This window comes from Saccostrea echinata, unplaced genomic scaffold (genome assembly GCF_033153115.1).
Source record: "Saccostrea echinata isolate AGI-Se365-2 ecotype Australia unplaced genomic scaffold, CSIRO_AGI_Sech_v1 ptg000054l, whole genome shotgun sequence".
In the NCBI taxonomy this organism is placed as follows: domain Eukaryota; kingdom Metazoa; phylum Mollusca; class Bivalvia; order Ostreida; family Ostreidae; genus Saccostrea; species Saccostrea echinata.
The window spans coordinates 3038513-3110601 of NW_026889803.1; the positions used below are offsets into that span (position 1 = coordinate 3038513).

The 72089-nt window shown below is 33.1% G+C and overlaps 5 protein-coding genes across 5 annotated transcripts in view; all 5 read right to left on the reverse strand.

The window, feature by feature from the left end:
* Window positions 1-8406: 8406 nt before the first annotated feature.
* Window positions 8407-18746, reverse strand: LOC133205971 (uncharacterized). The gene is made up of 3 exons (XM_061341877.1): window positions 18504-18746; window positions 11566-11925; window positions 8407-8990 (listed from the first exon to the last, which is right to left on the reverse strand). Exons 1-3 carry the CDS (start codon window positions 18565-18567, stop codon window positions 8431-8433), a joined length of 984 nt encoding a protein of 327 aa, XP_061197861.1. The 5' UTR covers window positions 18568-18746; the 3' UTR covers window positions 8407-8430.
* Window positions 18747-20030: 1284 nt separating this feature from the next.
* LOC133171965 (CD109 antigen-like) lies at window positions 20031-37365 on the reverse strand. Its single transcript, XM_061306761.1, has 36 exons — window positions 37328-37365; window positions 36453-36582; window positions 35989-36175; window positions 35571-35733; window positions 35352-35422; window positions 35196-35250; window positions 34952-35025; window positions 34733-34772; window positions 34339-34423; window positions 33994-34144; window positions 33479-33724; window positions 32856-33044; window positions 32365-32538; window positions 31363-31554; window positions 30318-30467; window positions 29826-29960; window positions 29639-29693; window positions 28953-29081; window positions 28524-28638; window positions 28208-28325; window positions 27907-28026; window positions 27328-27444; window positions 26928-27059; window positions 26583-26754; window positions 25252-25440; window positions 25037-25115; window positions 24615-24792; window positions 24359-24463; window positions 24036-24207; window positions 23641-23909; window positions 22743-22904; window positions 22553-22615; window positions 22192-22331; window positions 21825-22002; window positions 21597-21702; window positions 20031-21404 (listed from the first exon to the last, which is right to left on the reverse strand). The coding sequence occupies exons 2-36, from the start codon at window positions 36557-36559 to the stop codon at window positions 21217-21219; spliced, it is 4806 nt and encodes a 1601-aa protein (XP_061162745.1). The 5' UTR covers window positions 36560-36582; window positions 37328-37365; the 3' UTR covers window positions 20031-21216.
* Window positions 37366-43633: 6268 nt separating this feature from the next.
* On the reverse strand, window positions 43634-45265 carry LOC133172251 (cytochrome P450 1A1-like). The gene has a single exon (XM_061307101.1). The coding sequence runs from the start codon at window positions 45263-45265 to the stop codon at window positions 43763-43765; it is 1503 nt and encodes a 500-aa protein (XP_061163085.1). The 3' UTR covers window positions 43634-43762.
* A 4505-nt stretch (window positions 45266-49770) lies between these two features.
* LOC133172252 (uncharacterized) lies at window positions 49771-59930 on the reverse strand. The gene is made up of 17 exons (XM_061307102.1): window positions 59663-59930; window positions 59484-59535; window positions 58912-59213; window positions 58128-58701; window positions 57688-57895; window positions 57405-57536; window positions 57117-57305; window positions 56864-57017; window positions 56555-56712; window positions 56408-56431; window positions 56068-56244; window positions 55639-55778; window positions 54993-55479; window positions 54844-54895; window positions 50647-50858; window positions 50426-50510; window positions 49771-50132 (listed from the first exon to the last, which is right to left on the reverse strand). Exons 1-17 carry the CDS (start codon window positions 59928-59930, stop codon window positions 49774-49776), a joined length of 3573 nt encoding a protein of 1190 aa, XP_061163086.1. The 3' UTR covers window positions 49771-49773.
* Window positions 59931-64014: 4084 nt separating this feature from the next.
* The window catches only part of LOC133172254 (short transient receptor potential channel 6-like), a 16391-nt gene continuing 8316 nt past the window's right edge, over window positions 64015-72089 (reverse strand). Inside the window, exons 5-14 of the mRNA XM_061307105.1 lie at window positions 68661-68928; window positions 68173-68312; window positions 67932-68025; window positions 67641-67792; window positions 66744-66892; window positions 66362-66560; window positions 65994-66233; window positions 65765-65887; window positions 64423-64489; window positions 64015-64271 (exon numbers count right to left, since the gene is read on the reverse strand). Coding sequence (XP_061163089.1) covers window positions 64015-64271; window positions 64423-64489; window positions 65765-65887; window positions 65994-66233; window positions 66362-66560; window positions 66744-66892; window positions 67641-67792; window positions 67932-68025; window positions 68173-68312; window positions 68661-68928 — 1689 coding nt within the window. The remainder of the gene's footprint in view (window positions 64272-64422; window positions 64490-65764; window positions 65888-65993; window positions 66234-66361; window positions 66561-66743; window positions 66893-67640; window positions 67793-67931; window positions 68026-68172; window positions 68313-68660; window positions 68929-72089) is intronic.

Sequence of the window (72089 nt, forward strand, 5' to 3'; positions counted from 1 at the left end):
ATATGATGTTTGATTTACTAACATGATGGATTATTTCATTAACAATCTAATTTTGATGTTAAATAGGAACTCTAAATGAATTTAATGTAGCTGTCAATAGGTAAATACTTATAATTTTTAATCTACAAACATATGGGATGCCACTGTCAAAAAGGCACAATAAGCTAAAATAATCTGAATTTCAGGGGGTATATAAGTTGGGTCAGAAATCTTTGGAAACCAATATTGGGTGCCATATGCAAGTTATGTAACACCAACTCCTGGTTACTTTTCACTCCCTGGAACTGATAATCAAAATCTATTTTCAGAAGCGTGACACATTAAATGGTATATGGGTCATGACCCATTGGAGGTCATTCCCACCCCCTGAAACTAAAAATGGTCAAATTTACTTAAAAAAAAGTTGAAAGCTTTACCCTTAACCTTGATCAAATACCTCAAAAATGGTTGAAAGAATATATTGTAACTTGGGTAGCTATTGAATTCAATCCTTAAAATATTCTAGACTTGTTCATTTTGTAATCTTATTTACAATCATCCTTGAAATGTCCAATTTTCTTGAAAACAAAAGACCCCTAAACCATGTATATTCTTGTTCATTGTGTCATATGCATTAAATGGATCCCCCTCCTCTGGAACCTTAATTGATCAAATATCTTGAAAGCTTTTGAATGCCCTATTTACAATAATAAAAAAAAAGTTACACTGAATAAACATACCAAGTTTAGCTATCTCTTTTTCAACATGCCAGAAAAAAATCATCAAAGACACAAATTTTAATATTAATTACTTTTGTTTACGTTTAAATACTTTTAATATATTTAGAATACTTATATTGATTGCATATTTTGTCATAAACTGTAGATTGCAGTTTATTTAATTTTACATCTAAGGGCAGATCACTCTTACTGCACAAAAATACCATACTCCAAACAGTGTCAACTCTCCGGGACTACAATGATATGGTGTTGCAGCTTAATATAATACTGAGCTGTCTGGAGCTTGCAAAAATACTATGGAATTATGAAATTCTTAAAAAATGGGTTCTCCCATCAATGTAATGTAATGTACGGATTAATAATTCAATATTTTATGCATTTAGATCTACATTTAATTTATACAGAAAATTTATACATACATATAAATGATAACATAACCCAGCAGGTTATACATTTTATATGAAATAGGCGCAACTGTTCTTTGTGACAAAAAAAAAAAAACATCCCGGGGGAGGGGGGAGGGTTAATCTCTAGTCATAGATGTTCAGAAATCCTGAAATTTGTGAATTTTAATGTGCAACTCCACTCATCAACCATATAATATACATATTCCTTATGACATCACACTTATTAATCAGCATGTCAGTAGTCATCCTAGCCCTCCCTAAAATCAGGAATGGTCAAATATTTTTTTATGAATGGTTTAGAGTTCAACACGGTGATATCGATTATCTCCACCCTATTAATCTTGATACTGGTGCCAGTTCTTCATATTATCATATCATAATGATATCTAGTATCTATTACTCTTTTAATACATATTTCGTAAGTACTAAAGGATTAATTCAAAACTTAAACAAAAAAAAAAAAAAAAAAAAAAAAACCAGACATACGGATGGACCAGGATAACAACAATATACCCAAACATTCTTTAGAAAGTGCGGATAAATAAATGTTGAAATCAGAGAGAGAGGAACAGAAAGTATACATGTTTATTTTTTTTTAGCTGTATATACAATATTCATGGCAAGTTGATGTCAATTAACTTGCTATTGCGTAATAAGAAATACAGGTATCAAATTACAGACTGGGTTTACATGACTTTTGATTTGTCGAAATGCGCATCTGGAGCATCAAAATTGATACCGTATAAGATTTACATTTTAAAATGTTATATTAATGCAATATGAGTGGTTCTTTAATGTACTGATTTACAATGATTTTGTCATGTGACATGTATCATTAATGGATTTTAACTATGTTCAGTCACATGCATTAAAACTTAACAAAATAAAGTATTTAAATTCTATATTCAAATGATATTGCATCCTGAAAACTATATCAGTTTCACAATCATTCTTGGAAGCTCGTCACATTCTTTGATTCAAAAAATTGAGACATGTTCCGAGTTGTGTTTTTGTGTATTGAAAAGCAGTTGGTAAGTTAACACCTTCTGTCTAGCACATCATTTCTGTTATTGTAGATTAACAATTCAAAAATGTCCGAAAATCCACCATATAGTGTGGCGATGCTTTAAATCCCCAACGGCTAATAGTGAAACATTTCCCAAATTATTTTGAAAAGTCTGGCATGGATGTAAGTTAAAAACCTATGGTCCATCATTGATATTTCATCTAAGTTAAAGTGTTAAAGTGTAAGATTTTTATTCTTTGCTTTTAGCTTTTTTTAAACATTCTTCCCTGCATGTGTAGAAGGAAGTCTTATTATACCCCACGCAACAAGTTGCGTGAGGTATAATGTTTTTGACCCGTCCGTCAGTCAGTCAGTCAGTCAGTCCGTCAGTCCTTTTTTTTTGTCAGCGCAACTCCTCATAAACCGCAGCACAGAATTTGGTCAAACTTTGCAGATATTTAGGACACAATGTGTAGATGTGCATATTACCAGGAAATTCCGATTCCTTTATTTTTCTGGGAATTTCGGCACTTTTGAACTTAGATTTTTGGCCATATCTTGAATATAGAGATGAACAGTTTGTCAGCGCAACTCCTCTTAAACCGCTGCACAGAATTTGGTCAAACTTTGCCGATATTTAGTACACAGTGTGTAGATGTGCATATTACCAGGAAATTCCGATTCCATTATTTTTGCCTTAAGAGTTTTGCCTATTATTGAAGAAGCTTTCCAGCTGGGTAATAAGGAAATCCACTGGAATCAACTTTTGTAATGAAATTTTATGTGAAATATAATATGACCTTAAAAGACCCCTATTGATTTTGAGGTCAAAATATTAATGATTTAATACACACACACACAAAATCTTGGATAGTCCCCCCCCCCCCCAAATTGGTGCTTTGCCTGCATCATAATTTTGTTTCCATCAATTATTTAATTGTGTAAATTGTCATGTGTTGGACATGGACTTACATTCATTAACAAATTGAAATCACTGAGGAATTTAAATAACAGTTTGTCAGCATAACTCCTGCACTGAATTTCCTGAAACTTTGTAGGTATTTCAGACATAATGTATAGATTTGTATATTACCAAGAAATTTTGATTCCATTATTTATCTAGAAACTTCAGCCCAATTAAATTTGTAACATACAAAGATTTGAATGTCCTTATATGCAAGAAGTTTTGATGTGATGATTTTTTGCAAGTAATGCCCCTTTTTGAATTATCCTGTGTATTTAAAATGTACTGTGCCATTCATTACGTGTTTCATTGTCGAGTTTTGGGGGAGCGTGGGGTATGTGAGCTTGCTCACTTTTTCTTTCATTTTCATACCGATACCAAACACCAACAGATGTATTAGTTGGATCTGTTCACAGAGCTTTCATTGTGTCGAGTTTTGTCCTTTTCTGTTTGTTTCATGAAATGAACATTTGAATAGATAGTGACTTTTTTGTTCTCGTACTCCCTGTTATAAATACACCAAGAGGATCAGTCCTACTTCCAAGAAACTTATAAGCCTCATTTTATAAACATTGTTTTCAAAACATTCTTTTTTGCATTTCAATCATGTTTCTCAGAAAATCTTTGACTTGATTTGGTTTGAAGTTGTAAGGCCTTGTTCTTCGAATAACACAGTTACTAATTTTTGTGTGAAGTCGCCAACAGCTCAATATCTGGCGAGACCTCCTCCTCCTCTTCTTCAATAACCTGTCTGACTTCTTTGCAAGAAGCATCAATCTTTCTACTTCACATACTGGAGCGACAGTGAGTGTTGCCCATTCGTCTTTGCAAATGCTTTCATATTGAACGTCCTCCTAATTTCTTTCAAAGCCTTTTTTATTTTTGCACAGACCTCTGTTTTGATTGATGATATCCTGAAATGGTTTGTCCCCGAGTTTTGCATGATGAATGTTTAGACATTTGGGTTTTTTCTATAGGTTCTCAGATATTGAGTAGTTGCAACAGAGAGGCATAAAAATCACTTGGGTTTTAGAGACAATTAAATCTTGGGTAGAGAATAACAGCTTCTTTTCCTTTATTTCTTCTTTTAATTTATACACCCCTGTCCTTTCGGCAGTTCATCACGGACAGGGGATTTTTTTTCTTTAATGTTTTAGAGGTTTTGATGTCGGATAATGAAAACAACACTGATTAGAACAAAACTTCGACAAACACTGGTCATTGAACTGTTGAACTCCTGTGTTTCAGAGCGCTTAATACTTGTCAATAAAAGAAAGCATCCATATATCTATAGTTCTTCAGTATATCCTTTTTCTCTATTTTAGGGCAATTTAAGGAAGACTGATTGTAAATGCACTATTTACTGTTGAAATGAATATTTTTTTTTTTTTGAAAATTCTTTCAAATTAATGTGCAAATTTTGTTTCGTATGTAAACGTGTTATATACATGTACGTTTATTCATTGCTTATTTCTTTCTATGTAGCGGCTAGCAATTTGCCCAGTTCTGCTTTGTTGATGTTGGATAGTATGTTGGCCACAAACTAATATGGGTCCGCAACATGCATCCATGATGGCATCTCAGGCTCTGAGTATCGTTGGATTGTAATTATTCAAACAGGTGTCAAATATAGTCCTTTTAAGTGATAAATGCAGTTTTTATTGGTAGCTTTAAATTAAACTCTCCTCAAATGCAGAGTAGATGGTGCGAGACTGCAGGGAGTTATCTTTTGTTGATGCTTCAACATAGAGCTTATCACGTTGCATACATCTTTTAAAATGTGTTTCGGTAGTCTTCCGGTTTCTACTCCGCTCATTTCGTCTATTTCTCTTTTGTTTGCATGTTTGTTCCTTCGCTTTGTGTGTCCATATCGTCTTCATTTTTTTCACTGCAAAATTATCTAAACGCGAAGATGACATGAACGCACAAAAGGTATAAATGGACATACATTCTAACTTGAATGATGTATCCCTTCGTTGTACTGTGTATAGTATTGTCCATTGTTGGATTGTACAATAATGAATAGACACATATCTCTTCGCCAGTGCTTCGTTTATGAGGATTGTGTAATTGTTGGCCTCATTCTCATTGAATGCTGTAAGGTACCTGTTCCTAGAAACATCATGACTTATCTTGATAGGACAGGAATTGCAAGATAGGTTGATGAATTGCACGACTGCATAGTGATGCAAGTATAGTTCAAAATGACGACCTAAAAGCTATTATTTTACAAAGTCCTGAATTCAGGGAGCCCAAATCTTTCAAATGGCGATAGAACTTCATGTCTGTTATGAATTCTGTCGAGGTGCATGCTAGACGATGGGCTAAATTTGAAGGGGAAGACATTGACACACTGTCAGAATGGAAATATATTAAAGAATTGCATTAGAAAATTAACGAGAAAAATGCAAACTTTCTATCTCCATTTTCAGTAGACCGGAAATGTTAAAAGAATTAGAAAGACTACATGAAAAAAATTGTTTTGGTCCTGCTAACAAAGCTTGTAACAATATAGTCTTTGTTTGTAAGGCTTACTATTACAATGCATTTTAGAAGAACTTTGTTTTAATTCCATATCTGGTAATCCAACCTATACTTACAGTTCCCTTTCAAAGGATGAAATTCTTCAAAATCACCTTTCAGTTTTAAAAACGTTTAACATTCCGATCAATAGAAGTGAGTCTGATTTACCGTACTTAGACTGGATTCCAAAACTTCATGAAAATCTTTACAAATAAAGATACATGTATACTGCAGGGTCCAGAAAATATTTAACCATGCCCCTATCCTTATTCCTCACCAAAATATAAGCTGCTGTGAAGGAGAAACTCCAGACGTATTGTTCTACAACATACTCAAGAAGTGGTGTCAATCAAACGTAGATTCTAAAAAACTTAAAAAGAACTTTTGGACAATTTAAAATCTCAAAAGTTTTCAAACAGCAATAGCATCGAAACATACAACTTTTCTAAGTTTTATAGAACCATTCCGCATGATAAATTAAAGAGCAGGCTTATTGACATCATAGAAAACTGGTTCTTCAATAAAAATGGAAGTCATACATTTTCATATCTTGTAATTGGTCGTCAACAAAATTTGTTAACAAAATTTCTGATTTAACATACATGTACATGTACTCTGAAATTGATATTAAAAAGATGCTGGAGTTCCTCATTGACAATATCTATATAGTCTTTAGAGACCAGGTCTTCCAACAATCTATTGAAATTTCGTTGGGCACTTATTGTGCTCCTATATTAGCTAACCTGTCCCTATATTCCTATGAAGCGGAATTTATTCAAAACCTTCTTTATGAGAAGAAGAAAACTCTTGCTGTGGTCTTCAACTCAACATTTAGATATAGGACGACGTTTTACCAATTACAATAGTTATTTTCATTCATGTCACAGTGAACTCGAAATAAAGACACTACTGAGTCTGCCACATCTGTTTCGTATTTGGATGTTTTACTGACTATATAGACGATAAATGTCAACTAATAACTAAACTGTATGACAAACGGCATGATTCAGCTTTTCCAGTATCAATTTCCCTTATTTAAGTAGCAATATTCCAACATTACCTGCAAACGGTGTTTATGTATGCTATCAAAATGTTACTCCTCCTAAAGCTTGGGTTTGATTTCAGTAAAATGACTTCGTGGTAAAAGCATTATGTATTGGTGGAACTTTACAGGATTTTGCAAGGTGTCAATAGATTTACCACAAGTAAACTACCGATATACCAATTGTCTTATTTCTGTTAATTATTACCACATTTTGATTGATTGTGTTCCCATGTTTATTTAAAATAAAATACTAGTGTTCTGTAAATTTTTTAAATACCACTCTTCCTATATATAGTTTCCATTTGATTTCAATAAATCTTGGCAAAAGTTTAGAAAACATTAAGATACGTACTTATATAAATGCAACACCAAAAGGATGTATTTCAAGTCCGAGCACAACTTTTCTTTCCCAGAATTTCAGGAACAAACGATTAAATCTACAGTCTCATCGTAGACTTCTGGTTTCTATAAGCGTCTTAGACACGTTGAAACTCTTTTGAGGGTCCATCCCTGCCCCCAGGGTCATTGGTGGAAAAACTTAAAATAACACGAAGATTCATGAATGTAAGTCGGACCTTGTTCCCTTGTAGAAACTAAAAAGGATTTTCCCATTCATATTCATTTTAACCTTTCAACATTATTCGAACATTCTTGAAGATTTTTACAAAAGTTGTATGTTCTTGAGAAATGACTGCATCGCACAGTGTATTTTCACTTTTAAAAAAATTCTGGAGGAAAGTGGTTCTTCGTTTAATAAAAATTGTAGCATAAACATTCAAAAATGCTTTGTGGCAAGTTTACTTGATAATGGCCCTGTGGTTCTGAAAAAAGTCAAAGATTTTGAAAGTTTGTTTATGCATGACACTGGGCGAAAACGTATAGCAGTAGGAACGAGAAACCCATACTCAAGAAATATGAAGGGCATTTGCAACGGGCTTTACTTGTTAGTCTTACCATCCAATGGATTTGGACAAAATATCCTCTACTGAAATGTTGTAGGCTACTTTGACTCAAATATTTAAAAAAAAAAAAAATCCATTTTGACATGATACCAGTTTAAATGTATGTAGATATTAGAACTTAACCTTTACGATATATTATTTGCACGTTCCACTTGAAGAGGACTTGTATAGACATGATGCCTGATGTCCAATCCAGTTATGCAAAGAGTCTTTACATGTTTTTTTTATTGATTAAATAATAAGAAAACAAGAGGCCCATCAGCATGTAACTGAAGTATATGTACAATATATATAATGTTACCAGGCAATATTGGTAGTATGACCAAATCGGCTCGACCTGTAACTGTAACGCTGAACTCATGTGACCTGAATGTGGTGGACTGTTTATTCTCATTCTGCATAAAGCTGTTCTCTTAAATGCTCAGAATTAAAAAAATAAATGGAGTATTTAGATATATGATAAGTGAGTTTCACTATGGCACCCAACTGTTCCCAAATACATGTATTCACAAAAATGTGTCAAATAGGGTTTGCCTTAACCTGTATTACCGGTATATAATTTAAAAAAAAATGTACCGGTACCGTACTCTTATTTTGACTATTTTGATCCCCAAAAAATTAGACAAAGAAATTTCTCCTAGGCCAAGATCCAAAATGCCCTGTCAAGTGATAGCCTTTCGTAAAATAGTTCCAAGATTTGAAAATGACCGAGTACACTTGCGAATTTGACTTCTTTTCAGTCTTTTAATAAATGATTAGCAAATCGCGTTTTTCTGGGGAAAACATTTTTATTGAAATCTCATCTTATATATACAGTAAATCGGCGGGCTCGTCGATCGGTGCATCAATAACAATTTGAAGAGGTCTTGAAAACTGTTTAGGGCGCACAGTGTCATGCTCAGAATTTACACTGTCATTAGATAGAGCGCTGGGACTTCTGGTTGGACTTGGTACGGTTCTAAAACTGTTACTCGGAGAAACTTGGTTTTTATGCACAGACTCTGGGCGTGTGATTCCATTTCTCGCTGTTCCAGAGTTTGTGATTCCATTTCTCACAGCACTGTTGCTTGATTTTGTCTCATTTAATGTAACTCGTTTATTTAATCGCCTGCCTCCAATGGCGGGTGCATGAATTGTCACATCGATGTGTTCATTTCCGTCCTGGCTGTGTTCATTTCTGCCCACTCTAGCTCTTTCATTATAACTAACGGGGATTTGGTTGTGATTTGGTAATGTAGCCTCTTGTACTATCGCTTCGTAAGCTGGTGGTGGTGACATTGGTAGAGCTCGCTGGTTAGGAACCGATCCTGGTGGACCTTCGTCATACGCTGGAGGCCTTAAAGGACCGTCCTCGGGGTTGGGATCTACAATTTTAATATGCGTAGAATATATATATACTGGTAATATGCATAACAGTGGCACATAAGACACCGTGATATTCCTAGGGCTGGGACGATCCAACTTTTTCTATATCGATACGTATCCCGATATTTGAGCCACGATACGATATGTATCACGATATGTTTAATTGGTTATAAATTCTTTTTTTATATTGAAATGAACAAGATATTTCTTCACAAATAGGAATAATTTATTCAAAGAAGTTGTATATCTGTTGTAAAACTTAATTATTTTGGTCTTAATTATTATGTATTTCATATTCCTATTTATATTAAGCATATTTATTTTACATATTAAACCCAAAATGTTAAGTTAACAAAGAAAAACATTAGTCAGATTTTTTTGGGAAATATGTCGATATTTCTTCATACGTATCGATATGCGTATCATCCTCACATTGAATCGATATTATCGATATCTCGATATATCGTCCCAGCCCTAGATATTCCTGAAGTGAATATGTTTAGAATAAAAGTCTATATTGCTGCCGTCCATTAATCCAACTGTTTTCATACAGAACACTGAAGATTGATGTCAAATTTACAAATTGTAGCCCTATTGTTTTCATACATGATTTTCTGTGTTCTTTGTGGAAAACTGTTTCCTCATTTGGCACACCCATTCGGGGGGGGGGGGGGATTCGTCGGACAAACTACATGCCAATTCTTGTGTTTGATTCGATTAGAGATGAAACTCTGATAGAAAGTTTTTTTTAAAGATCTGTGACCCCCCAAATGTGGCCCCACTCTGAAAAATCTTGAGTCTATTCTTTTTTCAGTAGTTTTTGGGGACATTTTGCGAGAAGAGGGGAGATTTTTCCGGTGAATTCCGGTGTAAAACTTTAACCCACCCTTTGTGGTCTCTCATAAGGCTATCTCAAGAGATCATGTTTTGAACAAAATTGAATCACCTCTATAGGAGGATGCTTTACTGATTACAGTCCTGTTTAAAGAACGCTTTTATTATTTTATAAGAACCTTAATACATACAAGTATCTGTAAAAACCTTTATCCCCATGAGGATCCCATCCTAACTGGAGGAAGGGGTTTTTACGAATTGAACAGACTTGACTTTAAACTATAATGGGTTGTTGACATAATAGTCTTCAGGAGGAGAATTTTGTCTTAGTCTCTTCTTTCCTCGTAAAAGAGACCAAGTGGTTCTTTAGAGGAAAAGGCTTTGTTCAGAAGTTGAATAACCCAAACAAACAGGTTAGAAAGCTCACTTTAAGTAGTCTTTGGCTCAGGAGAGCATAAAATGTATTGGAAAGACTGTTGAACATTGAACATGACACATATTTTTCCAATAAATTTGAAGCATACATTACGTATAATCAAAAAAAAAAAAAAATTTGAAGAAGTCAAAGGACAATATAGAATAACTTTTCCCGTCTTGCAAGATAAAGCAACAAACTGTAAAGTGTAAAGTGCCGTATTGATTCATGCACTTTGTATATTGAACTTTGATTTAGACCTATTTATCCTCCCATAATATTTTTTGAGATAAATTACACAGTTGACAAAGGGCAGTGTACGTTTAATTAAACCTTTCTAGATACGAGTTTTGGATTGTGTATATGTATGGTTTGACATTTAACTACTGAATTTTAGAGGCATTTATTCAATGTATTCTTGAGTAATTTATGTGCCTTACTCAAGAAAAAGTACTTGGTCTACTAATAAATCAAGCAATTAATCTTCATCCAGGAAAAGAATTATCTGACCATGTTGTTCAATTTCCACCATGCATTTAATTTATGATCAAGTGTTTGCAACAGTTAAATTTACTCAGACTCTGTTTTTATGTTCAGTGTACAAGAGTTGGTCAAATGTGACCAATATTTTTTTTAAATTTTTATCTTGAAATTGAAAGTTTTACATATTAAGTTAAAAAATTCAAGGTAATATCTTCAAAATTCAAGGTGTTAGGTGTTTTAAAGATATCTTGAAACTTTGTGTGTTTAAATAAATGAACTGTACGTCCTCCGATCAATGATTCTTTTTTGAAAAAAATACTATGCTGAAAATCAACTTTTTTTCTTTCAACAGTACACTTTCTTGAACATTCATTATAATCACAATGTAGGTGATAAGTTAACTTTAATATCTTGAAAATCTTTTACCCAAAAACTGAAGATTTTCATTCGATCTCATTCTATGATGTACATTGTAGTTATTAGGGTACACACATATGCATTGTAAATATATTTGACCTGTTACCATTTTCAGAGATAATGAGGCTATTTTCATATGATATTGTCATGAATTTTCAAAGATAGACTAGGTAGTGTCTGAAATCTTTAATATTCGAAACATTTGAGATTAATTCTTTAAAGGCCGTATTGGAACACCTTATAAAACAGACCATTTTAAAGGAGCCCAGTCTCTCTCTACGGGAAATTTTTAATCACTTGCACGCGTGTACATGGACTTACAGAGCAGAATTTGTTCAGAGCGTAATTCCTTTCAAGTTGATGTCTTATTTCTCTTTATTCATTAAAATTTAATTTTTTGCTGTTTCACGTTTTCTAAATCTTACCGTAGTATCTTCTAATCCGGACCGCTTCCTCTTCCTGTTCCTGCTGTTGCCGCTGGCGCCTGCGCTCACGGCGTCGCTCCTGTCGCGCAGACTCGGCTCTCCGGATTCTGTCATCGTTTTTCTTCTTTTCACAGTAACGTTTAATACACAATCCACCGCAAATCAAAGTTAAAAGAAATGCAGGTCCTCCCGTGAAAGACAAGATAAGAATGAACGTAAGTGTTGTCATACAACATAGTTCGTCCGGATCGGTTTTTTCGTCCCCTGTGCTCGGAATACAACATCCTCCAATGTCACAGTACTTAGTTACAACGATTGATCCCTTGAATGTCGCAGTACATGTATCCCCGCCATTACAAACTAAAAATGATAAAAAAAAAAAAAAAAATAGGTGTGAATATTAGATTCGTCTAGATTAACTAACGTTGCCAAAATCGAGAGGTTCAGCAGACGTCAGACGTCGTCTGTCTGTCAGTCCGAAACAAGGAGGATATTTAGATTGCGTAATTTGTAATTTTGCGAATTGTTATTGGTGAAATCAAACGTCCTATAGTAGTAAAAGCTACTCATCTCTTATTTACAACAGAATATTGAAATTATTTTTTCTCAAAATTGTCAAGCTTGTAGACATTGCTGTATTTTTTAAATCAGAGAGTTCGTGTAATGTGCACTGCAAAGTTGTCTTGATGCGTTCCTATTCTAAATTAATATGTCTTAAAAAACAATCCATTCTTTTTAATGGAACAAAAGCGTGGTTTTATGATAATATATCAAAGAAGGTAGGCAGTGTGATTTGTAATACTTTGCAAAAGTGTCAACATTCCAACTTTGTTGAGTGATTCCATGGGTACCGGAAAATTTTTAAAGACACTTTAAAAATTTTCTTTCCTAAATAGATTTGTCCTGTCAACTCATGTCTTAGAGAGTACATGTATCTCATTTATGTAATACTGTCATCTGAAATTGTTTATGTTTAACAAAAGTGATAGCTCCCTGGCGAGGCAGGTCCAGAGCCACCTGTATTAACTATGTAAAACCCTCTTATAGCGAACACGCTTATAATGAATTTACGCTTAAAGCGAAATGATTTCATTCCCCTTGGGTTTAAATCAAATTGTAAAGTGAACGGATAAAACGAATTACGTTTATAACGAAGCAAAATCGCTCGTCCCTGGCACTTCGCTATAAGTGTGTTTAACTGTACATCAAGTGTTTTACTTATTATAATATCCAAAATCTGTACGTCATGAGAGTACATCCTTTGTGTTTATCAGTATATACATGTACTGTACATTTACCCCCGCTTCCTTACAAAGGCGGAGTTTCAATAAGAGCTTTAATAAATAATTAATTGGCCACCTTAATCTCTACTGATAAGATTACTGATGGTAATCTGCGTACTTCCAAATCTAATACACTTCAAAGTTGCTTTAGCTTTCAAGAGCAAAAGGTTGTCTTCTCATCTAGTCCAATTGTATGCAATCCCAAATTTATTGTAGTTTTCGCTAACATATACCTCTGCTGTCAAGTGTCATGTCATGGTGCCTAAATTGATATAAGACCCGGATTACCACGTTACAGAGCACACGTGGCACCAAGATTTAAATCGAATTTTTTGCATATAAAATCTTTTTATCCCAGATAAAAATGTACATGAACAATTGACAAGAGGCCCAAGGGCCTTAACGGTCACCTCGGTATAAAACAACAATCCATAGAGGATCCATAGAGTATAAATTGAAAGCTGCAAAAACAAACCCAGGTTATACAATATAAATTAATTTTTAATCCAATCAAATGATGCGTTACAACCAAAATTAAGTTATATTAAAATGACTTATCATGGTTTTGTTGTTTTTGAGAAGATTTTTAAATGATCTTTCCTATATATTCCTAACTAAAACTTTGATCACCTGTTGTGCCCCTCCCTACTCCAGGGGATCAAGATTTGAACAAATTTGAATTAGCATTACCCAAAGATGCTTCCATATAAATAAGACAAATCATGGCTTTGCTGTTCTTGAGAAAAAGATTGTTAAAGATTTTTTCATAAGTATTCATGTGTAAATCTTTGATTGTCTGTTGTGGCCCCACTTTATCTCCATAGTCATGATTTGAACAAACTTGAATCTGTACTATATCTGAGGATGCGTCCATGTAAATATAACCAATCATAACTTTGCTGTTTTTGAGAAAAGAATTTAAGATTTTTCCAATGTATTCCTATGTAAAATTTTGATCGTCCATTGTGGCCCCACCCTAACCCCAGGGGTCATGATTTGAACAAAACTGAATCTACACTACCTGAGGATGTTTGCACATGTTTCATCTTTCTTGGCCAAGTTGTTCTGGAGAAGATTTTTAAGGAGTTTTCCTATGTATTCCTATGTAAAACGTTTATTGTGGCCCCACCCTAACCCCAGGGGTCATGACTTGAACAAAATTGAATCTACACTACCTGAGGATGTTTGCACATAAATTTCATCTTTCTTGGCCAAGTAGTTCTTTTAAGATTTTTAAAGATTTTTCCTATGCATTCCTATGGAAAACTTTGATCGTCCATTGTGGCCCCACCCTACCCCTGGGGGTCATGATTTGGACAAACTTGAATCTACACTACCTGCTTGTTGGTAAATCCTTTATCTTAATTTGAACTTTGCTGAAGGGTTTGATTGGTTAGTAAAACAAATAACTCAGATGAGTGCCATGGACTTTGGAACCGCTTTTTATGCCAACACTGTGAACCTGCTTTATGATGCTAATATTTAAAATCTTTAGCGTTTGGGTTTCTATTCCTGGTTTGAGTTAATTGTAAATCAACCTTTCATAAAAACTTTCTACAAACAATATTCTGAAAAAAACGTCTAAAATTCTAATGATGCCTATTCCACACTTAAGAAACAGAATACATGTATTGAATTGGAGGTCGGGTAAAGCAAAGTAGGCCACATGAGAGTCGTTAAACTCTACTGTCAGGAAGAAGTGTCAGGAAGAAGAAGAGCGTTTGCATAAGGTGTCCGTCTCTTAACATTTTTTTAAATGCTACTCCATCTATGGTTTCAGCCTGATTTCAATTGTTAGTACACAGTTAACCCAATCAAGATACCAGTACATAATTCTTCATAACTGCTCTGATTTCGGTGTACAGTATTGCTGTGGTTACTAAAAAAAGAATTTTCTATGAAATTCTCTGCGAAACGCTGTTGCTCCAATTTTGGTCTGATTGAAATAAAAATTGGTATACAAGAATACACCAAGTTACACAATTGTATGGATCGGTTTTTAATTTTGATGAACAGTGCTGTCATAATAACTACAAGTTTAATTTCTGTGATTGGGGGGTGGGGGTGGGGGCTGTGTCTGATTTTGTTATACTCATTATGGACATACACAAGGAGATTACACTAGGACTTAGTATCGCCATACACAAGTAAACTGTACTAGGACTCAGTATTGTCATACACAAGTAGACTGTACTAGGACTCGGTAGCGTCATACATAAGTAGACTGTACTAGGACTCGGTATCGTCATACACAAATAGACTGTACTAGGACTCAGTATTGTCATACACAAGTAGACTACAAGTTAGGACTCGGTATCGTCATACACAAGTAGACTACAAGTTAGGACTCGGTATCGTCATACACAAGTAGACTACACTAGGACTCGTTAGTGTCATACACAAGTAGACTGTACTAGGACTCGGTATTGTCATACACAAGTAGACTACAAGTTAGGACTCGGTATCGTCATACACAAGTAGACTACACTAGGACTCGGTAGCGTCTATATAGACTATACTAGGGCTCAGTAGCGTCATACACAAGTAGACTATATTAGGACTCAGTATCGTCATACACAAGTAGACTACACTAGGACTCGGTAGCGTCTATATAGACTATATAGGGCTCGGTAGCGTCATACACAAGTAGACTATACCAGGACTCAGTATCTTCATACACCAGTATAGACTACACTAGAACTCTGTATCGTCATACACAAGTAGACTACACTATGACTCGGTAGCGTCTTACAGATGTAGATTATACTAGGACTTGGTAGCGGCAGACACAAGTAGACTACACTGGGACTCGGTAATGTCATACACAAGTAGACTACACTAGGACTTTGTATCGTCATACACAAGTAGACTACACTAGGACTCGGTAGTGTCATACACAAGTAGACTACACTAGGACTCGGTAATGTCATACACAAGTAGACTACACTAGGACTCGTTAGTGTCAGACACAAGTAGACTACACTAGGACTCTGTATCGTCATACACAAGTAGACTACACTAGGACTCGTTAGTGTCATACACAAGTAGACTATACTAGGACTCGGTAGTGTCAGACACAAGTACACTACACTAGGACTCTGTATCGTCATACACAAGTAGACTATACTAGGACTCGGTATCGTCATACATAAGTAGACTACACTAGGCTTCACGATTTTTATGTTGGTTGTGTTTTGGATAAACGTGTTGCTTTGCTTACTAAAAACAGAAACTTCTGTGAATTCTTTCAAACCACTTCTCTTTTTGTAGTTTTGGTCCGACCATAATGGAACTTAGTAAATAAGTTTACTACATATACACCAAGATTCTTTTCGTGTATTAGTTTATGATTACGATGAAAGCAAGGACGTGGCCAGGTTTTTGGTAAAGTTGGGGGGTTGGGGTTGCGTTTAGAGGATAATTCCTCTAAGTCAGAATGTTTTAATAAATGGATACATTTTGATGGACTCTCATGCACTCTTCAAGTCATTTTTTCTTCTAGAATATTAAAAAGAAATCTAGTACCATTACTTTTTAAAAACATGTACTTGGGAAATAAATTTATTTTATCAAAAAAGAATATTTTCGAGTGGTTTTCAAAAGGGGGGATGCGATCGCACCCAAAGCACTTCCCGTTCCGATGGCATTGAAATAGTTATTTCCTGTTCTAAAAATAGAATTTAAGTGAAATGTTTTGATCCGAAGTCAGTGAAACGTGGTACATGAATAGACTAGAACAATATTCAAGGTTCTTTTAACACCCTATTTACAACGAATGATATTTCAATAGTTACTAAAATAGACCATGTGTGTGAAATTCTTTCTGAATGACATCCCTCCTACAATTTTGGTCTAATTCAATTGAGGTACACTGTTTTGTATACTGGTTGTTGATTTTGATGAACGGTGTTACCGTGGTAACTTATTATGAAAAATTCCGTGAAATTATTTCAATAAAACAAGTATAGAAGTACATATGTAATTAATACATAAAGTTAAAAAGTAATTAATACATAATACATACTTAAATACATAATTTTGTGAATGTAAAACTTAAAACAAAAGTTTTAAAAAGTGAAAACATAATTTTTGATTTCCACTTTTATAAGTTCAAATTGTTAGAAAACAATAATGTACGTACTCTCACTGCACTTATTATCGTCCATCGGTACAAATTGACATCGGCTATATAATTAATATGTGCATGCCAAAGGTAAGAAAATGTACTTTTTATGTAGGCACATCTTGTCGCCGGCGACATGTGCTCGGAATATTTGCACTTCTTGTCGCAAGAAATATTGTTTTGAAGAATGTTTACTGGGGTTGGTTAGTTGAGAGAGAAAGAAGAGATTCTTGGTCTTTTTAGAACTTACATTTATCTTGTTATTTGCATCATGCATTCTACCTTTTTACATATTATAGATGAAGCATATTAATTAGAGTTTAAGATGACAATTGTTCGCACAAAAAAATAAAATAAAATACAGATGCATGTATTCATATGCATTCTAATGCAGTGTTGAAATATAATTTTTTTTTCAGACCTAATAGTGCTTAGAAACTAAGCAAAAAATTAAAATTTTGCCTTTCTCGTAAGATATTTTTTCTTAGAAACTTTAACTAGAATGTGAAAATTTTAGTCGTAAGATATCTTTTGAAAAATTTCCCCAGATCTGTGCGTTTTCTGTAAGGGGAAAGGTTTATAAAGGGCAATCATTCTCTGGCAAGTATAAGCCTGTAGAAAATATATATCAAAGCAAATCACGGGATTAAGGACATTTATAGTTCAAATCCTAGACACCATAAAATGATATAGATATATTAAGCTGTGAGGAAACTTTGGGCCGCACTTTTTATTTATTTGAAAGATTGAATATTCCATAAGTTTTGTTGGGGTTTGTTGCTTTTGATAGCCATGTGTGTTAACGTACAGGTATTTTGCATGAAATAAAATAACGCGTTGGTGACACTTGAAATGTTCTTTTATTGCCTCAATCTTCCGAAGTATCAAGGTTGTAATTTATATTCTAATCACAGTGTACACAAACTTGGCATATGAGAACTCTTACCCAACAATTTTAGATAAATGGCATTGGAAAATATTTTAATTTTGAAACACTAAATTTTAATATAATTTTTTAAAATAAGTTTTTAAATTGTAGAAAAGCGTTCACTAATTACAGAACCGATGATGAAGAGAGAGAGAGAGAGAGAGATTTAGAGAGAGAGATTTAAAATATAACCCTTTGAGGAGTATATGGTTTTCTGATGAGCTCCGATTGAATAGATACGCAAATATTCTGAACAGGGGTCGAGTGTTTATTTTACTTTCAATATATCATAGTTGAGTACACATGCAGACATACCCTCTTAAAAACAAAATCGAGTTTTATTTGACATCGTTTGTAAATGGAACAACTGTTCCTGATTTTAATGAAAAACGAGAGGTCATCTTACTTTCCTGAAAAGTCTTTTAGAAGGTCATTTTAAAAATTGAAATATGTGACCTTTAAATTTTATGGGCTTTTAAGTTTATGGCTTGTTAATGATGAATTACTTCGAGGGAGAGATCTAAATCCCATTCATCTATAGATCTGTATCACTTTAATTACCTGTCCAAAAAATCATCCCCACAAAGAATTTTATGTACATTACCTGATACCAGAAATCCAACCAAAATTGCACTGTTGAAAAGATTTGAAACTGAGAAAAAATTCATTTCCAGAAGAATTTAAAGGAAGCGAGTCCAGCCATCTTCAAAAATTATGAAGATTTTGCCCAGAATTTCTTCCAAGTCAAGGCTCTGCTTTTTTCGATACACAAGAAATCACCAATTCAAATCAACCGAAAACGTCGAAGTTCCACTCGCACGGCTCAGCAAGCTGTGCGTGTATTTGGAACAAAGACAGCGCTTTAAAAAAAGAAATGTATCTTTAGATCGGGTCGTAGCAATCAGGTATTGTCTTACGGTTTTGTTCTAGGGCCCAAGTTGGCAATCCCTACTAATTTTTTTGCCAATGGATTGTTTTATTCGGATGAATATACATCTATATACATGCCCCCATCTTCCACGGGTGACTTGATTTAAGCAAGGGGCGTTTACGTTAAAATACATTCTATAAAGGTGTTTTAATACTTGCAATTAGCTGCGCCATTAATGCAGTATAAATGAAATCCGTGAAAAATTCATATTAGCACGTTTCAATAAGATAAAATTAATGTCTTTCCTATATACAGTGACTGCTTAATTATTCTCATATAGTTCAATTCTATAGGCGTATACTGGCCAAATTCTGGAGCTAAAATAAAATTGGTGTTATGCAAGAGTGATTCGATACAATACCCATGTAGTTTGATTATCAAGTGATGCCATATTTTATGCCCAATGGTTGCAATAATTGAGCCAAAGGTTTATATAAAACGGAGTTCTAACATTGATAGATACGAAGAATGATAACATTCCTCTATTTTTGTCCTTTACTAAGATCATGAAGTGATAATACCCTTTTTAACAGTTTTACCCGTTTTAAAGTCTACCAAAATGTATCATGCTAATTTGATAGCGCTTTCTAACAATCGTTCACTTGTCCTGTTTCAATTTTGTCACGTTTCGTTTTTTAATTTCGCTTTGAATAATGCAGAAAAGTTACTCCCCAGACCTTATACATGTAACTGGGTACTCCTCACGATTCCTGTATCAATTTGAAATGTAAAATAGAAGAAAACCAACAAGACAAAAATAAAAATTCTAAAACTTTTTTGTAATAACATACTGGCATTTCGATAGGTATCAGTACCTAATACACATTCAGCCTTTCACAAAGGCCCACAGTCTGATCAAACTACCAGTTATGAGCAGGCTAATAAGAAAAAGACTTGTTTATGAAGGCGAGGTAGAAGTTTGTTAGTTTCCAGTATAAACGTATATACTAAATGTTAAAACTTTACTATGGATTTTTACTATGGACTAATTAAGGAAACTAATAATTAGTGATGCCAGTTTTCTTGTTAATCTTTGTAAAATATTGTTTGGTGGTGATGCTGAATCAACAGTGCCAATGTGCTTAAAAAGACACTAATGTTCCCAGTTTATCTGCGGATCGCCACTTCTGATCAAACTAAAATTCATATCATTATAGTTAATAATTTTATTTTTACTGCATATAAAAGTGACATTTATGTACAAATATGCTTGTATATCGTTACAAAAAGATTCTAATTTACAAAATTATTAATTTATACAATAGTTATTTGAAAAATGGTATTTACAATGATGGATAGGAATGCTTTCTAGTCCCTTGTAGAAAATATTGTATTTCATAAAATATATATACACATTCATTCAAGATATGTCACATTTATTCCATAAAAAAATATTCACCATAAAATGATTATTACATATATTCTATGAAAAAGAAGTCCATATATGAAAATGGTAAATATGTGCAACAGTCATAAATTCCTGGATTGTACTTTTTGGAGGTAAGTTGACTGTTGCATCATGATATGTAATAACATGGAATGTAATAAATGTAAATTGTAATCACATTTCCTCTCTCACAACACCTGTATTTCATACTCTAGAGTATAAAAAACCATTTAACAAAACTGATATGTAACATTTGTAAAAATATAATAAAAGCAACCATTCTAGACTAATACAAAATTACAATGTTTAAAAATCACAGAATATCTAATATGAATTTCATACATTAATCACTGTTGTGGAGTGTATAAAAACTACACAGCATATGAATCACCAAGAATAACAAAAGATCAGAGGTGTACATAAATGCTTGATAGCTTGTAAGTCCATTTCCCCTCTTTAGAAAGGCAAAAAATTAATAATAGTATCTGGAATGTCTTTTGCTTTTCATTATAGAAATCAGCCTCTCTGTAGAATATCTAAACTTAAATCCAAGAATTCTTTTTTTTAAAAAAATGTTCTTTTTAAGCACTTACATGTTTATACTTGACCGTTGACAAATTGAAGTACTTGTGTAACATGTGACATTTTTTCTCACTACAACAATTATGGCACTGTGTGAAATATGTCAAGTATTAATATTCAGTATAAAACTTTTGTTCAAAAGTGAGTTATTGCAAATATTCCAATGATCTATATATGAATTACAATTAAATACACAACCCCATTTTTAAATACCAAAAAAAAAACTATGTATAACCAACCAGGAATAAGGTAAAAGTCAAAACAGATCCTGTATAACAGAAATGTTGATGTGAATCATGTGATCATCCACAGTAGCTGATATGTGAATTTTCCCTTCTTTGTCTACTTTTCATTTCAGACTTCAATCATTTTGGTATTATGGAAGGATTTAAGTCAAGTCACACCAGAGCTTCACTGCTAAGAGTTCCGTAACATATACCTTTGTAGAATAAATCCAATGATGAGTGTTATTAATGTAAAGCTGGCTTTAATCACCACACCGACATTGAAGAATGGACAATATGGACATTGATACGACCCACACACATAGCACACATTGAGATTGAACAAGCTGTATGTGGAATACAGCGTTGTGTTGTGCATACCTGTAAGAGAAACCATTTTTTCTCTTAAATATGTAATTAAAAGACTACATATTTAAAACTGAGTTATATAATTAAATCTACCAATTTAAGCTGTTCTTTTTTGGTCAAACTTGCAATAAAATATTGAGAGCATAATCAAGAGTTACCTTTCCTGTGCACAGAAAGCACCATATAATTAAAGATGTTTCTTACCTGGTTCATAGTAATCATAGACTCTTATTTTGTGCTGAATGGTCATATTAGCAATAGGATACCATCTGTGGGCCTCTAAGTCTACACAGGTCTGCCGCTGATCAAGCTTTAAAATAAATATTATAATTCTGTGTTTAATTAATTTAAATATTTTGAAAAAAAGCCTCCATTGTTCAGTTTCTGTCTGCAAACTAGGTCAACCATAAGCCTATATAAGACTTTACTTACATATTCAAAGTAAAACACAGCTTTTCTTCCATAGAATTCAGCTCTCTTGAGATTTGTGGGTGAGGTAGGGCTATTAACAAGGGCTCGCAGAGTGTCGTTCATTATCACATAACCCGAGGGAATATCAATTTCCAGAACCGTCAAACCCGACTGTTTACTGCGAGCTTCATACACCCAGCTAAAATTGTGATACAAGCTTAAATACTATTATGTATTCAATATTTAAAAGTACATGTAAAATACAGCTTACTTCTTGCAGGAAAAATATCCTACTATGCTTATGACAAAAGATAAATACATGTACATGTTTAACCTTAGTTTAAAATGAAATGCTCTGCATAGTTGAAATTGATTTGTTTTTATTAACCTGACACAAGGTGTCATTCTGATTGTCGAGAAGTTTCTCCCACTGAACTCGATGTTGTAATTGTCTAACAGGAAAAACTGGGTTGTATCCACCGGATTCCGGACTTGCCACACATACTCTACATTGACTGTTGTAGTCAGCTAATAAACATAGTAATACATTATGAACTATATTGGTTAAAGGTGAAAATGATTTTAAACATATTACATAAACATCAGATATGAAAATGAACTTTTTCCATTTAAAATGGAAATTGTCATTTTAAACTTTTAAATCTAAATGTTTCAGTAATATAAGTATCAAAATTATTAAATATTTCATACAGTCAAATTAAGACATAGTACTAATTCTAAAAGCATACCTGAATAAGTGTTCTTCCAGTTCCCTTTACTGCTACTCGAACTTGACCAAATACTTTGGGCAGCTAAAATATTAACACATAAAATTTTGAAAGAGTCAATCAACCATCTTTAACACTAAAATCAATTTAACAAAATTATATGAAGTAGCAATTCAGTTTTGTTTTGGTTATCCAGATTTAGGAAACTCACCCAATCTTCCTGCATTTCTGTATAATTATCTTTGGTCATCATGAACTCATTCATCCAATTAGGGGAAGCAGAGGACTCCAATTTAAGGTTCATGCTGAACACATTTCTGTTGGGGTCAACCAAGGTGAACTCAAACAGAGCCTCCATGGCTGCTAAGGTGTCCTTAAAAAAGACAAATCATGCATCTGAATATCAAGTTCTCTGTCTTTAAAATCTAGTAAACAAAGACGAAAAAATATTATTCTTTCGTTTTTCAGGTCAAAAATTTCAGAATTCGATGCAGCAGGGAGGTTTTTTTTTTCTCCTTTTCACTCATAAAAAAAAATGATATCAGCTTATTCTTACTTTTTTTTGGTATTCTTTCACTAATTATAATATGTACTCAACTTTAATTTTAGTCCAAACATTTTTATAAAATACTGTTTTTACAAAAAAATATATTTTGTATATAGTAAAAACGTCTTTTTATTACCATGTATGAAAGGGGGGATCACTCAAATTTCTTTTTCAACTTGGAAGCAATAGAAAATTGGATTACTTCCCTTTGAAATGTGTCCATAAATTTGATCAATGCTGCAGTGTTTGAACAGTGCCTGATAAACTGTAGACTATTTTTTTCTTTGGCCATATGGACGTAGTATATGATATATATAAGCATGTGAATTTGTGCATGGATTCCTTCAAACAGTTTTACAGTATGTACCTGGGTGGATTATAAGCTGTGACAGTGAGTTGATAGTATGTACCTCTATGGACTGTAAAATTATAATATGTGGCAGTGTCTATCTGTGTGGATTATTAGATGTGACAGTAAGTTGATAGTATGTGCCTGTGTGGATTGATGTGACAGTATGTATCTGTGTGGATTATAAGATGTGACAGTGAGTTGATAGTATACCTGAGTGGATGCAAAAGCTGCAAATGTGTTCCTCATTGTCTGTAACCATTTCATCATGGAGTCCCTCTGCTCTTTGATTATACCACTGGTACTGCCAGAGCTTGTGGCAGCCCCAAAGTGGTTGATGTGTGCTAGTAAGGCATAGGCTGTAGACTGTACAGCATAACCATCATTGACCAGTGGTAGTCTTGGTAACATATACAGGACAGTGTTGACATATTCTGAGGGGTTTTCTCTGATTGGCGAGTCCGAAAAGTAATGTTCTGGCTCTGCAATGAAAATAAAAGTGAAAGAGTTTTTTTTGGTACTGATGTTATTTAACCATTGTCTAATATTCCTTTCTTTGTACACAAAATGAACCTTGTTACTAGTTGTGTGTAATATTTCAAACATACTTGTGTAAACATGTGTCCACAGTTTATCAAACACATCTCGACTCCGGACACTACTGAGAGACAGAGCATATGAGGTTATGGCGAGATGGAAAACTTCTGTAATACTGGGCCACTGCTGAGACAGATATTCCGAAGCTCTTTGTTTAGCTTTCTCCATACAGCTCTGAGATTCCTGTCAAACAATGTGACCGTGTAAAATCATCAATATTTTAGCTTACACTGGAAGATTATAATGCAAACTTACTTTGCCAGATTATTTCTTAAAAACAAAGTTACAGTATTCTCCAATGCTCAGTGGCAAGAATAAATTCTGTATAGCATACCATAGAGGTGTCCTTGATTTTGTACAAGGCAACGAGGACATATGCTGTTAACGGCACCGGATGTGCTCGTAATGTATCATTCTCAATTGCCTCTTTCAGAGATCCCTGTAATATATGAATGAAAATCATTTTCAACTTGTAAAAAACAACAACCAAAGAAATGAGTGTTTGTAACATGTTCCTAAAGATTTCTTGTGACAATATACAATTACATTTATTAAGATGCCTCCAGTGATTAATACTGTAGAATACTCACAAAATTCCTGTCGTACACAGGAACGCCAGGAAGCTCATTAAATTCTCCTGTCATGTTATGTTGCTGGCTACACAGCCAGAGGACCATCTTGTTAATAAGCTCCAGGGGGATAAAAAATTCCTTCTCCCATTCACCAAACTTTGCTTGAAACAATGTCTTAGCCACAAAAGCAGTCAACCTAATATGGTATTTTATAAATGATAAACAGTCCAACTAAGCAAGATTAAAACACATGATTCATGCTAAGATCAAACATCTATAATGCATGTGTGGCATGGTAGAGCAAAGCAATTCATGATTTCTGTATCAATAAGTGAGCAAAGATCAATTATTATCTCGAAGATACTGCATGTGGAAACTGATCTCTAATTTTGTATCACAGTTATATCTTTAAATAAATAACGATGTTTGTTTAGACCTACCATACACTGGGTTTTGGGTCATCTCTGAACATACGGAAAGAGCCATCCTCATTCATGTATCCCATTTGTCTCTGTAAAGCTGTAAACAAATAAAGAGTGTGGATAAGTGAGCTTCAAAAACAGCTAAATTTCAGCTGAAGAATTACATGCATCTCTTTCAAAGTATGCTAAAAGCAGTCAACACGTAACTAGAGGTATATAATTTTTTTTTTTACCTATATTCATGTATCTTAGTGTTCTCTGGAGAACATCATTGCTGAGCTGTTGATTGGCCTTTTTAAATCGAAGAGTTAGAAGATTGTATGCAAAATTAAACATGTTCATTTCTCCCGATCCATACGGTCTATATAAAATGTCCTCAGCTGTTGGGAATTCCCGGAAGAAACCAGGGGTCACAACATCACCTAATCAATTCAATTTAAATAGGCATCTTAAAAGGGGTAAATACATACAAAATGTAAGTTCCTTAGGCCAAACAAAAAAATATGTGTGGTTCCGGTTACACCCCCCAAAAAATTAGGGTAGGTAGGTAGGTTTTTTTTTCCTTTTTTTTTGGTAACAAAATGATTTTCTTAATTTTTCTAAATAATACCTATCACTCCCTTGCAAATGGCATTTAGATGTGGTATGGTAATATACTAGTCAATATTGGTAGGGGACACCTACATGCTAGCTTGCTTTGGATTTAATACTAATAAACACTTACACTATGTTTTGCAAGGAGGCCGTCATTGCTGAAACTAAACTTAAACCGGAGCCATTGATAGAAATCTGGGAAAATTCCGGAAAAAATATGAAAATTGCCAAAAAAAAAGTTTAGGGTCGGGGGTATAAATAGGGACGGTCGGGTAACCGGAACCACACATATTTTTTATTTGGCCTTAAAATGTTACCAGCTAATCATTGAATGCAAACTTTGGAAAATCAGATAAATCAGCAAAATTAAATTATTAAAAGTTAAATGAAATTATGAAAAGGACATAATTTCCATATTTTTAAAGCATTTTTATGTGAAAAGAGGAATAAGAATGACCAATAGACACTTTCAAAGAAAGAAAATTGCAAGGAACATCTCTGAACAAAAGTTGGTTTAAAGTCATCAGATTAACTAAAATTAAAAAGATCTTTCTATTTGTTTTATTACTATATATAAAGATAGGACTTTCCTGTAAATTACACAATTTAAATCAATCGCGTTTCACAGATATAAGAAATTTAAAACAATAACTGATTTATTTACCGACTCAGCATTTACATATCAGAAGTCAATTTAACTAATAGAAACATGGGGTTATTCAAGTTCAAAATCGGTGAAAATTTTAATTTGAATGTAAATAACAAATATCATGTTCATCTACATGTACACTCAATCTCGTATTTTTATTTTTTAGCTCAGATATGCCATATATAGTTTTAAAGCGAACTGCATTGCAAAAACGCAACTTTAGCTTTCAAATCTCACAGCCTTTTAAAAAAAGCTATATTGTTTCAACTGAGCTTTTTAACTTCAGTCTGTTTATTGGGTAGACTTGTTTGAGATCCTTACCAAACACTGTGACATGCCCTTTGGGAGAACCTGGAACAAACTGGTGGTAACGCTGCTCAGGAACGATGAACTGATCCGAGACGTTCACCTTAAGATCAGGGATAATCATGGAGCCTGATGTGATCATGTCAATCAGATATGGGGTGTGGTAAAAGTTCTCTACTCCATCAGACTGTATCAACAAAGAAAGATTCATCAATGTTACAGTGTATCATTTTTTTCTGTTACATTGTATTTTTCATAATTTTAAAAGGAAACTAAGAATCAACTGATATCAGATAAAGATTTTACTTCTTTCAAAAGCATGATGAATGATTAAAACTGTTTTAACACTAAATGACTAACCGTGACATAGATAGTCCTGCTGACTGTATCTCTCTCAAGGAAGCACCAAGCACTGACTGTGAAGGTCAGGTTACCTTGCACCATGTTGGGGACAATTGGCATAAAGATGTCTTTAGATTCTCCAGGCTCCAACTGAAAAAATCAAAAGTACATATGTATAATGTAAACCAAACTCATAAACATTACTCCAAAGTCATAGATTATTCTGAGTTGAATGAAAATCAAGTGCAAAATAATATCTCTTGGATTATTTTTTTTTTCAATCTAGCTTTATGAAAAGGCACACACCTGTACATGTACACGTATTTATGGTCAGAATAACACAACTTTGCACAATAAAGATGTAATGCAGTTTATTTAAAAACTAAAAGATACATGAATAAAAAGCAATATAACTTACGAATACAATAGTCTGGTGGTCCCCACTATGTCTTTTTGGAGAATAGGATTGTACGAAGCCTTCATCTCCTACCAACACAGAGTCGTAGTCAGGAGAGCCCTCCATTGTAACAAGCACCTGGTATGTATAAAATACAGTATTCTTTAAAAGTCAGTCAACAAACATGCCATACACAATGGTATTATCGGTATAATTTACAATATTCTTAAAGTTAGTCACTAAACATATCAAGTATTTCATACACAGTATTATACTATGAAAGCTAATTGCACAACATCATTTTAATTAGAGCTAAACAAAAGTTATAGTGTACTAAAATACATGTATGTCATATCCCCTAATTTCTTTGAAATTCATGTTATGTGCATCAATGGTTTCTTTAGAATGTGTGACCACTCCCCACTCAATGGAAAAAGGACTTAATAGTTGCATGACAAAAATTCTTGGCAATAAAGTTTTAGCTTAGCTTTTAGCTTTTCAAGAACTTTCTCTACATAGATGTACATGTAAAAATACACCTGATTTTTTTTTTCTTTTTCCTGAATTTAATATGTTCAGTAAATGTTGTTAATAACTTGCCTCTATGAACTCATCTCCAAACCAATAATTAAACACGGTGACTCTGACTCCCACTTGTTCTCCTCTGATAATGTGTTCTGGACACTCCACAATGATGTACATGTAGCGAGTGGCATCATACTGCAAAGGGAAATTGTCTTTATAGTCATATCCTACCTCATTTCTAAAATAATTCTCTTTGCAAATGTAATATGGACAAAAGTATGCAAGATCTACAGTGCTTGTTTATGACTTTTCTTGATATAATAAAATCTCTGAGTCATTTACGAATGCATTCTTTATACTTGTTAATGATAAAAACCTGTATAGGTGTAGGCTGGATTCCAAGGCCAGAACTTCGACTCATGGACACTCCATGAATAACCCAGGTAAGGGGATACTTGGGGACAGTCACTCTAAAATCTACCTCACCATCAGGCCTGTGTGTAAAAAAAAAATTGAATATGTAAGTGTTTATACACATGTACTTAATTGAACTGACCATTTCATGACATCTCAATATGTACAGTATACATGTAAGTTCTTTGCAACAGTTTCTTAATGGATCAATCATACATATATGCATATCAGTAGATTTCAGTTAGGTTAGTAAACATTCCTCCTACAAATACACCTACTTTGTAAAGGTTTCCTTCCATGCCCAAGTGCTGTCTTCATAAAACCTCAACACACGACTGACTCTGTTTATCATATTGATGGTCATGTTGTCATTTCTCGGATCCTCCAATGGACCTTTAAACAGAGTGAACAAGTTTGCTTATTTTTTCACTGACACTCAGTATTCTATATTTCAAAATATGCAGATTTCAAAGATTCAGAAAGTCTTTTATTACTTGAAGATTCTTGCTGATTTTGAAAATTGGACAACTTCACCATACATCTTTGGATATAATTCATGGTTTAAATCATAAAAATCAACAGATGTAGCGTGCATTATACACTCAATTGTTCTCCTATCAGAATATTATTAAAATTCTTCTAGTGTATTTTCAGTTGATAAAGTATGCATTGTATTCCAATGCACTAATTTACATAGTGTAACTTACAGTTCTGTTCATCAGCCCAATCCATTGGACAATCTTTAATACTGTCACATGAGGAGTTTTTATGGTAACAGGATTCTCCAGTAAAACATGGTAAATATTCAGGGTCTTCATAGCATTTTATTTCAGCACCTACAGAACAAAGTAGGAATAAGAAATAAAACTTAATTTCAACAATAAAAAAAACAAAATTAAGAAATGTACATGTTATTCAAAAGATTAGGCCAAGATGAATAGATACACAAACAGAAATACATGTATGTAAAAAAAAAAAAAAATAATTCAGGACATCAGGGGTGCATTCAAGAGCATAGCTGCTATGAAGAGCTACAACCTTGAATAATATGCTAACCTAGCCACTAGATAGGGAAAGCTAGCATAGATATTTTAGGTACCAATCTTCAGTTACCATTTTGAGTCAAATTGGATACCAACAAAAACTGGAGTTGTTTTTTCCATCTTGGCAAATTAAATGGTTATTTACATGTACATTTTTCCTTGAATTCAGCTGACTTTGTTCCAAAAATTAGTCATTACTATGGTATTTGTATCCAAAATCTAACGCCTTGTGGCTAGGAGAGCTGTCTGTTCAATAGTGCTAGATATCTACCACCTAGCAGCTAGGCTAACTGCTAAGATCTTGAACACAGCCCTGGAATGTCACACTCATTTAAAGTAAAGGTACTTACTTGTTATGGGTACTCGATTAACGGTAAGATCAGACATAACTAGCAACCCAGCATCCTGAAATAAAGCAAAAATTATCCCCAATAATTTTAACATATTAATGACTACAATTTTACTCTAAGAAGATACTTCATGATAAAGAATAATTGCATTTAGCCTCACTGAGTATCACTTCATTGGCAGCCTTACCCTGAATGTTGTATTGGCATCAATACCATGGCCGCTGGCAGTATAGAATTTATACTGATATTCCACTTCACTCTTTCTCCACAGATGCTGCCAACTCTTACGACCAGAATCATATGTATTTAACTCATCAATTATCTACAAATATACAACAATAAATGAAGATTTTTCTTCTGAAGAGAAGACTAGAAAGCTTTATCTTAACATCTATTGTTCACAGTTTTAAACAGATAAAAAATAGCCTCTATAAGGTAACCAGTCAGTGTCTTCCAAATAGTGTCTATTTTTAGCTTGGTGGACAACATAGATGAAGGGCTTTGACCAAGGCACAATAAAAAAATAAATGGCCACCTTCTAATAACAGATTCAGCCCATAAGAAAACATTTATCAGTTGATAATAACTTTTATTTCAAAATAAATATGAAATACTTTTGCAATTATATTTCTTCTTGCACTGACACAAAAGGATTCCCACCCCACTAAAAACAACTTACCGTCCAGTGATTAAGTCCATCGTTAAGTCCTCGTTTGTACAGATCAAGAGGAATAGCTGCAAAAGCTACGTATGCCCCTTTGTCAGCAGTGGCCAAAATCTCCACAGTGTCTCGAGTGAAGTCTTTACCTCGATTCACAATTGCTCCAACCTAGAAAGGTCCATTCAACATTTAAATTTACATGTAAATGATACTGTAATATTCTAATAATGAAAACATTATAAATGAAATTCACAACAACACTTTTTAATTTTCTGATTGCTTAAATGAATAAAATATGCTAGTAACCATGCAACAGTGCAAACTGACTTCAAAAATCTTTAAAACAATTGATTCACTTCAAACATAAAATATATTTTTTTTAAAAAAAAAGCATATTTAAGCATTGAATTATTTTTGGATGTTGTTGGTCCTATAACAGCATCTGGCTGTGCTGACAAATACCACACATAAGCGCAGTATGATAATTTGTCAGCACAGACAGGTGCTGTTATGTGACCAACAACATCCATTAAGAAGAATTCAATGCTTATATTTATATTCTCTAATTTTCTCTTTTCACAATTGTTAATTTTGTTAATCTTTATCATGAATTTAGCACCTTTCAGACCTGGTGTGCTTAAATAGAGCCATTGTGGTGTAGAAAGTTTAATAACACAAGTGAATTTTGCGAGGGAAAAATACGACAATTAAATTTAAACATACAATTATATATTTTTACAATAATTTAATAGGAAAATTGTTCTTTTTTTAATTAAATTGAGCCAAAACAATATAAATTTTGGTGTTCCTAAAGCATTTAAAATGCAGATAGTTCCTAATGTATATTCTTCTTCACAGTGGCAAGGTTTTGTGTGTGTTATAGGGTAAGTATAGGTTGAATGTTGTAGATTACTGATGGATTTCATAAAGAAAGTTACAATGAATGTAAATATAGGTATATATTATTTCATCATTAAATATGGGACTTATTCTTTTTGTATTCCATTCATTTAGAGCTTGTCTATCTAACAATTTATACAAAACGATAAGGAGTAATACCCACCTTATTATTACCAGTTCCATCCACAAAGAAAGTTAATGAATCGACTACAATTTCCTCTGGCTGACCAGCGAGATAATACACCACCACTCGAGCTGTAGGCACCATGTCTCGTGAGAGAGCAATGGCAAAGGACTTTCTGCGGGAAATCATTTCCAGTTCCTCTCCAACAATAATATTTCCACCTCCAACAACCTGTGTATGAAAACAATATTACATGTATGTTTTTCTGATTACTTTTCACAATCGGACGTCTGATAGCTATGCTCTAATAGTATTTAATTGTAATATAGGAAGCTGCATCCTGCCTTCAGATGTTTTTTTTTTTAACATTTACAGAATTAGAGATGTACATTGATGTTTTCTGTTCTTGTATCAAAATTGAAATGTTAATGAAATCCAACAAAAACTTTAGTAGGAGTAGCATTTTGAAAGAATTTTGCAGATTTTTCTAGTTTATTAACCATGGCAAACAATCAAAATCAAATACCTGTATGGAGTTTTATGAATCCTAGTGTAATCTATCCATGTACAAAGATTTATAGAAATAGGAGGGGTAGCATTTTAAAAGAACTTCAAAGAATTTCCTATTTTTAGGTACTAAATAGCAACATCATTCTTTACATTATTTGAAACCCACATTTGATTACGCTTTGTTCCTCTCTACATCACTCGTTGGTCTATTCATACAAAGGTCATTGTCATGAACACTGTCTAAATTTACTGTCCAATCAAATTAATCATTTACTGTCCAATCAAATTAATCATTTACTGTCCAATCAAATTAATCATTTACTGTCCAATCAAATTAATCATTTACTGTCCAATCAAATTAATCATCATAGGTACAGAACTCTTCTGTTCTTAAATGTAGCATTGGAGAGAGGAACAAAGTGTAAGCAGCCATGGGTTTCTGATGATGCATTCATTAAATCAAAAACATATGTACAGAATTGGACTTAGTACTAGAAAATATAGACTTCCTCAGTTTTTCAATGAACTAACCTGGTAGTAAATCCTTGGAACATACATGCTGGTCTTTACATGGAATAACATGTAGGTGTTAACTTTAGGACTACTGGTAGATGTTGATAAGGTGATGTATCTCTTACTTGGGGAGTAAAATCGATATGCCATCATATCTATCAGGGGGGTGGTCGTATCTCCCTCCCAAGTGGCCTTGAAAGTACAGAATTTGGTCACGCTACATTAGCCAGTATGTTTTCTGTTTTGATACATATTATTTAATCATTGATTAACCAGTAGTATGTCAAATTCTTAAGGATACAATATATATGTGTATTGATTTTAAATCAAACTTGGCATACTTAAAATTATGAAATAAAAACTTTCAATGGTCATAAAAGCAAATAACATATAACAAGCTAATGTGAAGAAAACTTTGCAGACTTAATCTTCAAAAAGAGAAAAATCATAAAAGTTTCAAAAGGAGGTTCCTTGTAAATTTTATTAATCACTTTGGAGGTTAAGATTACCTGGATTAACAGACTCTTCAGAGCATTGTCCATGGTGATTTTAAATTCAGCAATTCCTCCACTGGGTGATTTGGCAGATGCCATATAAGGAATAGAACCAGACATACCACTGACGTAGGTTGGACTCAGAGACAGCCTGACCTTGCTGCTACTGGCCACAGGGGTGCCATCATATTTCATCACAGCAACCTGAAAAATTCAAATATTTACTTCATATCTAGTTTGGATCTTTTACTACAATATAAACGTACGTGTAAAATTAAACATTTCTAATTTACAAAATTTCATACTTTGAAAAAACCTTAGTTAATAATCCTGTAGTTTTATTTGTGGTTTTGAACTCTGGCATAAAATAAATTTTGGGCCCCATTTTACAAAGAACTTTCGACTAAAACCAAAAAATTTAGATTAATGTAAAATCTTGCAAAAATTTAACAGTACTTCTCTTTTAAATTACTTGAATAAAAACACCTTTTAAAACTTTTGAAAAACCATAAATACCATTTTCAAATTAATGAAAAGATGAAAGTAATTTGCAAATTAAATTTCCATCTAAGTCATAAGTTCTTTTTGTAAAACAGGGCCCTGAGCAGTAAACCACAAAAGATTGAGCCTAAGTTTACCTGGACAGTCAAAACACTTTCCGGTTTAAATGTCCTGACCCTGTCTCCCACCCACTGGAGTTTGACTCCTGATTTATATAACACAGTACTGGCATATCCTGCCCTGGTCATTCTGAAAAACCAGTCATACACGGTGGCATTGAAGTGTAGTTCTACTCCATCATAACCATTGTATAATCCAAACTCATTCCTAAGTCTTGTTCTTATGTTGTCCATATCGAATTCAAAGTTAATAGGACCTCTAACCTACAAACAAGATTTAATAATGCTGAAGTAAATAAATCATAAAAATCTCCCCAATAGAAATCATAATAAACTGAAAACCATATTTGTGTTAATTTTCCATTGCTTATTAAAATTTCAGTCCACTTATGTAAATTAAGGTTGTAATTTATTTATTTTTCCAATGTTTCTGCACCTCTTTAAAACACTGTTTACTTTACTTCCTTTAAACCAAAAAAACCCTTGAATTTTGACAGTATACACCTTTCTTACAAATAAAAATTTCAACTTACATATCCAAGTGCCCTTTCGATGGTAAAAGTCCTGGGGACAAAGTTATTGATAAACCCATTATTATTACCAAAGGAGTCCTGTTTTGGGGGTGGTTCTTTGACTGTTAATAAAACAGAGGCATTTCCTTCTATGGGTTTGCCAGTTGTCATGCTGAAATGGGGAAAAAGAAAATAAATATGCAAAAAAGAGAGACATAAACAAACACAAACAAAAGCAATTTGTAGATTAATTCCCTTGGACATTTTCTTTCTCTTTATGTAAAATAAGTTTACTGTAAATAGATGATGGTAAATTAAATTTGAATAATTAAGTACAATTATATAAATGAGTTTTTCCCCCCATACTTGGCCATAATGATTCCTCCTACAGTCTTGACATTGTCCATTATGTATGATTTCACCGTTACGTTGACATCAAATCTGGGGTCCCCTATAATAATTATATTATAATTCAGTTTTCTGTTGTCTGTCATTTGATTTGCCAACATGGTGATGTCAATAAATTTAATTGAATAATAAAAAAATTTCTTTACATCAGAATTAATCATCATATAAATTCAAGTTTTTAACAACCATTGGAAATTATGAAATACTATTCATCTTCATTTTTTTTTAGACAAAAAAAAAAAAACTTACATACTTTGTACAATACAATCAATTTAGAATCTTTGACAACAAAATTCTAAATAAAAAAACCAAATAAACAAACAAGAAACCAAAAACAAGAAAAAAAACTTACAGTATTCCTCTACCAAGAAATTCTTGTAATACGTAAACCCCTGTAATGAACAAAAATATTAATTAGCATACACAATTTAATAACTCTTTTTTTTTTATTATTAAAATGATATTTTAAATTTTAGCGTAGACATCAATAAATGAAATGCAACTTCCTCTATGTCACCATTTACAAATATGATTTCTTGTGAGCCATAGTTAGATAGCAGCTTGTACTTACATATCCATCACACTGTATGGTCCAGTTCCCATAGTTTGGCTGATCTGAGAGCATGAAACTCTGGCTGACAATACCTGAGAATATAAAACTTAATTGAAAAACAAGAAGACAGTCAAGATGTACCTTATTGTATTGCTGTTAAAATGCTCTGCAAGTTAAATGTAACTTTAATATAAATCAGAATGTAATGTAGAGTAAAACCATTTACATATATAGAATAGCATTAGTGAACCACTATTCTTACCTCCAGCATTCGTTTGTACAGCCAGCCACCTTCTGACAGGGTATCCGGTGGGGTCCTATCAAAATAAAGGAATGACATTTAAGTCTATACCTCTTTCATAAAATAATTACACTTAAAACATAGGTCTCATCTTTAATTAAGTTAAAATACACCTACCTTTACATATATAGTCATACTGCCATATCTAGGCATCATGTTTTGCTTAATGGGAAGAACTCGAAATGACACTAGGAAAAAAATGCATGTGAAATATTAGTTATGTCTTGCTTTAGTCACCCAAAAAAAAAAAAGAATTATCATGGTGTTATTTCAATTTAATTTCCACTTTAGTTTATTTTATCAATTAAAAGAATATTTGCTCCTTTGGGTGCCTACCATTTTGTCCCTGTCTGTAGATGGGTTTACTTAGTTGTATGAACACAGAGGCTTGTTTGGGATCAAACCCGATGTCTGTTTCATTAAAGAAAACATTTCCTGAATCTCCTGCTTTCCCCTCCACTCTCAGTCGATAATGGCCTCTGAGAGAATTTGAAGGCATCTGGGGTGGAAATTTTTTTTTATCAATCATAACTAATTAGCTTGTTTCCTTTTATATTCAATGTAAACTTTTATCTCATGCATTCAGATGTCTAAACATTCTATTTCTATAGATCTGTTATTACTATTGCTGGTAGTATCACTTATGTGGAAAAGATCCCATTATCCATCACACATGTAATGATGTATACATGTTCAAATTGTCAATGCTTGTAGCAACTTACAAATGGTGCAAGACTTTACAGTAAGTACCCACCTTCATTTGCATGAGCCTGCTGCCGGGCCTCTCAAACTTTGTTGCAATTTCTGCATAAGCTACCTTATCTTGTACTATGGATACTTTTAAATCAATGTACGGATAATCATTCATTCTTAGAATTGTTCCAAAAATCTGGATAACTTCATTAGGTCTTATGACATTTGGTGTGATGACCATATAAATTCTGGAAAAAAATGCATAAAAATCTGAATGTATGTTAACTTAATGCCCCTAGACATAAAAGCTCTTATTTACATTTTAGTAGACTTATTAAAGATGTATGTGTAAAATTTAATTTTCTTATGTTCCACAAATCACAGTTGTGAATGTTTCACTTTGGGAATATTTACACCAAAAACACTATTAAGTAAACAGATTTAACTTAGATAATAACACTTCTTCATCTATTTCACTGACTGTCATGCACTTGATATGATAATTAATTTAATCATTCTACATACGGAGCCCTCTCCATTTTGTAACCACTGGTGTTGTCTATGATAGCTTGTCTGTCCTGTGTGTCTGCAGATGTCCACAGGACAGCAATGGTTATTGCTAATAGCCACATGTTTACACCTGCATCTGTGTGGCCTAAAATCAAAAGTATTCTTGGTCAAATCACAAAATAATAATTTACAGATGGAATCATTGTTTATTGTCAAGAAGTACTTTGCTTAATTATTTTATATTTTAAACAATATTACAAATGTGTTGAAAAAAAAAATATAACCCTTCTTCTGAAATGTCCTTTTCTTTAACAAATTTTAACATAAATTGCAAAAATGTAACCAATTTAACACTACCAAAACCATTCTTCTTAAAACGGAGAAAAATGTTAATCATTATTTTTAAGAAATCTTATTCTAATTTGTGACGCTTAAAATATAAATTTTAAACAAAAATTATTCAATAATCGCCAATAAAATTTCGCATTTTTTCAGTGTAAACAAAAAGCGGAAGTGTCTAGTGAATCATTTTTTTATTCTCTTGGAACAATTTTTTCTAGCCACATTGGGACAGTTTATACAAAATTCAAACATAAATAATATGTGCAATTCAAAAATATGGTATGCGATAAAAATTATTTATCAGAAATCAAATACAGAAAATCGTTCCAACTTCAACTTACCTTTACACAGGTAAAAAAAAAAAATGGCGGCCTTAAAATTTGAATACAAGGTGTGTAATAATGGCCAGGGTACGGTAATCTCTTTAATGGTGTCAAATATATGACAAATCTAACTTAAATTATTTTTCTAAGAGTTAAACTAAACATTGCAACCAAAGTCATCACGTTAATAAGTGTCACATCGCAATATTACAAATATCAACATACCTGAGATATGACTCGATTGCGAAGGTCAGGGTCACTTACTTCCTATGTTTACGAATTTTTGAACTTTCGAACCCGATTGTAATTCATAAACTTGCGGACTCCGGACCGTGGCTTGAGACGATGAGAGAGACAGAACCATTGTTTATAAGGGGACGACCATTTGATTCTGAAAGAGGGTGGCAGATTTTGAAAAGAACTAATTTTTTCCTCGAATATTGAAGTTTCACCATATACGTAAATTAATGAACGGAATAATGAACTTCTCCAACGCAAGACTAGTAAATAGTATATTTTGAAGAAGTTAATCTATGTTGAGTTTAATAATTCTGGACAAATAAATAGTAAACAAAGAATAATATTTTGAATAATTTCAGGCGGTTGGCCAAATATCCGGCATAAATGGCTACTTTACAGGTCTATCACAAATTAAAAAAAGAAAGATAAAGAAATTGGATGTAGTTTTAATTTTAGGTATCAGATGTAAATTGAGTTTAATTATTCTGAACAGATAAAGAAACAACTATTTTAAATTAATTCTGAGACTCTGTGATTTCGCAGTTGTTTCGGTTAAAAAACGTTGCTCTTCAAAACGACGGTTTCATATTCTATCAGATCTGACTAGTTTGTCTTCTGTAACAACTTTAAAACGTGAAAATGGATACAGTTTTGATTTTAAGTAGATAATCTAAGTTAAGTTCAATAATTATAGAGAAAAAAATCAAGAAAACAATTATTATGAATAAGTTATGCACATCGGTGATTTCGGTTGCTCTTCATAATGGCAGTTTCATACTGGATCAGAACGGACTAGTTTACGGTAATTACAACTTTTAAAAGTGAAAATCGGTACGGTTTCGATTTGAAGTAGATAATCTTAGTGTAGAAAAAAAATCAGGAAAAAATATTTTAAATTAGTTATGAGCATCGGTGATTTCGGTTGCTCTTCAAAATGGCAGTTTCAAACTTTATCAGAACTGACTAGTTTACGATCAATAACAACTATAAAAAGTGAAATTCAAAATGGATGCAGTTTTGATTTGAAGTATATAATCTAAGTATAGTTTAATAATAAATCTAGATGAAACAAAAATCCGAAAAATAACTATTTTGAATAAGTTGTGTGCATTAGTGATTTCGGTCGCTATTTATTGATAAAAAATTCAGGTGCCTGTGATTGATTCCTGGTTATGGGATACATAAAGGTCACAAAATATGACAATTTCCGAATTTTCCTATTTTTACGCAATTTTTTTTATCAATGTTAAAGCAAATTTTGTTTCAGGAAATAAAGAGCATAAACTTGTCTATTCACCACTGAAATTTATATATCTCATGTACTATCAGATGCATCTCATGGCCGTAGGAACCGGGGGGGGGGGCACGGGGGGGGGGGGGCGTGTCCCCAATAATTTTGCCGATATATAGAATACTATAGAAAACATAGCTACTATAAGCTTGTGCCCCCTCAATAATAACGTCTGATGACCTTTTTTGGGGGGGTAGTTGATAGTGCCCCCGCCCAACTGAAAATGTATGGTTGTGCCCCCTCAAAGTGAATTTGCTTCCTACGGGCCTGCATCTTGTGTATAAAAATCTTAGATAGGATGTAGTAAATTACAGCGTACAAATTTTAAAATTCATGCTCAACTGTAGCGGTTTTCATTCCGTTGGGTTATATGATATGAACCTGTGAAATAAAACGAATTAAGTTTATAACGAATCAAAATTATTCATCTACATGTGTGGCTTCAAAATGTAGCTGTAAGCATGTTTTACCGAATATACTTGGATTCCCTTTTGTGACCTCACCCTACCCCTAAGAACCATGTTTTAAACAAATTTAAATCTTTAGTATAGATTCTATGATAATAATTTGTTAAAATTGTTGATATGACTGATAAGGGCGGCATAGGCCCAAGCTATTCTTGAGTTGTTTTTTTTAAAGATTTCATATGAAACTTTGATCCTTTAATCCAGCCTCAGTATATCCCTTGGAGTCATCATTTGAACAAACTTCGATCTGCAAACGACGGCTTTTAAGGGCGAACGCGTTTTAGGGCGAACGAACATACACACATATCCCCTTTATTCACAGACCAAAAAAAGTTTGGGAGTTTGGCAGATTTACTTTTTTATTTGCTTGTCAAACTTTTTTCAGTGAAGGAAAAAATTTGTCTCCAATCATCTCGGAAATAAATAAACTGTCATCACTGGCTTGAAAATAAATACCCCCCCCCCCCAATGTATCAAACCAGAAAAGTTAACCAATGTTGACAAAAGATTATCATTTTAAAGAAGTCCACACAAGTTCCCTTGTTGAAGTGCGGCCTATACTGAAAAAAATATATACCCTAAATTTATGTCATTTTCATTTATAGTCTTACAATGAAAATCTTTAATCAAAATTATGCTCTATCTTTTGAGAAATGTATACGGAAATTATTTACAAGAAATTGTTAATTGTTATGAAAGACATGCAGAATGTGTTTACACATGCAACACTGTTGCATGTATCAGAATTATCATGTATATTTGACCAGTTCTTCCTCTTTATCTTTATAAAGCATGCTACGTGACTTTTGTCTTTTTATCTTTGTTCCCAGCATCACTTGTTGAATGGCGTTTTGTTAGAATAGGTCCACTTATATATGGGGTAATTAAACCTGGAAATAAAATAAGAAGGAAAACTTGGCATGCAAATTCATTTCTTATGTTACGATATGTTCCTTTTTTAATAAATAAAAATGTTAAAATTCGAGAATCAGGTTAAAAGTACAATATATATTTTTTTAATTCAATGGAAGTTATCACAGCCATTCAATAGAACATTCCAAGGATTTTACTCATGTCACCCTTTTCCTTGAAACAAAATGGACTGATCCAGTTGTATCAGAGACTTAAATACTATATACTTAGTATATATAGATCCCTGGTTGTATGGAGGTTACAATTACATGGCCTATGGGAAATCGCATTGAATAACTGTTGCACACGAAGTAAACAATCAATATTTTGCATCTTTCTTCTGCTAACTGTTGTTGATAAAACGCAGGTTACAAATTCCGATGTAAATCAACTTGCATGAAATTTAGCTGGCTAGCTATGACCCCATAGTTACCCAGTACGAATCATGGAAGCCTTGTGGCAACGCACTTTGAAAAAAATTTTTCAAAGTGCGTTAAAATTGGGACAAAATCAACGCACTTTGAAAAAAAATTTTCAAAGTGCGTTAAATTTTGGACAGAATCAACGCACTTTGAAAAAAATTTTCAAAGTGCGTTAAGAGTGTACATCAACATTTTTTACCATGGAGAAACATAACACTTTGAAAAAATACGTATACAGCAAAAATTCTGGACTTAGATTTTAATAATAGACAGTATTAATTTGTTATATTTCTGCCGAAAAACTGATGAATGGATCTGCTCTCTTCCAGAACGAGGAGAAGACAAGTAGAAAGTCCCTCAGCCCAACTCTCTATCTTTCCTACACAAATATATGTATTTACATAACTGGAATGACACTGATATTATTACTCTCAATAAATTTGAGTTAACGTAAAATAAATGAAAAAAAAAATTAGATAAACTTTCCTGAAAAAAAAAAATTACGCAGACTATTATATTAAAGAAGAGAACCGCATAACCTTTATTCAAAATGAATCCACAATGATTCCTCAGAAAAAATGCATTTACATGGTAATTAAAACATGCTATTTGACTTGTCTAGCGTTTTTATGATATCAAATTACAGATTTAGATGTAATCTGATGCATAACTTTTTTTTGAGAAAAAGGTATTAGTGAACGAGGTAAAAATTTCAGTCGAGTAAGTAATGTGGCTAAGGTTTATTTCCTTACTATCAAATAAATGAGGCAACCATTGTTTCATATATGTTCACAATAGATAGATAGATGAATATGATAGAAAAATAGATGAGAGAGAGAATGTTCATGGTATGGAAAAATCATAATTGCTCCCTTTTCCCTCAGAAAAATGCGATGCTTTAAGTCACTTATCGACACCTACATCTACCGAACTTATTAGAGACTGGATAAAATTAAAAAAAAGAAAGAAACGAAACTGTGCTATTAAACAATCATTCCTCCATTATTTCTAAGACCCATTTCCCTTTTATAACAGTTACGAGACTTTTGGAAACACGACAACTCCTAAAAATCTTTAAAACGTCTATATCGCAGATACTGACGTCCTCACCGAAAAGTTATCCAATCAGGTTCAAATAATTATTTATCGTACCTAAAATTTGCAAGAATATTGACCAAGCTGCACATTTTTTTCAAAGTGCGTTAATATGGTCTATATTAACGCACTTTGAAAAGAAATATTTTTTTCAAAGTGCGTTAACGTGGTCCCAAAATTAACGCACTTTGAAAATTTTTTTTCAAAGTGCGTTGGCGCTCGTGGCGTCACTGAGGCAATGAAAACGGGAGGTGCCTAGCTGTGTAGCATGTGAAGTCGGATTTGCAGAATATACGTAAAGTTACATTTTCATCATATTAAAAACAAAAAAGAAAGAAAAGAAAACAAAAAAAAAACTGTTAAGGTCTAATGTCCCTCTGATAAGAGAGATAACTTCAAAAGAATTCCTGGGTTTCAGAAAATTAGAGGTTTTGGAACCTAAAAAATCTACTTTTATGGAGAATTTTTTTTTTTACATGGCCCAAGACGAAACTATTGCTTCCCTTCTTCCTCCTTATTGTATGCGTGCGCAGAAAAGTTGAAGAAGTTACCATAATTATGGTTCCATACCATATTAACAAAAAAAATGAATGTCGGTAAACCAAGAATTTTGATACAATCGTAAAAAAGATTATTAGAACATTTTTCTCACCTTTGCATGCTCCAATTGACTGTTGTTTACAAGATTATGCTAAAAAAAATCTTGACATGCACGATAACAACGAAATGGTAGATAAAACCTTTGTTTTCCGGCACTTATTTTGTACAGTTTTTTCTTGCTTTATAATGCAATTGAGTTTGTCATATATATCTTTGCTGTACTCATATTTTTCATAAATTTTTCGCTTTATGATACAGATATTTTAAATGAAACACATGATTTTGACTCATTTATGTAACTTTAAATCTTAAAATATTCGAAAATTCGGTTCATCAGGTGTAATTTAGTCATTTACTTAAACCGTAATATTTAACCGGCTACCACTGACTTTGGCAAAAACTTTAAATGTTTCTAACACTGAGTTGAATATATTTGATAGTTAATTATAGTTTTCTAATTTAAACATTTTCACCCTGTTTATGTTCTTTTTATTATTAAAATATTTGTATTTCTTAATAAGAGTGTACAATGTAGTGAATTTTTATAAGTATATTTTTTCTTTAGAAATAGATCAAAGAAAGATAACTCTTGCTGGCGACAATTTTTTTTTTAACACAAGCATACATAAACCTGATTTTCTGACTTAAAAAGCATTGCTTCATTATTTTTTTCTGATATGGATTTAATATGTATGACTCTATAAATATTATTTTTATATATACCTTTTATTTTTAATTTTATGTTGATAATAAATAAGTGCTCTTTCAATTTACTGTCAAATTTCTTCATAGTGTAGAATGATTAGACATAAATTTAATTTTGGAAAAAAAGCTATCAAACCTTATTCCATTTGAATCTAATGCTTTTGTTGTTGATGAAAATCAATTTCGGAAGTTTTTAATTTTTTTTTATGAAATTTAGAACAAGGAGATATTAGGCCTTATTAAACTACATAGTAGCATGTATTATTTTTCACAAAACATCAATTGTTAGATTGATGTTAGGACACCGTATCTAATATTTTTATTCAAGCAGAAATAAAAATACCTGTCGTGTATTCAAGTGGTGCCTATAATTGAAGAAATTTTTAAACATAGTTTACAGCACTTTTCAATAGCACCAGCCCTATGATTTGTTGTAATATCAAAATCTTTAAAATATAATTAAAATCGTTAACCTGTGAAAGATCGCTTTTCGAGAGCACCCAACAAGCTAAAAAGCCTTAATTTCAACTGCCCGTTCTGTGTTTTTTTTCCTTGCCATTAGAAGTTTTTGGGCAAGGCCTAGAAATAATACAATTTTGGATTCATTACTTTGTCGTTTACCTTTTATTTACATATTTATTTATTTTTGTTAATTTAATGGAAACATCATTTTTTAAGCTTCCAAATTCAAGCTTTATTTTTACTTTTATACCCGAACCAATTTGCATTGTGTAAAGATCTAGCAAATAATAGAAAACTTTTAACTTAATTTTTTAATATGAATAGACAACACAATGAAATCAATTAGAATATATTTATTGAATCGCGTGTCACAACATATACCATATTAGTTATTCTATGCGAAAGAAGAACCCGCATCAGTGCTAAGAACATAATTTCCAGCGCTATTTACACAGTAAATGGAATCTTATATTCTTGCTGACACATACACTTCAAAATCTTTCGGTTTTAAAGTCAACCCATATTTACTGTCCACAACGGGAACTCTCCCTCGAATTACATTAAATTTGCATCTTTGCATCATGGTAGTAAAGAACAAAAAGAGTTCCATCCGTCCGAGTGGTTCCCCTGGACAACGTCGTTTTCCAGCGCCAAACGGCATGAACAAGTCAACTGCAGAACGATTGACATTACCGTCGGAGTCCAAAAACCGGTAAGGATTAAAAACTGTCGGGTCAGGAAAAATTTCCTTATCGTAATTAATGGACCAAAGATTTAAGAAAACCAGAGTTTTAGCCTTGATGAAGACTCCATTCAGTTCCGTGTCTTTTGTTGTGCTGTGAGGGAGTGCAAAGGGGAATATGCATGAATGACGCATGGTTTCCATGATGCATGCTTCTGTGAAGGGCAGAGATGAGTAATCATCCATAGATGGGAAACGATCCATTCCAACCACTTTCCTAATCTCGGCATGTACCATATCTTGGTATTCTGCGTTTGTTGCCATGAATAAAACACTCCATTGCAAGGTGCTTGCAATGGTGTCAAACCCAGCTCCTATAAGTTCCTGAACGGTAATTAAGATATGTTCGTCTGTAAGTCCCACAGAGCTTTTTTCCTCCTCGCTGATATCCTCCGTCATTTTGATCAGTGCGTCTGTGACGTCACGCATATTCATTGGGTTATACGTATCAAGGTGTTCTTGACGCTTTTTGAGGCTAAACTTATTCATTGTCTCTAAGATGCTTACAAACTTATTGAAGGATCGTTTGGTAAAATGTCTCATCCACGGCATAATGTCCACTGGATTTCCAGCACCTGCGAATGCCATGAATTCATCGTTATTTTTTACCAACTGCATGAAATCGGGATCATCTCGCCGATATCTCTTTCCAAAACACAATGCACAGATGATGTTTCCAACAGACAAGTAAATCTCATTGTGAGGATTCACAGGTTTTCCTGGAGTACTGAGGAAATTAGCTGTCAAAAATTCGGCCTCCTGGATAATGTCCTCTTCTATGGGATTGTGCCTTTTGTTTGTGAAATTGGCCAAGGCATTCTGCGCGATACGCCTATGAAGCTTCCATCTTGGTCCATAATCACTGAAACCCATGCTTTTACCATTAGCGATATAATGGAAGGAATAAAAATTTGGTCTACCTGCAAAGTCCTCCGCTTGTTTTATACATGCCTGTTTCATGGCCTTGAGTCCATTTATAACTACCGTCGTGTGGCTACCCATTTTGATCTGGTATACATCCCCATAGACAGAACGTAGGGAAGTCAGATATTCGTGCGGCTTCTTTCCTAGACTGAGTAAATTTCCAAAGACAGGCCATGCAAATGGTCCCGGAGCTGTGGTAGCAATACCCCGATGTTGAAGAAAAAGAACAAAGGCACACACAACAACAATTATTACCAGAATAATTGTTAAAGGAACAGGGAGCACAGAAGTAATTCCCAGCATTTTCCCGTTTTAATTAGGAGATATTTTTAAGACAATGTCCCACCGACACCTTGTAGACAGAAAAAGTTGTTCCCTCAGTCGAGCCGTCCGACAGTTGCGCAACGTATTTTGTTGTTGACCGATGACCACCGGCGACAGGAGAATGGTATGGATGTCCTACACGCATGAAGAGAACAGATGAATATGGATACACAGTGTCAAGGTGTTCTTTATAGACATTTAAGCACTTCCACCCATTTTGAATGACAGCCAAGCTGGCCTCCAATCTTCAACAGCGACAGGAGCGGAGAGTCCAAAAATGTTAAATATTTATTCGTTTTTCCTCAACTAATCATCTTTTGTTTAGGCAGCTGCCAGTTCGGTTTGGTCAGTGATAAATACAGTGCGAACTTTGCTGACCAGTCTCTTAATAGTGTAAACCCAGTGTAGCTATAAACTCTTCATTACGAAACCAACTTCACGTGTAGAAAAAAAAAAAGATACCTGTGGAATTTTGTTGAAAAAGTACGCATCTTCAAAACATGTGTTTGCTTTTTATTTTAGCTTGGCACAATGACCGGCGACTGACTGAAATTCAACCCCCTGTCAAGAGTTAACCTTGTACACACAACTTCTATTAATCTTCTAACATCTGCTAAGGAGCCTCATGAATCTGAGTTCATGTACTTGTTTGATTTTTTTCGCTGTCAAACTAAGGAGAGAAATTATCAAGCTGTGTCTGTATTTCTATTTGGGCAGTAAAAAAAGACATAAATCTACAGTTTCATGTACGATACAGAGTTTTATACTTATTACAAAATAAGTTTGATGAATTAAATTTTAAGTTCATTTGTATTATTCAACATTGTATTATTTATACAAGTGATTAGGTAAATATTTAGAAAAAAGAGAGTCCTATATGAAAAAAAATGTAACATAAAATAAATGTATACATGTAATATCAAAATAAACACTCGTTCAATGACGCATAATTACACTGTATGTCCACTAAGAGAACAGGCATACAAAGCAAAAGCTGGGGGAAAAAGTTTATATATATATATATATATATATATATATATATATATATATATATATATATATATATATATATATATATATATATATAGTGTTGATGCTGAAAAATCCTCCATATATATAACTGATTATATGTTTACTTCATTCTTTTCTTTTTTCTTCATATACTTGTCCATTTTTTTTTACCCATTGACTGTAATTTTTGTTTGTATACATGTACCTCTTGTACCAGTGATCTGGTTTTGAATGAATAAAGAATTGAAATTGGAAAATCAAAGTCTTGGCACAGTAATAAATACTTAAATAAATAAAAACATAATGTTACAGTTCCAAATAAATATTTTACTGTTAAATATCAAATAAAATATTTATTTTGGAACTGTAGCATTTTGTTTATATGCTCAATTTACAGAATATTTGGGAACATTTCTAAATATGTTCTAATTTACTTTACATAGAGTATTGCATAAATTTAGACCGTGTTTTGTTAAATTTATTGAATATGTAAGATATATTCTTAATTAAAATAAAAACAATGACGGTTAAATATGTTATCCCCCCCCCCATAGAGATTTTTCGAGTTTGGCAGTGTATTTTGTTTTATTTTGCTTGATATAGTTTTTCAGGCCTTTTAAAAAATTAATGCTTGTCAATTATTTTGATAAAAAAAAAAAAAATAAAAAAGAGGGGAAGCGTGCTCCCCTCTAAATCCAGAGAGAGAGAGAGAGAGAGAGAGAGAGAGAGAGAGAGAGAGAAAGCAATGAACAATGTTTAAACATTGCTCAAAGAGGAATAACTCTGTTTTAAGGACTAACCTGAATTAAAAAAAATTGGATACGTCGTATAAAAATCTCCACTTTTAACAATTCATCTACATTTTTGACACGTTTCCCTAGTAGACTTACTTTGCTCGAATATCATTTTTATTTTCTGTTTCTGTTTCAAAAGTCTCATAATTACTCATGATTGCTTATTTTCAGTCCGTGGAGGATCGCCCTCCTTTGCATATGAATCAATGTATAATTAGGAAGCAGAGAACAAGGACTAAGAGCTTAGGCTTTAGAAAGGGGGTGATTTTAATATTAGAATTTTATTAAGCTTTCTTTTTGTGCAGTCTTTTTCTTCAGCATGTATATTGCATATTATCGTGACTTTCAAAGATAAATCACAAAAGGCGTCAATTTGTTCTCTTATATTTTTAAGTGCTACTGTAGCACAGTGTCTTTTTTAACCAATTAGGACGAATATTTAACTAAGAATTAAAAAAAACCTTCCTAAAGGAAACCACATACCTGAAATGAAAACGTTTTAATGTAACACTAGAAACCGAAAAAATACATTAAATTTAAAAGATCAAACAATGACGCAATGCTCTGTACGATTTTTCCCCTTCACATGTTCCACTGGCACACTGCCCGAGTTACAAATTAGATTTATCTTCGCAGAGAGAGAGAGAGAGAGAGATTTACAGTTTGCTTATACCCAATTCAACAGAGTCTTGCTATTTAATAAATAAATAACTAAATGTATTTAATTACTATAAATAGTATATGTTTTAGCAGACAATGCAAATAGGATGCAAATAGTAAAACTATTCTCTGTGTTGATAAAGTAATAAAAATGACTATGTCACTGACTTTGGAAATGGACAATTGCAAAATTATTGAATACTATTTTAACACTGCATTGCTAGTATTCAGCTCTATTTAACCCCATTCAGTGCATTTTTCTGGCCATTATAAATCCACACTAATCATTAAATTATTTATTTACAATTCGGAAAAAATTATATAAACAAAAAGGACTATGAATATAAACGAATACATATGTACTTGTAAATATGAATTGAATGATTAAATCTCCCAAGTTTTATTATCAAATATTTACATTTCCAATGTCTTTGTCCGAGATAAAATTACAAATTGTAAAAATACTTTATTTCTACATAAATCTACTGGTTCATCGATAGGCGCGGTTAAAAAAAAAAACACGTGCGGGGCGGGACAAATAGAGAAAGAAGCGGGGCTATTAGCACGGGAATTTGCAGAATCAGGAGCATGTAAATATAAGGAATAACTGTAAGATTTTTTGGATTCATGACGATGATCAATCGATTGGCTTGCGTGATAATTTTATGCATAAACGCCTTCGGCGTTTATGCAAGCTATCACGCAAGCCACTCGATTGATCACATCATGAATCCAAAAAATTAGACAGTTATTCCTTAAATGTTAAGAAGTAAATGACTGTTTGATAGATTATACAAAAAAAAAAAAAAAAAAAAAAAAAAAAAAACTGGGAGTACACAAAAATGTATCATATCCTATCAAAATATCAATGATCAAAGTTTTGAAATGTGACAAGAGTTTTCTTAAAGGTAATATGCAGCAGAGTGTTTATTTATTTGTTTGCCTTTTCTAGCATTAGAAAATGTTGCTGTTCAAATTTTGATCTTACGGGAAGAATTCTAAAAGTGGCCAACTGAAATATTTCTTGACTGTAAATGAAAGATATATAATTGTGTTACTGAAAATGTAATGAATATATTGCAAAAAAAAAACTTTCAACAAAGACTAAAAGTCTTTTTTAAAAAAAATAATAACAAAATAAAAAAGTCGTTCTAAAATCTGCACAAAGTCTTCTATACATTATAATTTTGAGGGGAAAATGCTTTTAAAAAATCATCTGCTTGAATTCTCCACTAAGATTTTTTATGATATATTACGATGTGTCCTTGAAGTAAAAACTGTTCTTTCAGAAGGGTATGGTTTTCTTCATTGTGCTTTCTTTGCACCGAGAGCATATAGGCGATGTTTATGATATCAGCGCTTTATTTTATTCCTTTTGTGCATGTATCGAATGTTCATTTATATCGGATAGTCTCGGAATGTCCTATATGTGTGTAGTAAATTTGAAATTTATTCAAAGGATGTAGATGAAATACATTGAATTATTTAACCTAGGTTAACAAATTGTACGTTGTACTCAATATTAGAATAAAAAACGCCTGTCAGGAAATCAAATCTCATTCTAAAAAATGAATCCCTACAAGTTGGAAAAATACATTAAAGAAATTGTGCAATGATCTAATTCGCTGTACTAGAATGCTCTACTGACATACTGCCCCATTTAACACATGGATTAATTTTCTTAATAAAAGAATGTAATCTAAAAAAAAAAAAAAAAAAAAAAGTAATGATATAAAAGTAGGATGAGCTGAAGTAAATGGTTTTCATTACAACGAGACATTTTAGGTAAATTCTGTTTTTGTATGTTATTTCACGTTTCCATTGTCCCTTGTGGAAAATTAAGCCACAAAGACAACTATTTTTGTGTTACATATCTTTAACAGATACCACCATGAATTCCCGCAGAGATATACTGGCGGTTGGATGATACCTATATATTTTAACTTTTTTTTAACCTGTTCGGATTGTATATCAATTTAATTATCACAATGTAGTGAAGAAGAACATGCAGAATTCATATTTTTACGTGATTTCTACCGACGGCATAGCAGAACTCATGCTCATCCAGCTCTGTGGTCTCATAAAGGTGAGTTCTTTGAAAATTCCTGCGATGTACCGAATAAACGTTATCAAGCCAGCGCTACATCCTGCACTTTTACAGGCCCGCAGCAAAAACCGGATCACGCTGGTTCCCTGTTCAATGGCGATTCTAGAAAACCTGAAAGTGTCTAAAAGTTTAAAGTTTCTCACTGCCTTGTCTTTATAGTCTATTCTGAGAAGATTCAAGTCCCGATCAGGGATACAAAGTTTTCTTCCTAAAGTTATCCACTCCTCTCCTATAAATTCCGACATTTTTTGTAAATAATGGTCACAGAGGATTCCTAAGGCAATTAAAAAAGGAATATTATATCGTTAGTTTTGTATCATGTCAGATAATCAAGATATGCTCAATAAATGCTGTAAAAATGCAATTCATAAACACATACAATGGCAAAGAAAAGATTTTGCCAAACAGGGCATGATTTGACAAATATCAATAATTAAAAATTATTCTCTGGAACATATCTTTTTCGGATCATTGTTAGATCCTATTGAAAGCTACACGTATTTCCTTGTGAATTCTACCTCATTTTAACATGGCATATACAAATAATTTCTCTTTTAGCAAAAATACCTGAATTGGAATAGACAAGAGCAAAATCTTTGGCGTCCGCTTGTATGTCTGGCTCGAACCAAAGGGCATCAAGCAGCAATACAACCTTAAAAATAAATAGCAAACCTGGAAGGCTGCTGCAATGACACATTAAAAAAAGATAGCAATTCATTATGATGTTTTATATTTATATTAATTGAAGGCATTGGCATCGATTTCTGTGCGTGGGTTATGTTTCTTACTTTATCTTCGAATTTTAGACGTTGCCGTGCCCAGTTGATGATAAACATCTCACAACGCGCTCTGTCGTCTTTTCCTCTACAAACTCGGCGTACTTTAACATACAGGCGCCTGCGCAAATCTACGTCGTCAACCAAAGACTGTGCAAACCGGAGAACACTATCTCTGCCGAGAGGACCAACCCGGTAACCGATGTATTTAGCAAGGGCGATAACTACCAAAAAAGGGAAGATAAACATATTTAGAGCCAATGGAATTTTCGTTACTTCGTTATTTTTTAACAATCGTATCTCAAAAAATACTATCTGTAATACATGTATCTCAAAAAGAAGTTTTCTATACTTCTCATACATCTGTTTCATTTTATTTTACCTTCAACCTCGATTTTGCAAAAGAACATACGAGTCTACAATATGTCATTTACATGTATCTGATAATTAGCAACGTCATAATTTAAAGCTGTATGATCCGATCTATTTGTTCTCAGATAAGTATGATTAACCACCGTCATTCATTTACAGTGTAAGAGTTTCTCGCTTTCGGAAAATTACAGTCAAGTTCGCATTAATTATAGAGAAAAAAATTGGAAGGTTTAAAAAATAATTATTGTGGCTCAACAATAAATACAACAACTGCTAATAACGCACATGCGCACAAAATACTAGTAGTTTCGCTTCGTTCGTAAATTTGAGATTTCACGCGTGCATATTAGGAGCTTTGGAAAGCTGGTTTAATAATTTGACGGAATCGAGACATGAGAAAGAAGAGCAGATGTCAAAAAGTCTACTTAATTGAATAAACAAAAATCTCTAACATGGCTTTAGGTAAATTGTTGCTATGAAATTCTAACATGTGTTTAACCTCGTCATGTTTTCGAAAGGTCTCACATTCTCGCAAGATCTTAATTCACGCTGAATATTCATGTCAGCAAGGAATTATTTCTTTAATTACAACTTAGGTACAAGACATTGGATGATTGGAAAGGATATTTTTCGTCATTTGAACATTTGATAAACAGACCTAGACGATAATGTCCATGGGTAAACAAGAGGCCCAAGGGCCCTAACGGTCACCTGAGTACAATACGACAATTTAGAGGATCCATAAACTGATAAATGAAGCTTTGTTGCCCAAAAGCAAGAAAAATAGTACGATTAGCATCAACAAAATAATTGGTCTAGTATCTATCTGTCTCATTACCATGCAGGCTATTAATAAATTATCTACTTTTTACCCCATATCATTACTTCTCACACTGGCCTCTCTTGGCCTTTGAAGAACATTTAAAAATATAAGTTATTTTTGTCTCATTTTTATTTATCTATTATTTCCAAGTCTACCTTATCATTAAAATTATGAAAGTACTTTTTGTATTATACAATAAATGTTCTTGCATAATTCTCTTATTCTATTAACATTTCAAATACATTGTTTACAGTGATTAATTATCAAAGGTGAATGGCAAAGGGGAATTACTTTGCTCAGCAGAATACCAGTTAATAGATCCCTGGCCAGGACCAGAACACTTGACTAAATGGTCCAGGTGTTCAGAATTCTGTTAAAAAATACTTTTGCATGCTAAAACTTTAACTCTGTTTGCCTCGAATATGCCCAGAAGCATAGAAGATTTTCAAAGAAATGCATTTTCACTATATTATTAAATAAATAAAACCCCATCCTTACACCAGAACATCTGACCCAGGGGCCATGAACTCACAATTGTGGAAGAAGCACCCTTGCTCATCATAACTATACACTTGTTTCTTTGCTTTATTACCAGTTGTAGAAAAAATATTTTGAAAGAAATTATGCATTTTCACTATATAATCAATAGAGCCCCCCCCCCCCCCTTCACCAGAACCCCTGACCCAGGGGCCATGAATTTCACAATTTTGGAAGAGGCATTCTTCCTTATTATAACCATGCACTTCCTTTGTTTGAATAATACTCAGGAGCAGAGAAGAAGATTTTGAAAGAATTTATGCATTTTCCCTATATAATCAATAGAGCCCCTCCCTACCACCAGAACCCTTGACACAGGGGCCATGAAATTCACAATTTCTGAGGAGGCAGCCATGCTCATCATAACTATGTACTTAGTATATTAAATATCCAGGAGAGAGAAGACGATTTTCAAAGAATTAATGCATTTTCACTGTATAATAAAAAGAGCCCCTCCTTCACCAGAACCCCTGACCCAGGGGCCATGAAAATCACAATTTTGGAAGAGGCAACCATGCTCGTCATAACTATGCACTAAGTTAGTTTATTTAATACCCAGGTGCAGAGAAGAAGATTTTCAAAGAATTAATGCTAATAGAGCCCCGCCCTAACACGAGAACCCCTGACCCAGGGGCCATGAAATTCATAATTTTGGAAGAAGCACTCTTGCTCATCATAACTATGTACTTAGTTACTTTATTTAATGCCCAGGAGCAGAGAAGATTTTCAAAGAATTAAAGCATTTTCACTATATAATCAATAGAGCCTCGCCCTAACACTAGAACCCCTGACCCAGGGGCCATGAAATTCACAACTTTGGAAGAGGCACTCTTGCTCATTATGACTATGTACTTAGTTACTTTATTTAATACCCAGGAGCAGAGAAGAAGATTTTCAAAGAAATAATGCACTTTCACTATATGATTTATATAGCCCCACCCTAGCACCAGAACCCCTGACCCTGGGGCCATGAATTTCACAATTTTGGTTGAGGGCCCAATGCTTATTACAATCATGCCAACAGTTTGACTGCTTGATGTCCAGGAGTCAAGAAGAAGATTTTCAAAGATTGCATCAATTTTGGTGGTTTTAGCCCCACCCCTCAGGCCTCAGGGTGGCAGGGACCATGAAATTCACAATTTTTGTTTCCCTTCACCCATAGATGCTATATGAAAAATTTGGTTGAAATTGGTTAAGCGGTTTCAGAGAAGGAGCTGAAAATGTTCAAATGTGAACACACGACGCACGCCGACGGACGAAAACGGATAGCAATAGGTCACCTGAGTGACTCAGGTGACCTAAAAATGCATAACACCTTCGAACCATACAGCATAATGTTTTTGCAGTTGCAAATGTATTTATAGTTAGAAACTGCATGTGGTATCTTCCAAACCGCTAAGCTTGATCCCTCCAAATGATTTTTACTGAGACTTTCAAGTCCTTTGTGTTAAGTATTAACACACAAATATAAACATGTTTATATTTTAGCACCTCAAGCAAACGTTTGTTCCATGATTAGAAACACACATAGTACTTTTTTTTTATATCCTGGCCTTTCAGTTTACGGATTATATGTCTCGTTATATACATAAATATCGATCCATAGTTTGCCAACATTTAAATTTAGTATTTTTTCACACTTGCATTGTCCAGTGGAAATGGATTGCTCATCATTACCATATACACATATGATTGTTTTAACAATATTAATAATATGCAATTTTACATATGGTAAAACCAATTTCTATATCCTTAATGTCTTAAATACAGAATAGATTTTAACTTAACCGTATGACAGACGGGGGACGTGAATTTCAGTAGAAACGTCAATGCTACATAATTACGACGTATAGCAAATACAAACATCTCTCTGACAGGTTCCTATAGTGAAAAGGACAATTTTCAATAAATAGCCGTATTTTATACAACTTATCTCCACCAAACAATTAAGCCCCTTTACTTATACTTTTTTGCAAAAAGTTCATAACCATATTCACCCAAACACACACAAGATTCTTTGGTAAATATTTAAAAGATACATGAGATTGCATTAGTTTGGAGAATCATTCTCTAAGATTTTACCAAATCACAAATATGTTAATTACGTAGCTTCAAAGAAACTAAAAAGTTGAAAAGTTTATAAATAGCGAACAACGCATAACCATGGATGTACAAAGATGAGAGATTCAGATAGTCAAAAAGGTTGAGTAAATCAATCGGTTGATTAAATGAAGTTTACGTTTCGGTCAGCATTTCACTCATTTCGAGACATCAGCTATAGCTATAGTTGGATGGAGGTATCAGTTAAAACTTTCTCATATATTTCCGAGAGTTTTGCGATGAAAAAGTCACAGTCTATTTTAATGACTTAGGTATATAACCAGGCCGATTTTTGATCTCAATAAACAAATGATTAAGTGAATAAAGATCGTCATATTAGTATATGAATGTAGAGTACATTGAAAGCTATGAATTACCCTGAACATGAAGCATCCGGAAAGGTGTTCTGTCAATATATGGCGCTGCTGACTACAACAGAGAAAGACAATCTTATATAGAAACTATCTTTTTATTGCTATTTGTGGTGTTTTAAGAAATACGGTAAACTAATAATCAAGTCTTATACCTTCGGAAGGGTGATCTTAAAACACCCTGTTCTTGGAGGCCTCTGTTTGACAGAGCCAACATTGTAATACAGATCTCCAGAAAACAGCGGTTCCTGAGACTGGGCACGTTCATCCACTAGAAACAAATCTCCAAACATTCTAGCAGTGTCCAGGTAATCGAAGTAGTGGAGTCTTAAAACCCCATCCTCACCAATGTCCACTAGACCTATATTGAGGTCAAAAGTAATTTCCAAAGTTTCACCGTCACACATCCCAAATTGAATGTCTTCCTGCAATCCTAGTGTGTACCCATTGTCCTTTAAGTGCCTTATTCTGGACTCAACATCTTCCTCGCGAACACACTGGATAGTAATTTTCTCAGGGCGAGTTGAATGTTGTCTGCAGATTAACGACGTACGACTTTCACTGGCATTACTTATGATATCATCAGCGAAGTTACAGAGATCTCGCTTCATGATATGACCAGACAAGTTCACAACCACTATTCTATGTTAAAGAAAAAATGTTGAATGAATTGTCCGTTCTGTAATATAACAAAGAGTGATATAGGACCAAACATCTGTCTTTGGTAGCCAAAGTAAGTACATGCACTGCATCACTAGATGAAAATCATGAACACTTCTGTTGTTTGATCCAGATACTTACTGAAATTCACATCCCCCTGAGGGTAGAACGACCACCAGATCGTCTGGCCTTTCAGGAATAACCACAGGATTAGAGGGTACCCATGGACCATTATCTCGACGTACCAGAATCTTCATGTTAGTTTTTCCTAGGAAGATAAACTAGTGTTATAGATCGAACTACTGGAACTTTAATATGACAAAATTGTCGAAATGAAATAATTGAACAATCATTTTGTATGTGATGCAATTTAGAAGGAACAAATAAAACAAGTATTTTTTCCCAGCATATAAAACTAACTAGTATGCAACTAATCCTTCTATAAACTGCTGTTGTGTATTTTCAATATCATAGATATTCATCGGTACAAAATCTATTTATTATGTACAATTTTTGCTCAAAATACCCACAACTGATTAATCATTCTACACCATTCTTACCTCGTCTTACAGCACTAGCAGTTTTAGGCTCTTTCTTGATTCTCTCTACTGTATCTGTAAGGAGTTTGGCGAGATATGGTTGACTGGACTCGCGAAGACAAATAATAAAACTATTAAAATCCTCCAATGTACACTTCTCGATCTCCTTCAGAATCAGGCGAGCTTTGTCGCCCAATGTTTCTTCATTCTGAAATGTTGCAAATATTGTTTCATTACTCCTACAGTTGACGTTAAATGGAGTTATATTTTAACGTGATATTTATTATCATATAGGTAATGCTATTCTTCTGATTTTAATAAATATTGAAAACTTTTAGCAAAATATAAAGAATTTGAAAGACATTCTTTACCTCGATTTTCTGACGTATCGAAAACTCAACATCTATAGACTGAAATAAAAGAGCAACGCAATTAAATCAATGTTACATATAAATTCTTGACAAATTTATAGTCCTGGAACTTGTAGAAATTATAGAGTTTGCTGTATCATTGACAACCTGCTCTCCACCGAGTTGTATATTTGTTCGTATTCCCCATTCTTCCATCCTTTCAACCAGTGTATCTATTGTAAGCTCATTCACCAGCTGTCTCCAGCACCTGCTAAGAGCCTCCTTTTGACAATATGGGAGATTGTCGGATTCTTCATTTTCGGATGCTTCATTTTCTATTCACAATGAAAGAACTTTTAAAACACCTTTAAAACACTTGCTATTTCTTTTGCATTAAACTTTTAGTGTTTGAATGGCTGATAAAAAATTATATTGAGTTATCCGGGAGTGAGCATGGAATCAGAATTCTTTACCAACCTTTTCTAAGGAGGTCATAAAATATAACAGACAGTTCGTCCTCAGTAGACATTTCACACACCAAGTGTAACCTTGCACTAACGCTTGCCACATTCTTAATCTCCATGTTCTGTTTCTTGTAAGCCCTGAGACTTTCAGGAAGAATCTCATCTGCCTAAATTTTAATGCATAGAGTTTATTAAAATATTGAAATTTGCATCAATGCTTTACTGGTATGTGAAGATGAACTAGTTATCTATGCATATTGACATACAAAACACGAGATATGAGTCTCCTTGCTGAATGTTACAGGTGAAACTAGAAGTGTTATGTTCCTGTCGTTTGCAGGTTCTACTGCTATTCCTCCTTCTGGGACATTATATCGAATTGGTTTTCCATGTGCAACAACTATCAGTCCGATAGGAAACTTTCCCTGGACTGTGATTCCACTAAAATTTACCCCCTGTAAAAATGCCAAATTAAAATGATCTGTGATTGAACCAATGAACAAGCGTTTATTCTCATGTTTGTGTATACTGCTCAGAAGATATTTCAAGATTACCGGAACTGACGTAAGTTTTGAAATGTCATGAGGAGGTAGATCTGTCCACTGGCCATCATGTGATCGAATTCTGATCACGTAATCTAACATCTTCGAGGGTTGATGATATGGGACAAAAACGAAACATTCGTTCTGTATGAAGATAGATGATTGAAATTTCAGGACACATTTTAAAACAAACAAAAAAAAGAAATACACTTCTTAATTGTAGTTTCATTTACATCGTTACAATTGACCAATTGTGTTCGCAAACATAATTCTGAATTCTGTTTTATTTGCTTACCTTATCGACTGGTTCTTTTGCAAAGCTAACAGTAACAAAAAAGGACAATAGTTTCTCGTGTTTATTCCTTAAACATTCTCTTAGGTCGTTTGGATTATGCGAATTAACACACATAACATCATTTCGTCTCAACATATCGCGTTTTGCAATGACAACACATATGATTTCTTTATCTTGATTTTCGGGTTGATTTATAGTTTGATGAAACCTGCAAAGAAAGGAAATCTACAAAATGCTTCAAAGAAAAGCACATTTGACCAACTTAGTAATGTTAATTTGATAGATTATGCTAGATTCAATCAAGTATCAAATTTAGGACAGTACCCTCTCTACTAAGAGATTATGAACATTACCATATTTGAACGATTCCTTTTCAGTCAGTTAACTATTTGAATGAAGCGATTAATCAATATTTATTATCTGAATATTCTCTATTTTACACAAAGGTGTCCCAGTCTTCTTCGGGAAATGGATCCTCAAGTTTCTGTTTCTCCTGTTCTTGTAACTCATTCATCATCTGGGTTTCTAAATCTTCATCCTGATCATCGTCGTCCTTCTTTTCTTGGTTATCCATTTCATCGTTGTTTTCTTCTCTGGATTCATCTGCAGGATCTTCATCTTTTTCAAGTGGATTTTGCTTTTCACCATTTTTGACGTTCTCTGCAGTGGTCCCTGAAACCGTCATTTCATCGATATTTACTGTGTCCTCTTCTTTTTCATCATCCTCTGATTCTGGTATGGCATCAAGTTTATCCGTTTTCATTGAGGTCAGTGTTCTGGATCTACCTTTTAATTTTTTGTCATCAATTGTATTTTCTTCAACCTCTAATTTAAGAGTGTCCTTGTCAATGTCATCACTGATCTGGTTTTCTCCATTATTGCTTTTTGCGACATCTTCATCATCAACATTCTGAGACAGTCTGTCTTCTTTCTGAATCTCTTCCACTTCTGTGCTTCTGCTCTCATTGTTCTGATTCGTCTCATCTCCATTTAAAGTTCTTTCTTTATTCTTTTCTGTTTATGGAAGATAACTAAATTGTAAGTCTCTAAATACCAGTATGCCAATGGTTTGAGAAAAATGTAAACATTATCACAAAAGCAATTTATTCTTATTAAAATACATGCATATTTTAGTATCATAGGCCATGTTTTCAAAACAAAGTAGCATGTTATTTCTTAGTTCATCAATATTCATGTATAGAGTAAATTTATTAATATATTTACGACCTTCTTCCTCTTTTTCAGCCTCAGTGTCTGCACCTTCCTCTTCATTGTTTGCAGGCACGATTTCTTCCTCTTCTGTAGGCTTATCAGCCTCTTCCTCTTCTAGAAGTTTCTCTGCCCACTTCTGGATGAAATCTTCCAGCTTTTCAACAGCTGTGGTGTTTACCATAATGTCATCATCCACTTCATCTAAGATCTCCCTGGTCTGTATGATAGACTTTTTGATGTCTAGATTCAACTTAATATTAACTTGTCTATCATGGAGAGTATCCGCTTCCCCATACTCAAAACGGAATTCATCACTGTATAGTGAATAATATATGAAAAAGTACAAAATATACGGAAAAATATATTAATGTGCATTTAAATACATATACCAATTCTGAAATTGAATCACTAAAACTTTAAGCCATCTTAATATATATATATTAATTCCCTTTTTTTATTTGCAAATTTGTCAAGATTTGTAGTGTAAATCAGAAAACATTTGAAATTGTTTTTGAAACTTAATATAGTTTTTTCAAAAAATATATAGATTATTTTTAGCTTAATAAATGTACCCACTCTTATACCTTTTCAAGCTTTTAAGTTCATCTTTTTCATTCGTTTCTAGAGTTTCTCCGTCTGCAATATAAAAGAACTTTTACAAATCTAAGTTCGATGGTATTTTCTTTAAAATAAATAAAAGTATTTAATTCTAAGGATACATTTCAATCTAAATAAAAGTATTTATTACTAATAGTTAAGCTACCTGTAAATAAACCCTTGACTACTATCCCCAGTACTTCCTCTGCCATTTTTATGTTCAGTTTCCGGAGAATTTCTCTCAGATCCTTCAGCTCCTCTTTTAATTGCAGCAGGTAGTTAGCTGTTGTTGTGATGATCAATTTCGCCTCATTTCCCGCCTTTTTTATCAGCTGTTTATAGTGTTCTGTTGCCCAGTCACGTGATTGAACCTCCAGAATCTCAAGGAGATTCAATTTGCACTCTCTAAGTGATTCCAATGATTTGGGGTCCATTTTTAGCACTTTCTGCTTGCCTTTCCTTAGACCATGATAATATTGCGTATACTGTGTATTTAAATCCGAATTACTGTATAAAATCTATAATAATTACTATTGCAATTAAAATAAACTATATTTTTGAATGTCATTACACATTCAACAGCATTAAAATATGAAAGTGATTCTTGTTTTACGTATATGTATATTATTTAATTGATATATAATTGGGACCTACCGAGTGCGCTAACACCGTCCCCCATTTTTAAAATTTAACTGTTAATGTTTGGGAGAAAGCAATGTGCATCGAAGCGATAATGAAACACTATACTGTTGTTATTGTTTAAACGTTGATCCATGAACATAGACTTGTGATGTTTGAACAAAGCAATATTTACTATGCACTATATCACTTATAATAAAAGCTGCATTCCATTAGAACAGAGTTCAGAATAACATATTTCAAAAGTATCTATTTCAAACAAATCAATCACTTCTATTGTTTGGTTGAAAGAAATTTTAAGATTCTTTAACTTGAAATTAAAATCTTAACCTGTAATTGAGACATTGATACACATGTATGTACAAACGTTTGGGATACGGATAACAGTTATTCAAGATTATGAATGTGAATCTACATATTGAATACTTTTTTCCTTAAAAAAATGACCGAATGATATGAAGCTTTCACCAAGAGAAAATACAGAAAAATGTAGCGATTAGTAGCTATGCTGCTTTAAACTGCGATTTATTTGTCGTATTTGGTGTTTTACGTTGTTGCTGCTTTTTGTCACGAGTGTGAAAATAACTTAATCTCTAGAGCAAATAAACAAGATTTGTCTTATCAAACTATTTCTTTATCCAATTTTTTGATAATAAGTGTGACAAGCGTACTCTGTACAGCATACAGATAACTGTGTGAACAGTTAATAAAAATGTACTATTGTAAGAGTCCTCCAGCGAAAATTAAAGTGCAAAAGAATATATTTGAAAATCGGCTCAATAGATTTTTCTACTTGTCATGCAAAAGAGGACTTTTTTGTCAAAACAAGACAACGATAGACCTTAACGACCACTTCATTAAAGGAACTCAACAAGTGTTAGCTTTGTCCTTCTTTGGACATGCTGCATAAATTTCATGATTTTTGTTCACACATAAAGTTTGTCTACTACAATTGTAGGTGCATAGAGTACTCAAAATTTATAATCAACTTAACAATGCTCTTGGGACATGAATTTGACAATATTGATAGGGGCGAAATACCCATTATAATCATTATGATCTAAGGCTTAACCCCCACACCACCCCCTCCAATGAAAGATAAATTATATTAACAAACACTTTGCATGATGAACAATGTAATCGTTTACTTCCACATTTCATTATAATTCTCTAACAATGTTTTCTTTCAAATTAGATGTTTTACCACATTAAGTGTTTTGTCTACCAGATCCTGGTATGTTGCTGTTACTTAATTGTTGATCTCATCTTTCTTGGATTACTCAGAGCTAAGATTTGTGTAACTTTTTTAAAAAGTTAATTACGTGATGAGTTTTCGTGACCTAGGTGAGTATGTTCTAAAACACTTTTAATTAAAGTAATTGTATCGAAACATAATTATGCAACTAAGTATCATATATTTACAGTTATGTAAATACAATTCTTTTTTCTATTATATGGAGTCGTATGTTAATACCATTTTGCAAGAAGTAAGGTAATACAATTTCACTGAAATTTTTACACTAATTAACGCTAGTACGGATTGTAAAATGACTCTTGGATCGATAAGGCAAATCAATCTTTTAACGAGCAATGAAAAATACAACTGCAATCAAAACTATCGTAGCAAGGCATTGGTTTTAATCCATTCTTGATTATACAAATGGATGCGAGTTACAATTTGTGGAAGTTATCTTTATTTTCAACCTAATCTGGTAGATGCAATATAATCAAAGCTTAGTAGATTTCAAATTTCAAGTTTATATATGTATATATGACAATATATATATATATATATATATATATATATATATATATATATATATATATATATATATATATATATATATATATATATATATATATATATATATATATATTTATATATACCGATGTCAAGTTTATCAAACTCCGGCTCTGTGCTGTCAAGTGTCTGTCACAGACAGAATTTGACTCCCAGTGGACGTCAGTTTTAGGTGTAATATAAATTCAATAGTCAATAACAGTGTAGGTGACCAAACTCCACTTTTATATGATGATGTTAACTTACCCTTTTTTCTTTTCTTTTTTTTTTTTTATACAAATTCTAATGCCTCTTTTTTGCTTTTCAAACTTTGGGAGATATTTTCTTGTAGTTGGCCCATGACCCTATTTTAAGATTTCTGGATCTATCACTATATGTTATGGTCCGTTTTCATTTAAAAAGAAGCACAATCCTAAAGAAAAAAGAATTAAACTCAAATATTATTAAATTTTAATGAATATCTGACAATAACAAAATATAACAGGTAAAAGCATCAACACAGACATTCAACATTCGATGGTTTTAAACACTGTCTCAGACAGTGAAATAGCAATAACAAATCACATAAACGTGACAAACATTTAAATGAGCTCAATATTAAGAAATATCAAAATTTCTTCAACTCATCATATTATAACAATCACAAGTTGCTCATCTATCACAAAAGACCAGAACTTAAAGGTGCATAGACACAGATTTGAAGTTTATATTTTCTCAAATTTTCTGTATGATATCACAACTTATATGTTGCTATAGCATTTCACACGAAAATAAAATTAAAAACTTATTTAATCTGGAAATTATTGAAACTACGAATTTCGGGGGGCGTTTGATTAACACATCCTTGCACTTTCACAATTTTTAACTTTATCCTTAATACTTAAGAAAAGTAGCAATTTTGTTGTGTATTGATGAATAATATTACATCTATAATCCAGAAAATGCAGGGTAAAAATGTGCGAAAGCAAAAACCACTCACTTAAGTATTGTCAGCCCGTGCTCAGTGTTGTGTAGTTGTGTACAGAGTTTAACAAATTGAATACACCCGTGAAACGTAAACTGTTTTTGTAAACAGGGCACGAGCTCTGTTGTTGTTAATGTTTACGTTTCACCGGGTGTGTTCAATTGTTAAACTCTGCACACACCACTGAGCACGGACTGACAATACTGGTGAGAGGATTTTGCTTTCTACATTTCTACTCTGAAATTTCTGCATTATAGTTTTCATAATTTTCATTAATAAACAACAGAATTGCTACTTTTCTAAAGTAATAAGGATAAAGTTAAAATTTGTGAAAGTGCAAGGATGTTTCTATCAAACGCGTCCAGAAATTCGAAGTTTCAATAACTTCCAGATAAAATAAGATTTTTATCAAATTTTCATATGAAATGCTATAGCAACATATAAGTCATGAAATTATATAGAAAAAATGAGTAAATATTAACTTCAAATCTGTGTCTAAGCACCTTTAAAATAAACCCCGGTCTCGAAGTCTTGATATGGACATTTTCAGTCACCTGCAACTGAAAAGATGTTACCTTTAATAATATTCTTCTGCAACTTTTCATCACAACATATAGATTACTAGTATTAAATGTTCTAAGTGTTTCATGAACCCCGGGACTGGTCTCAAAAGCTTGTTACTTAAATAGAAAAGTCCTTCTGAATGCGTCATTATTGGAAACATGGGCATTTATCTCAAAGAAATAGAAAATGGTTTCTGAATATTACAACAGTGAACAGCACATCTTGAATGGGAAAAAAACAACATAAAATTCTTTGGTTTTATCGAGTTGTCATAGTTATACCACGTAATGATGATGACAACAATTATTAGATTCACTAAGACTTTATGGTTCTTGGTGCTTCTTCATATTTCCATTCTAGAAAGTAGTAGAAAAAGTATAGGTAATGATTTCTCATGGCGAGACAGATTCTTGTGCTCGAAAATCCAAGCAGTGCATACTCACATAGAAAATCTCACATTCGAAATCACAGACACGATATACAATGTACATGTAGTACAATTTGTATGCAATGACGAGTTTTATATTTTCTTTTTAGTAAACAGAAGTTTTCAGAGAGGTGCTGTCTGCTTTGTGTCGTCGACGACTGCATTATCAAAGTTTTGGATGTTTGCATCCTCTGTGTTTTCATCCTCTTCTTTAGGGGACACAGCATCTGTTCCCGGCGCATGCGCCATAGTCTTCACATATTTAAGAATGGATGATACCGACTTTGATATTTCGTTGATGTTAATTTCGTTCACTTTTATTTGACTCAGCATCTCATATCGAAAGCTTGATATATCTTGTTTGATTTCTTCGAAGTCATCTGAAATGATGAAATTAATTTACGATTTAATGGTTATGAAAAGTTTTTTTTTACAGCCCAAAAACATTCTTGATAACCCAAAGAATCCCAAATTGTTAGTTTATAAATTAATATATAATAAGTTATCTTTCATATTTCTTTGATTCCCTACCCTCTGTGACTTCAGCTTCTCTTTGAATATCAAATATATAGCGTTGTATGATTGTCTGGATCACTTTCTGCAATAAGACATTCGAATTATGATTTATTTTTAAGAAAAAATGCATCATTGAATGAACTTACTTTCAAATATGTTCTATGCAAAAAGGGCATCTGATATAATGAATAATAAATTTCGATTTGTCGTGTATCATGATAACAATTACCTTATTTTGCTCTATTGAGAAATCAATCACTATCTACATACATTTCGACTTATTGCCTAGCTATCTAGAGTGAAAAGTATATGCAAATGAAAATAAGAAGATAACGAATCGTATATCCTGTGAACAATACGAATTTTGAACAGGGCAACTGGAAATACCAGAGTTGGGATAAGGTGTGTAGGAGGAGTAGGAATCCTCTGTCGACCGGCCACACCCGCCCTGGGCCCTCTGTTTTGATCAAGTAAAGGGAGTACATGTACTCCTTAGTCACAAATAGCATAAGAACAATGGCTTAATGATTGGTAGGAAACATGTCAGTCAAAATAAGAGATCCAAAGGTAGGCTGTATTTACAAATTTGGTCATTAAAATTTACAACTATAATAGAATGTGCGAATCCTGATTTTATACAAGGTTGTTGAAAGCCGTGTATCATCAACTTGTGTATTAGTAGCCTGCGTTGGTTTAAAAGTTGATCATAATTGGAACACGCTCTTGTGTACTAAATCAGGTGGAAGACATAAATGCCAAAGGCAGTTAATATTGGAATATTTTTACTACAGAGTTCATTTGTTAGTTGGCCATTAAGGTCTATAGTCAGTAAAACATCCAAAAATGAAAGAGATGTGGCAGATTCATTGTGTCTTTTACCTCAAGTGCACTGGGATATGGCATAAGTCATATTTAATTATTTTTGACAAAAAAAAAACGAGTTTGAATACTACTATTGCCCAAAACCTTAAGGCTCACGGTCAAAAGTCATATTTGTACACTTCAAATATTATATAGGGAAAAAACATCCATATATGAATCAAACATTTAGTCTGCACTACAATATCACACGTGTTGTTATTACTGTATGTTGTTCTCACTCATCCTTTGCACATGATAAGGATAAGAAAGCTGTCTTTATTAGAGGACTGCAGAAAATGTATTCAAAAATAATTATCAACTGTGACAATAAGTTTATTGTCTTTGAATGTCGGGGGTGGGGGGTTCACTCGGTTATTTTTTGGTGAAAATGAAGTTCTGATTATTTTTACTTGTAAGCCATAGCGCAGACTTAATGAAATGTCCTTTACTTTTCAAATGGTTTATAATGCATCATACATCTGGCGATCTGACCTACCTTATAGTCCAAGGGTTCCTGAATGATACTTAAACTCCTTCTTCTCATGTCCATATCCTCTGGGCTCAGAGTATTTGATTCAATCTCAATGGCTGCCATATCCACGGGTAGCCCTCCATTTTCCTATACAAAAATGTAAGTTTTAAATATTTTATTTCTATTTTGATTAAAAATGAATTAATCAAACCATTTTGAAGTAATTTCTGTTTTTGAATCAACGCACACTGACCGCTTGTGAAGTTCCGTTTGTATTGGCATGTCCTGGGTCTATTTTACTAGGAGAAACATCGTCTGAAGGCTCTTCGATTCCATCAGCACTCTTACAACAACAACAGGCTTTTGCAACGTTGTTGATAAGTGCGCGAGGCCCGCCCAAAATGTTCAATGGCACCGGAAGTGTACAGCCTTCGCCAATATAGTCCATATACAGAAGACTCCTAGAAAACTTCCATTCACAGTCAGCGTCTTCCTGTATAATAAAGCTGCTTTGTTGGAATCATAGGACAATAATTCAGAATCAAATAACAACATTTGGTCAAGAAGATAGGTAATAAATGGACGAGCAGTCAGCTATAAATTTTGCACATGACAACTTACTGCAATATTTTGAAAAGACCTCGTCATGACGGCGATGAACATGTTTATTAGAACAGTGACAGTGACGATGTTGAAGACTCCGTAGATGATATAGCCGATGTCCTCTGTAAAGTTGTTCTTGTACTCTCCCAGGGATAACACATCGGTATCACCTCGTCCAAATATGGACCAAAATACTGTCCGGAACGTAACGAGTACGCTGTACGAAGATAATGTTCAAAACGTCATTATATTCTAGAATCGTAAATGTTTATTTAATTTAATGAAATTGTTTTTATTTTCATAAACTGTTTATACAAATTTGGGTATTTTAGAAAAACGTTATGTAATACTGGGGACAGAAAATCAAGATTTACATTGTTATTGTTGAGAAGAGACTTACGTTCCGAAATATTTTTCTGCCTTGAAATCGAAGTCATGATCTGTAATTTCAATGTCATCATGCACGCTGTAGTACCAATAGAGGTTGTGTAGGCCAACCATAAATGAACCAATAACCACGATAAACAACAACATAAACTTCAGGATATCCTAAATAAAATTAAAAAAAAAAAATACAAAACTTAATGTGATAGGCATTAGGCAGCAAGAATAAAGATGAACACAGTTTCCTTTGCTTTAGAAAATTAAATTAAACAACTAGTAAATTAACAATTAACCAAACAACCATCATTGCGAATAACATAATTGTCATTCTGGTATTTCAGAGGAGTATTCCGTAATCGAATACTCATCGTCCCCATACAGCCCCCACTCCTGAAATTCAGGTCAATTCAGGTAGTAAGTATTTCATAAAATAACAAACTTAAATGACCATTTGTTATTGGCTTATTGTTGGTGGTTGTATACTTTATGTCATCTTGGTAGGTGTTCGTTTTCTCGTTCAAGTTGACATTTCTTTCTTTTTTACCAATATAGCAGTATTTATGGTTTTCCATCAATAAAATATTGGAAACAGAGGTATTAGTACATTTATTTGTGTATGGAAACATCAAAGTAACTTTTAAATGTGTTTTTCCTCCTAAAGGAAAACCCTACGCTGTTACCCACAAGAATGGTATATTGATATCTGAATCCCCTGATTAAATGCTTATCTATTTTGAAATCGGCTATTTTAAAAAAAAATTATACATAGCTGCTTTATAAGATATTTTTCTTAAGGTCTATGTGTTTTTTTTTTCGGCAACAACACACTATTTATGAATTATATTATTTTATGAATACTTAAACAAAAATGTTTTCTTTCCATGTAAATAAGCCCCCATATTCTTTTACATACCTTAACCATACGACCTAAAGTAATCTGAAGGGGACCAAGTGCTTCGTTGGCAGGCAATAGATACGAAATTCTTGAAAAACTTAAAATGTTGGCAACAGCGAATAAGGCTTCCGCGGTGTTGATAGGGTCAAACGGCTCCCAGTAAAATCTGTCTGTAAGATAAATAAGTATGTAGACAAATTCAACTGATCCTAGGAACATAATATAGGCAGTGGATACTGTAAATCCAGTTTAAATACCAAATATATTAACATTAACAACACTAAAATAACAGTCTTCTTCAATAGATACCTGCATTCAGCCAATAAAATTGCCATTCCAAAAAGAAATACTGATTGGGATCTGTCAGATTTACATTCAAAATATACTTTAGTGCAAGTTGTCCCTGTTTAAAAACAGAAGTAGCCTTTGGTATAAAATTGTTAATTTGTACATGTATGCGATTTAATTAGATCTAATACACATATCAAACTAAGATGAAAAACTCCAATGGAATATGCTTCAAATTATTTAATTCATTTTTTATATTTACCTTGATCATAACCATATATCGTAGTGTAAATGAGGCAAAATACAAGCACATTAGAGCTGAATCCATCAAGTTGTACCATGACTCTATGTAGCTCTCTACTCCGAGAAGGTAAATTTGGTTACATTCCTGGCATGCGAAACCTAAATAAAAATTGCAGTTCTGAGGTTAACTTTCATAATTCTTTTTTAATTTATAATTAAGCTACAAATATCTTGTCATCTTTTAACATTTTGAATGACAATGATTAGATACGTCTAACTAAAATGAATATTTTTTATCAAGTTAACATTAAAAGCAGGAAATAGAGATTTTTCTAAAAAAAATTAAGGAGTACATGTATGTCAAGGATAACGTTAAAAAATGGGAAAATTTATTTATTGCCAAGACATACACATAAAGAAAAACCATAGAAGAACACAGATATTTCCTTATCTTCCAAAAGTATACCATCATATTTCCTTATCTTCCAAAAGTATACCATCACTCACCCAAAACCCATATTGATAACAAAAACTCCGTTACAGATGGGAAGAGGGGGCGGATAGGAAAATCGTTTCCCATGAAAGTCCTGTTGGTGGTGGATCTAAGGGAGTTGTAGACCTGGTGGAGACTTTCGTGGTGGTTCTTCAGTGAGTTTGCGTTAGAGGTGGTGTGGGTGGACTCCGCCGTGGAGATTATGATCAGGACGAGAAAGGAAATGAAAGACAACATCTGGCAGATGAACTTAATGCACGGATACTTTAGAATCTGTATCATCTGGAAAAAGTAGTTTGAAATTTGTAGTTAAATCACTTAATATTATTATAAGCGAAATCCGATATTTGAGTACTTCTTTTTTTTTTTTTTTTTTAAAAAACAAAAACAAACTACATTTGTTTTTTGTATTATTTATTATAACATGTATCTCTGTTAATGAGTTCTTTCTATCAAAACACGGATTTTAAGTCTTGCTTTGGTAAATCTTTGTGACAATCAAAAACATGCTAACACACTATTTATGTTAAAAATAAAATTAGTCAGGGATTTTAAATTGTATTTAGTTTATTTCTCAGCTCTCATAAGATCAGAAATATACATAACAAAAAGACATTGTGTGTCCCATTTACATACAAACAACTAAAACAACTTAACATGTGCTAAGTAGCCAAAATGTATAAAAAGAAAATGAAACCTAATTAAACTGAGATCATCAAAACTTAGTAAATACATGTATCAAAAACAAGATTTTGTTTATTATTTTTACTATATACAGTTATTTGAAAAAAAGATAAAAAGCCTTTTAGACCTGAAATGTTATAAAGGTTGGATGCCTTTAAAAAAATGATATTTGACCTTCCAACAAGGATACTTTTATTCAAGAGTTAATGTTTGCAACTTCGTATGAAGAATTTCGTTTTCAGACTTTTTCTGTTTGAGATATTCATTTATTTAAGGGCCACAAGATGAAATTCAATCGCATGTATATAACTGTGAACTTTATAAACAGTAACTTTTCTCTTTCCAGTCTCTAACTTGCTACAGTACTGTAGTATACCAAAATAAGACTCTAATAACTGGATAAATAAACACAATGACAAGATTCAAAGTCAACAATAGAATTATCAACGTTACAGGAACAAATTATGAAGTGTAGCGGTTGATCTTTGTGTGAAGGGAGAAAGCAAGAGTATCGAGTAAATAATAAGTATAGCAAATGTTTTCTTTTACAAAGAATGTTAATGAAATCGTGTTCTGTTGCAAGGGAAATCATTTTTGGGTAGGGTAAAACACCTTTCCCACGTCCTTTTAATCAATTCTCTATTTTTGTTGATGCAATACTTTTTGTAATGTTTGGAAAAGATTAATCATTGGACGGTCAAAAGATAATCAGTCTCTGACTAATTGATCCTGGCCAAACTAGAATATTACTTCAAATCAAAATAAAACAATATTGGCAAATTATAATACGAAATGATAATAGTCAGCTCTGTGATTGAACATTGCATTCTATTTCACTCCATTCCTGGGGCAATGAGCTATATTTGTGAAAATAATAAATGTAGCCTAATAACTGACAAAGAAAGGGTTGTATTTTCTTCATATGATTATTTGTTGTACTTTGTATTCAATAACACAACCCTAAATGTTAGAAGTTACATGTATCAATTGACTTAAGTAAAATATTTATTCCAGCGATAAATAGTCTTAGGTGTACATTTCCTTCACAACAGAAATGAGATCTTTGTTTTCTACAAATTAAACCATTGTTGACAAATGAAATTCGATATAAGTCTGGTAGAGCACTTCCTGGTAGAGATAAAAGCACGAGCACAATCTGTCTGCCGAATATGCAGAAACAATCCAGCATAAACACTGATTATTCCAGTCCGCTTGATGTGGAACTTAATGAGATAAAACCTTAAGTAAGCTTTCATTGGGATAAAAATCTTTATCATTGTAATCAAAGATGTCGATTTCAAGGTTCTTAACAAAATGTAAATTGAACATCAAAGGAAAGCGAGTTTGATTAGTAAAAGAAAAATATCTGAATCAGCATTAATCTTCATGTTTTAGAATTAATTTAATAAATACATTGCGCATATGTATGCACAAATTTTGCCCTTTACATACCAGGCATTGCAAGAGAGCCCTTGAAAGAGTGAAAACATTTGTTAACGTCATTTACAATATCGGTGTTGTAGAGTAGGATTTTCCCCATAGCCTGCTTTCCCCCCAAAATCAGTACTCTTGAGTATGACCCCCCCCCCCCCCCGGGGGATCTCACAATAGATTTCCACTCTTTCATTTCCCCTCTTTTTTCAATACTTAAATCATATCGAAAATATTTTGACTAAAAGTTTATGCGAAAGTCAACTGATTTTTTGAAATTAAAATATGAGTGTTTTCTACTCAAGAATCATCAAATTTAGTTTGAAATCTTAAATCTTTGAGTCTCAACCAAGAATTTAACTCATAGGAAATTGCAAAATTAGTCACTCAAAAATCGTAAGACTCGATGTCTCAACACCCTCTCTCGGCGCCTGTTTGTTCACGATCAATTTAAAATGTATATCATGCAGGTCACCTTTAGTGATTTGATAACTTGTCCTCTGAAAGGCCCAATATTATATCTATGGTTCGATCTTTTTTACAAAGAGTGCGTGAGAAAATTCTAAAATTTGTTATTAAAGGTTCCGCATACTATTTTGTGAGTATTTGAATTGAGTTCTTCAAAGGGAAAAAATACAAAAGCCAAAACTAAAAACTAACAATACAAGAAACACTGCTTTTGCAAGTGTCTCTTCGACCCCAGCGGAGTTATATTGGATTTGAAAGCAGATAGCAAATACTCTCTTAAGGTTTTGCAAAATTTCAAAATTTTAGAAATAAATGACTCATTTTTAGTTCCATGGCAACTGCAGCTATTTTGGATATTTAAACACCAGAAACTTAGAGAGACACATATCAATAATATGTAAATGTAGTTTGAAATATAATTGAAGAAAAAACCCATTTAAACTAAAATTCCTTTTTGTTTCCATGGACAAAGTTAAAAATTTGTCCAACCAATTACAGTGTACCAATTTTTTTCCCCAGAAACCTGTTTGACCAGACGAAAAGAATACGATTTTAATGTTTCAAAAGAATTGGTAGGACGGTTACTGAGAAAATTGAGATTTTAAATATTAATTTTTCATATTTCGTATGTTTCAGTGAAACTGGTCGCCATTTGAAGAAGGCACACTTGTAACAATGTTGCCCCTCTCCCCTTATACATAAGAACAGCCATGATATTTTATTTGGGGAAAAATTGGCTCTTGGGGAAATCGCACTCTATAACTAAAACGCAGAGTAGGATTTCCCCCGGAAAATTGAATCTGATGGGGGAAATCCTACTCTAGAGTCATTTTTCTGTAGGGGGAAATCCTACTCTAGAG

Bases quoted from the DNA above. Each gene is read 5' to 3' on its own strand.
- LOC133205971 (XM_061341877.1), bottom strand. From the start codon at position 18,567: ATGAATTTTTTCTCAGTTTCAAATCTTTTCAACAGTGCAATTTTGGTT. The intron at 11,926-18,503 runs GTAATGTACATA...TATCATTTTTAG, and splicing joins GGTTGGATTTCTGGTATCAG to TTTGTAATGGCGGGGATACA. The intron at 8,991-11,565 runs GTAAGATTTAGA...TTAAAATTGTAG, and splicing joins CCGGATTAGAAGATACTACG to ATCCCAACCCCGAGGACGGT.
- LOC133171965 (XM_061306761.1), bottom strand. From the start codon at position 36,559: ATGTGGCTATTAGCAATAACCATTGCTGTCCTGTGGACATCTGCAGAC. The intron at 28,639-28,952 runs GTAAGTTACACT...CTCTGTTTAAAG, and splicing joins TTGGGCTGATGAACAGAACT to GTCCATTGGAGGATCCGAGA. The intron at 26,755-26,927 runs GTTAGTCATTTA...TTGTTGATACAG, and splicing joins GCAGGACTATCTATGTCACG to TCTGATGGAGTAGAGAACTT.
- LOC133172251 (XM_061307101.1), bottom strand. From the start codon at position 45,265: ATGCTGGGAATTACTTCTGTGCTCCCTGTTCCTTTAACAATTATTCTG.
- LOC133172252 (XM_061307102.1), bottom strand. From the start codon at position 59,930: ATGGACCCCAAATCATTGGAATCACTTAGAGAGTGCAAATTGAATCTC. The intron at 59,214-59,483 runs GTATAAGAGTGG...TTCACTATACAG, and splicing joins GAACTTAAAAGCTTGAAAAG to TGATGAATTCCGTTTTGAGT. The intron at 57,896-58,127 runs GTAAAATAGAGA...CTTTCTTTGCAG, and splicing joins GAAGACTGGGACACCTTTGT to GTTTCATCAAACTATAAATC.